General features: G+C 39.7%; 7 protein-coding genes and 1 pseudogene across 7 annotated transcripts in view; 3 read left to right on the top strand and 5 right to left on the bottom strand.

Moving 5' to 3' along the window:
* Positions 1-3,310: 3,310 nt before the first annotated feature.
* On the bottom strand, positions 3,311-10,728 carry LOC121775993 (kinesin-like protein KIN-12B). Its single transcript, XM_042173114.1, has 15 exons — positions 10,312-10,728; positions 10,079-10,216; positions 9,897-9,980; positions 9,658-9,771; positions 9,505-9,564; positions 9,371-9,424; positions 9,194-9,286; positions 8,333-8,428; positions 7,967-8,112; positions 7,507-7,656; positions 5,909-7,121; positions 5,728-5,826; positions 5,490-5,642; positions 4,617-5,408; positions 3,311-3,651 (listed from the first exon to the last, which is right to left on the bottom strand). The coding sequence occupies exons 1-15, from the start codon at positions 10,615-10,617 to the stop codon at positions 3,424-3,426; spliced, it is 3,726 nt and encodes a 1,241-aa protein (XP_042029048.1). The 5' UTR covers positions 10,618-10,728; the 3' UTR covers positions 3,311-3,423.
* Positions 10,729-11,779: 1,051 nt separating this feature from the next.
* On the bottom strand, positions 11,780-20,779 carry LOC121777199 (probable UDP-N-acetylglucosamine--peptide N-acetylglucosaminyltransferase SEC). The gene is made up of 28 exons (XM_042174375.1): positions 20,245-20,779; positions 19,164-19,309; positions 18,943-19,041; positions 18,804-18,854; positions 17,880-17,996; positions 17,742-17,798; positions 17,520-17,639; positions 17,309-17,371; positions 17,137-17,215; positions 16,762-16,871; positions 16,606-16,659; positions 16,465-16,532; positions 16,260-16,362; positions 15,870-16,072; positions 15,316-15,412; positions 14,502-14,573; positions 14,283-14,359; positions 14,085-14,201; positions 13,896-13,980; positions 13,656-13,823; positions 13,447-13,557; positions 13,224-13,310; positions 12,978-13,105; positions 12,808-12,890; positions 12,619-12,724; positions 12,372-12,518; positions 12,172-12,292; positions 11,780-12,080 (listed from the first exon to the last, which is right to left on the bottom strand). Exons 1-28 carry the CDS (start codon positions 20,414-20,416, stop codon positions 11,967-11,969), a joined length of 2,955 nt encoding a protein of 984 aa, XP_042030309.1. The 5' UTR covers positions 20,417-20,779; the 3' UTR covers positions 11,780-11,966.
* A 1,653-nt stretch (positions 20,780-22,432) lies between these two features.
* LOC121776939 lies at positions 22,433-27,824 on the bottom strand. The gene is made up of 3 exons (XM_042174081.1): positions 27,350-27,824; positions 26,494-27,157; positions 22,433-22,715 (listed from the first exon to the last, which is right to left on the bottom strand). The coding sequence occupies exons 1-3, from the start codon at positions 27,822-27,824 to the stop codon at positions 22,433-22,435; spliced, it is 1,422 nt and encodes a 473-aa protein (XP_042030015.1).
* Positions 27,825-29,842: 2,018 nt separating this feature from the next.
* On the bottom strand, positions 29,843-34,025 carry LOC121776938 (leucine-rich repeat receptor protein kinase MSP1-like). Its single transcript, XM_042174080.1, has 2 exons — positions 30,954-34,025; positions 29,843-30,508 (listed from the first exon to the last, which is right to left on the bottom strand). The coding sequence occupies exons 1-2, from the start codon at positions 34,023-34,025 to the stop codon at positions 29,843-29,845; spliced, it is 3,738 nt and encodes a 1,245-aa protein (XP_042030014.1).
* A 2,704-nt stretch (positions 34,026-36,729) lies between these two features.
* On the top strand, positions 36,730-40,779 carry LOC121777318 (uncharacterized hydrolase YugF). The gene is made up of 8 exons (XM_042174530.1): positions 36,730-37,040; positions 37,692-37,784; positions 38,211-38,422; positions 38,650-38,794; positions 38,885-38,957; positions 39,072-39,218; positions 39,630-39,755; positions 40,446-40,779. Exons 1-8 carry the CDS (start codon positions 36,814-36,816, stop codon positions 40,530-40,532), a joined length of 1,110 nt encoding a protein of 369 aa, XP_042030464.1. The 5' UTR covers positions 36,730-36,813; the 3' UTR covers positions 40,533-40,779.
* A 249-nt stretch (positions 40,780-41,028) lies between these two features.
* On the bottom strand, positions 41,029-44,988 carry LOC121777317 (MACPF domain-containing protein At4g24290-like). The gene is made up of 7 exons (XM_042174529.1): positions 44,419-44,988; positions 43,708-43,946; positions 43,053-43,254; positions 42,872-42,949; positions 42,613-42,796; positions 42,282-42,448; positions 41,029-41,849 (listed from the first exon to the last, which is right to left on the bottom strand). The coding sequence occupies exons 1-7, from the start codon at positions 44,686-44,688 to the stop codon at positions 41,157-41,159; spliced, it is 1,833 nt and encodes a 610-aa protein (XP_042030463.1). The 5' UTR covers positions 44,689-44,988; the 3' UTR covers positions 41,029-41,156.
* A 10,322-nt stretch (positions 44,989-55,310) lies between these two features.
* Positions 55,311-57,754, top strand: LOC121777736 (annotated as a pseudogene).
* Positions 57,755-62,684: 4,930 nt separating this feature from the next.
* LOC121775726 (nascent polypeptide-associated complex subunit beta-like) overlaps positions 62,685-63,145 on the top strand; it is a 1,685-nt gene continuing 1,224 nt past the window's right edge. Inside the window, exon 1 of the mRNA XM_042172759.1 lies at positions 62,685-62,811. The gene's annotated coding sequence lies outside the window, so the exon portion shown is untranslated. The remainder of the gene's footprint in view (positions 62,812-63,145) is intronic.

The following is a 63,145-nucleotide window of genomic DNA, read 5'->3' as shown; positions in this document are numbered from 1 at the left end:
AAAATCAGTAAATTAAGTCAATCAAAGATTAAAAGTTGGGTATTAAAGGCAAAAAAAAGGGTCCTCAATGAGTGAGTGAGATTGATGTTATATGTTTCTTTCTTGTGAATTTAATATAATTATTGGTATATAGAAAATCTAAAATTTAAATTGGAATTGAATTAAAAGGATCAAATGCAACCAGGCTGTCAGTTTTCCTACAATCAAACGAACTTCGCTTTATGTCCCTTTCTTTTTTTTTCTTTCAATTTAAGAAGAAACGGTTGCTTTATGCATAACTATAGTTTTGGTTTGTTAAGTGGTTTATGTTTCACTTATGTTTTATTGTGTTCCATTAAGGCTTGTCCACTATATTAATTAGGAATAGTACATTTATATAGTAGTTTTTTTTGTTGTTAATTACGTTTTGGATTATTAATTTGTTTGTCGTTTTTTGTCTGTAAATTATTAATTTGTCTGTAAATTGTACATAATTAATCATAGTTTTGCGTGTGTCACACACACAAATAATGAAATAACTAGGTCATGTTAGCAACAAGTCAATTTTAATTTGGTCATGAGTCTCATGACGGATTTATGTCACAATATTGAAATCAATCAGATATAGTAGTTTTTTTTAGGTGTAGAATGTCTTTGTGATGTGGAAAACTACAATATAGTATAACAAATTTCAATAATTTGCATACTATAATCTCTTTTTAAAGTTGTTTTTACGTACGGGTTGTAAATTTTTGTTTCGTTGTACTAGTATATTCAAAGTTGAAAATTAAATTTGATTTCAAGATTTATTATTGTGCTTAAGTTAATTGCCTGAATTTATTCGAATTTTGGTGAAAAGAATCCAAATTATCTATTTATTTGGTCAGAGCAATATTTTATTGGATATTGCCATAATGTGTAGTTAAAATTTCGACTAAAATTTTGTGATTTTGTAGACGATTAATTAATACATTAATAAACATTTAAGTGGACTCTTATATTCTATAATAATTTCACCTCATTAAATATATATTCCCCTCATCCTCAGAAATGTCATTTTATCATTTGGGTATTCCCAAGAGAGTTTTATTTTATTTTTAATAAATGTGTCATATAGTAGTTGACTATTTTATGTTGCTCATAGCAATTTCAGTTAATTATAAATGAAAGTAAATGGAACTTTTAATAAATCATTTAATTGATGAAAAGATAGCACACCACTCACTCCACAATCAACTCAAATCTTACATTATAATCATTTTGTTTACCAACCATATCATCATTTACACTTTGTACACACAATTATTACAGCTCACTTCATGGTTTAACTATATTTTAGTTGAAGAGTTTCTATCATGTCAGAGTTTAGTACAGGATCTTATGTTCATTTTACACGTGTCTCGTATAGAAAGAAATACCTTCCAAAGTTTACCTTTTATTATACCCCCAATTTAAGCAAATTTATCGATATTTACGACACTAATTTCGATCAGTTTGGACATCGATTGTCGCACTTGAGATCAAGATTAGATTTTCCTACATTAGGGCTCATTTTATAGATTATCTATTAGGTATGATAATAAACGTAATATGTATCATAGTTTTGTGCTAGTTACAAGTATATTTGGTGCATCCGGTAACTTTGTTAAAAATTTATGTTGATCTTTACTTTATGTTTAATGCAAAAGATAGAATGTCATTTTAACTTTTATGTGCCCTAAAATGTTCTCAGTGGTACTCCCTTCGTCCCAGATAAGCGAAGCACTTCTTTTGGGCACATGATTTAAGGAATTGATATTTAAAAAGTTAGAGTAGAGAGAGTAAAATCTGAGAGAGAGAAAAGTAGAGGCGTGAAGAGAGAATAAAGTAGTATGAGAGATGATCTTTTGCTAAAAAGGAAAGTGACTCACTTATAATGGTACATCACAAAAAAGAATATGACTCGTTTATCTTGGAATAGAGGGAGTATGTATAAACATATCTCAAGAAAAGTGGACAGCTTTGTAATTTCATCTCTGTATATAGATTCAACTCTCAAATTGTTAGTGTAACCCATTAAAATAATAGGCTAATGTTTAGGTTAAAATATGGACTTCAAGGCGGACTTTCTTGGACCATAAAAATTATACGGTCATTCACTACTCTAACATGCGCACAATGACATGGTTAGGGCAAGATAAAATACTTTTAACTTGCTCTAACATAGCCACCAAATATCTCTTTAAATAGAACCAGTCCATTTTTTCCAATCCAATATTAATTTGACTGCAAAAATAAAATTTCATCTCAAATTTGGTAGGGAAATTGGTGCCTCAAATTAAGGGATGTCAATCATGGTCTCAATTCAATAATTGGTTGGAATGATGCAACAATAAAAGAAGGTTCATTTCTTTTTACCTGTGGGGTATGATTGCTAGCAACAATGATATTATAAACATTACTTTGCAATTTCACATATGTTGAGATACAATTGTGATATACTAACAGATCTAAATATTCAGCATTTTACAAGAATTACAAAATGGATGCTACATTACTAGTGATAGAGTAATAAATTTGAAAGACATATATTTATTTCCTTCAATATTTATTATTCGATAAGAGATAGGACCAAAAGTTTTAGGGCCTCATAGTCCCATTGATTGATATTGCTCACTTCTGCAGCCATCACTAGTGGCTGGTGTCACATCCTAAGTCACCCTCACTCCCATTCACACTTTATTTTCGATCTCAACACTTGCCAAAACAAAATTTTTATTTAGACTTTTCTCCTCACAATTGATGTGAAATTAGAAACTTGGATATTTTGTTCTCAAATGAAGCAGCCATAGAATCCCTAGAGTGAAGTTAGAGGCCTTTTGTTGCTACTTGTTCTGTCTTCTCATTCTAGTTAAGAGCTAAGAATTCTAGTGGCTCAAATGTCCCTCTCTCTCTCTCTCTCTCACACACACACACACAAACAAGAGACAATGGCACAAGGTAGGTGTTTTATGGTCTAATGTACATGAGTTGGATACAAAACTAGAACAAGAGTATATAGGGAGGGGGTGTTGCTGTGGTTGTGTGAGCCACTTGAAATTTGCCCCCTATCAAATTGACACAGAGACCTACAAATAAATGAAAAATCTTATCCAGTTAACATCATGTTCAGTTTCAGCATCTCTCAACATGTCCCATTTGTCTCACTAACAAGGCCCACACTATCCATACCATACAAACATTGCATTTCCTGCACTTAAAACACCTTGTCTCTAACTCTCTCAATTCACACCCAACACAAGCAGTAAATGAGTTCTCAATTCTATCAACACATTTCAAATTTCAAATCAGATTGGGTCGCGGAAGGAACACATTTTTTATATCTATATATCTGGCAAACTGCGTTTGTTACATACAACAATGGACCACATAATGTCATATTGGAAACAAAAGAATTTATGAGTTTTATATGTTGCAACGGTCATAACCTGAGAACCATGACGGGGGCTCTTCTTCAACACCGTAGGATGGTGCGAATGCCTGTCGCCATTGCTGATCGTCATCTGCTAAGTGATTTTGGACGCCGACATGTTTATCTTCTTCAGGCAAGTGGGGGGCTACTAGCAGCTTGTTTAATTTCTCAATCTCTTTGTAGGCACTCTCAGTCTCCAGCTCTGCCACTATAGCTCGTTTCTGCATGTTCAAAAAACGCGTCAGTTTCTTGCATTGTTGTCGTGTTTGAGATAATATTGACAAAGAATCATGTAAAAACTAATGGGAGATCATTGCAATGTTCAGTAACAATACAAGGAACAAGTTTCGTGACAGTTGGGAACTGACATTTTCACAATCTGAGAGGAAACTGTCATCAAAATTCACTAGATATACAGCAAATTGATAACACGATCTCATCGTGACTAGCCAAAAGAATTTTTCCCCTATGAATCAATATATAAGAATCATTTGAAACTCATTGGACACTAAAGGGCCGTTGCAGTATAATCAAACTTAAGACACGTACTTAGAAAACTATGCAAGTCCAATTTGATAATAGTAAGAAGTCCTGATGGTCCATCTATTAGTGCTACAAAATTTCCAGACAATACACGCATGCATTCACAATCAAAAGTTAAAATTCTTTTATGGAACTGCAGAGTTTCTAGTTATGTGGAGTTTATCCCTGAGCAATACACTCCAAACTCACTAGTTCGCTAAAGCAATATGAGATGAGATCATGAGAAGAATGTGCACATGAGTTGGATGACCCTAAAGCCTACACTAAGGGGAAAAACCAAACTTTTCACATATTTATTAAGTAGGAGCATATAGTTATTTTTCTACTGTTTTCTTCATTTGCCAAATTGAAGATGGATTAAACTCACTAGTTCCTACAGCACTAAGAGACAAGAAGAATGTGCACATGAATTAGAGATGACCCAAAGATTGGTGTGTTGTACGTACGGCAAAGTACAACTAAAGGGGAAAGCACACAAGGCTTCAAACATCTTTATTTTATTCTTTTCAATTTTTTCCTTGTTAAGCCAAAACGAGAGATGGATTGAAAGTAAGTCCATCCATGTTAGTTAGTTATATTAAACCAAGACTTAAAACATAAAGATCATCAATATGGACAAGATGTTGGTAACGTCCAAACTCACCTCGGCAGCAGCCATGGCTTCATCTACTTCTTTAAGCCGAACAAGTAATTCCCCAGCCGCTTGAACAGCTTCTGCGGTATCTCTCAATTGGGCCTGAAGCCCTCTATTTTCATCTCTAAAATGTCGCCTCTCCTTTTCTCTTTCCGCTTTAAGCACTGAAATTTCAGTTGCTAGAGCATTGATGAACTTTGATTCAGCATTTCTTACCCCTGCCTTTGCTGCTGCTTTCTTGACATCCTCAATTCCGTCTTGGATCCTTCTATGTCTTCCAAGTAATTGGATGTGTTTCTCTTCAAGATCAACATATTGCTCAAGCATCCGTGCATGGCCTTCCATTGCCATCTGCATTGCTTCTTTTAGCTCTTCAGAACACTTCTTTTCCATATCAAGTTCTTGCTTTTGTCTTTGACAGATTGACTGGTTGGCTTCAAGTTCCTTTCTAAGTTCATCTACAAGGGAAATCCATTTGCTCTCTGCTTCAGTCCATTGGATTCTCTCCTGCTGAAGTCTCTCCTCAGGACTTTCTGTTGTACGAGTAGCAGATGAAGCAAGAGCAACTTTAGGCTCACTGGAAGCAAGCTGTATAAGAGCAGTTTCTCGTTTTGACATCTTTGCTGTAGAATCTAGATAATATTTTAGCTGAGCTCTCAAGTCTTGTATCTCCTCCAACAAAACATCCCTTTCACCTAAATCAAAGAAATTTTGATATCTTTCCAATTCATCTTGAACTCTTTTATACTCAACTTGTGTTCTTAAAACATCTGGATGATTATCATATTTTTCCTGAAGAATCTGCAAATATAAGTCCACATTTAGACAAATGACATAAATATTTTCATATTCCAGCTGACTTCCAAGAAATATATGATCTACCTTATGTTCATGAGCTAATGACAAGAATTCCTCCTCCATGAACTCCTCAGTGGGCAATATTCCATCCATAAGGCTTTCAAGCCGAGCAATTTTATCCTCACGAGTTTGACCAATTATGGCATTGCACTCTCTCTCATGTTTATATTGTTGGACCTGTAAACATGTTTGGGAATAAAAATTGTATCAATTTTTGTTGCAATTCAAATAGTGTATACCCCAGATTACTTGACAAACGTACCAAACGATTAAGGTGCGTGATCTCAGAGGTTTGTTTTGCACAAAACTCTTCCAATGCCATCTCTCTGCGGATAGCTCCAGCCAACACCTTTTCCACTGCCTGAAAAATGTTTGAACAGCACATGTAAGAATTTGCGAAAATAGAAAGATGTAAAAGTTGCAACAGTGACCAGCTAACATACTTTTGGAACTAATTTGTTGTGCGTAGCACACAACGATGACTCATTAATAGGTACTAGCTGCATATTTTGAGCATCATCGTTATTCAAGGCCTCTTCCTCACAGATTCTAGTCATGCACTTACTGCATAGGAATTCTCCTGTGTCCTTGTCCATTGATTTTTCATCATGAGAAAGTGTTTGAACACCAACATCAACTTTGACAACAGGTACGACTGCTTTAAAATCAGCTGGCATGCAAGAGAATCTAAATGATGAGCGTCGCATTGCAGGAGTAAGGCGCTGACTCTGGATTATTTCAAGTCCTTGTTGGAGAGTAGCAGCTAATTGTTCAGTTGAAGCAAAGCAAGATTTTCTAGTAGATTGAGAGTTCAAAAGGATGTTACTGGTAGGCTTTGCAACTGATGCATTAGAAGCATTGAAGTTACTCTGAGAAGCAGTTATGTTCGATGAGGACCTGAGACTTTTCCTGCTACTGGTCACTCTGGGTGAAACACTAGGAGCAGGTGACTTTAGAACATGTGGTACATCAATTGGAATAATACCAAGATCAGAAGCAGTAGCATCTTCGTTGCATTTTGTGGACATATCACATGTATTCGCTCTATCTTCAAAATGATTCGGCAAGGTGCATTGATCCACAGGAGTGATTGATAAATCATTATCAGGCAAATTTTCACAAACTAAGGATGTAAGATCTCCACTTTCAGGCTGTCCACCCAAACCATTCTCCGATGGTATCTCTGACTTTGTCTCAGGAGATATCTCTGGGTTCCCTATTATCCTATTGTTTATGACAGTAGATTTATCCTTGTCAACAGTTTCAAAACATTCATCTTCCATATTAACATCTGCATCTTCAGAACCTCGTTCAGGAGATGAGGCACATGTTTCTTCACAGATCAACGACATTGTTTCATCTGTATCCACTATTTCCATTTCTTCATCACTATCATCCTCAACACGAGGCAACATCATTGGCCGGTTGAGGCTGAACTTTAGGAGATTCAAACTTCTCCTAGCATTCCAGCCAGTTGCATTAGTTCCAGTTTGATCTTGATTGGACTTCATTCGGTGCAATTCATCTCTCAATTGCCGAATGACTTTTCTCAACACATTTACATCTTCCTGCATCTCCTCATTAACGATTGCTTTGTTCTTGATTGCTTTAGCTCTTTGGGCAAATCGCAGAGTACTGAGAGTCTCACTCTTACAGCTGCCAAAAGGAAATTTGGTATAAGTGATACAGGAAATTAAACAACATAAGCAATTCAGTTTTTTTCTATTTTTTATGGGTCTTTGCGTTGTACCCAACTCAATATAAAATATAAGGTCACTGCCCCCTATTTATCTCCCTTTATAGTTTTCACATGGCTCCCTTCTCTCTGGGTTTCATATTCCCATATCGTCACTACTTTTTACCAATAGATCATATCATTAACATAAATTCATGTAGCACCCTTCAGCCTCTACCAAGTACCACCACAACAATACCATGTCATCTGACATAAAAAAAATTTTAAAAGTTTATTCAAGACCATCCTATGGTAGAGTAGATTTTTCTTTCATTTTAAAACTCATATTGAGGCCCCAGATATCACCTTTGAGATGGAGAAATGGCACATATCATCGCCAACTTTGCATTCCCCCCAAGTGATTCCTGCAGCAGGAAAGTCAACTTTGAATCCCTGTAAGGAATGTGCCTTTGTTTTCCTGTCTGGGAAACTTCTGCCAGAATATTTATTAAATTCCTGCAATTCACAATTAAAACACAATCAGCCATATAATTATTAGTAATAACTCACTTTACAGTAATACCAACACATGGACATAAGAAAACTGACAGATGAATACAAAAAATGCGATGTAATGTTTGTAATAGAAAGATGATAATTATGCAAATTATGGGTAAAGAGTGTAAGCTGCCTTGTTAAAAACACATATGCTGACCTAAACAAATAATGATTTATGTCACAGGTGTATAAATCAAACAGTATTTATCAGTTCTTGCATACACAAACATTAATAATCTACCCAAATGATTAATACTGAAAACCATACCCTAGCTGCGAAAGCGAACGGTTAATGTTCCCTGCTTCCTTCAAGCGTTCTCCAGCAGCACCTGTTTGCTTTTGTCTCTCAGAACCAGCAAGATCAACAAAATTGATTCTGCTCATTTGCAACCGGGTTAAACCATCAGCAGCACTCTGTAATAGATATATGATATGTTCAAGTTTAGCAGAAGATCTCAAGCAACAGCCAACATGTGATCAATCAAAAGAAACAAAAAGAAACAAATTATGGATTTTCAGTTTCTTGCAGAGCCAACAGAGAATTTATCTTTAGTTCACCAACTCTCAAAGATTCAATATAGATGACTTTTAAATTCAACAAGAGGAACGAATTTTCAGTTCAGGACACCACTACCTTGCCACGTGATTCAACCACACAAGTGAAAACACTGTGAGATCGAGAACTTTCTGCGTTTACAGATGTAGCGCCGGTTCTCCGGTTTGACAATCCCTGTGAAGATAAGAATCCAAAATGAGAGGAATGCCGACAGAGTATTCAATTTACATATGGAATAAGTAATTCTGAAGGCCAAAAGGAAATTTTAGAACTAGCAATCTTTGAATATGAGGCGAGAGTAGGATTAAGACACAAGTATGACATAGCAGCCGTTCCTAGTGAACCTCTAGGATCTCCTCCAAACCTCTTTTCTTTGGTAAACGGGTCATTGACATTAGTTGGCTTATCTAGTAATCTGTGGTCAAGACTAGACGGATACAGTTCATACAGTGCATACAAGCTGTGTTTGGTAACTCAATCCCAACAAACTGTGAGAATTTGCATCTTAGCTTCCATAGTAGCTAAGATGTAGTAAAACTTTAAACTCTCAAATTGCCCACATTTTCTTCACTGCCCAAGATTTTACAAGATAATGAAAGAAATAAAATCAAATTATATTTAGGTCACCATTCCATTTCTCACTGCAACATTTTTATGTGCATCAAAAGACCACGCTGCTGTAATAATGAGAGGGTCATTCAAAATTTTGTCCTTTTCATTTTCAAACCAGCTTGCATGATTTTTTCTTGTAGTTGTAAGTACTAAGTAGTAACACCAAATTTATTTGATAGGTAAAATAGTTTTCATAAGCATTCACAAGAATAGAATCCAATAAAACACATGCTTTCCTGAAAGGCTTAAACAGTCCGTATTATATCCTTATGATACTGAAATATATTATATGAGATAAAGACTCCCAAAAAAAAAATATCACCAAACCTTTATCAGCAGTTGTGACACATCCTTCATTGAAGATACACACTCCTCTCTTAAATTTTCAACGTAAACACCAGTTTTTGCATCTTCTCTAATCTGAAATGAGAAATACAAAAAAAAGAATTACATATGGATAATTTGAAAAGATACTGATTTTTTTTATAAATTATGTTTCTTTACCTGAAGGTTCTTCTGGCTTGGATCCAATAAATCCGTTATTTGTTCATTATAGATCTGTTTGCATGAAATTTATGTTAGGTAACGAAAAAAGTTAGATAGTATTATGCCGAAAACAGAGGATTATAATGACCAACCTCAAGGAAAGAGCAGCGACACATATAAACCAGGTCTCTGTCAGCTTGCTTGTTCTGTTCCTGCAATGAAAAGATATTACATGCTTGGTAACTCAAGTAAATAACCATGCGTGGAGTTTTTCGAATTTGCTGCAGTATATAATCTAGAACAACCTCATCAATCCGTTCAAAGAGTCGGTGAAACACACGTGGCGCTAGGCCTTGCCCATCTTCCTCCAACAAGGCATTGGATGCACCCCAGATCGTGTACGTCTTCCCACTTCCAGTCTGATAGATCAATTGGTTTAAATGTATAAAAATCATCATACCCAAACAGTTCATGCTGAAGAAGCAGTATGCATTTTTTCATAGAAGGAAAAAACTAACAGAAGTTCCAGAAGACATGAACATACCTGTCCATATGCAAAAACGGAGCTATTAAATCCCGCTAGACAATTCTCAACCAGCGGTGCACCTACAAGCTCGAATATGTCACTCTGCAATAAATATTCCAAAACAAAGCTTCATCAGCTATACATATTCCACATTTCGTGCAGTTCCAAGCTCAATTCAACAAGAATAATGTAGATCTTACCTGTTTTGAATGAATATCAGCTATTGAGTCAAACGTAAATGTTTGACCTGATATTGTCAAAGAATCTAGGGATTTTTTCTGAATTACATCCCCTGCGTCTTCTTCCTCAGTGTTTGGTGGCCTCACACGCACAATCACCTATTTTACACAATATACCACAAATTAGCAGCAAATCTCTTCGGATACAAGCTAGCGGATTAGGGGAAATACAGTGAAAAACAACAAATTCGCACCTTCACGCCAGAATCCAATGAATTCGGGGTAGGCGCAGCGTTATCAGCTGCCGCAGACTCGATGCTGAGCTTGCGCTTGAGAGGTGGACGCGGCGGAAGCGGGCTCTTCAGCTTGGCGGGGGCTGGAGACGGCGCCATTGAATTCGGATCCGACGCCGGCGTCGGAGGTGCATTCTCTTTGCTGGATTTGAGCTTCCGATTAGGGTTCGGCGTGGTCGGCTTCGATTTAGGGTTCGGTGATGCTGCAATGTTTTCATGATTCTCTCTCATGATTTGATTTCTAGGCGCCATGAAATTCTTCATCATGAAGATTGAAGTGTGGTGAAAGAAGCTCTATGTCTGAGTAAAGAAGTTAGAGAGAGAGAGAGACGGATGAATTGGACAAGAGAGAGAGGGAGAGTAGCCGTTGGGAAGAGAGAGAAGAGGGAGAATTTGAATTGAAATCAGAAGAAAACCATTTTTATTTTCGGCTTTTGGATCTGATGAAGATGAACGTTTGCGGCGGGACCCATTTATTTTAAAAACGTAATTAAGTTTATTTTATTTCTTAAAATGCTTTATTAAGGTTAATGGAGAGATTTAAAATATGCATATTGTTTTAGAAATAACAGACATTTCATATTGAAAATAAGTCAAATCAAGATCTAACGCACTTATGCAACAGTGATTGTTGGTAACTTGGAAAATTATTAGGAATTTGAAACTTAATAACTTATGGTTAAGTTTTCAATTTCATTTTGGTGTCATTCTTTACTGTTAACAAATTATGAAGGGATTATGGTCTTTGATTAATTACCCAAATCATCGTCTTTTCTTTTATAAACACTTATAGTAGGTCTTAAGAAACGAAGTTCGTGATACGATGAAAGTCATCTTGTTGACCAATTATCATTTGTTACCCCTGTGTGTGTACGGGTGGGGTGACTCTACCATGTCCCATCTCAAACCCCAACTGAATGGATCGAACTCAAAGGCTCGACACACAACTAGTTTAAGATGCTAAATTGGACCGCACCCGATTTTAAATGAATTAGTTAGTGTGGAGTTTTTGGCTTTTAACTTATTTTTCAAATACTTCATTTTGAATTATAAACTTCTCTAAAAAATCTCAAATCTATCCCAACGCATATATTTATGTTGAGTTTCTAACAAAGCTTTTTATCACTTGATTTCCAAAATAGAATCAAGTTTACTTGAACCAATTGTATTTTAGAAAGATGTATCAACAAAATTTGTGGAGGATATATATAAAAATCATGTGTTTAGTTTGCCTTTGCATTGGGCTTCAAGTTTTTGTTGCCAACTATGGCATATTTACATGAAAGGGTATGTGGCTAGCTTTACTATAATGAAATTATGACAGTATATCAGTGAATCAAGATACCCCATCTCATGCTGCTCTTACGCCTTAAGAAGCCTATGCGCGATCAGCAGTAGACGAAGCGCGAATTCTTCAGAAAAAATGGTGTTACCAAGACGAACAACAGTCGGTATTTTCTGTATTTCATGATTGAAATGTGTAGCCATTACCATAACATATCAGGGTTATGATGATACTGGTACAGTATCAGACAGCAGTAAAGCCTTGAAATGAATCTCTTTCTTTATCTACAATGCCGTTTCGTTTTGTTTCTTTTCTTCCTTTTCGTATACATCTACTTGTCATAAGGGAATTCCGAGTCATTCTCCACGACTTTGAAGTGCTGAGGCTGCTGCCCTGAGCAGTGCAGATTCCACATCTTGAAGTAAGAACGCTCCAAATTTCTCACCTGATCCATATATCATCCGAGGCCAACATAAACGATTTGCATTCAATGATTCGCAACAAAATAGATTAAGGGTGATGGTGGTGCTACTAACCCAGCGTGCAGTGTCGAAAAGAGGACAGGTTAGGCGCGCAGCCTTCAGCCTCTTGGTAAGATCTTCAAGCTTTTCGCGATTCAGTGCCAAAGAAACTGCCTTCTCTTCATACTCTTTCATACTAATCATGTTAAACAACAAGGCACGTCAGTCAAAGCTGTCGTCTCATTACAAACCCGAAAAAGAGTTGAGACACTTACCTATTCACAATCATCTCATCCCCAAGTCCGGTAGCCAAACAAAGTGAACCAGCGACTCTAGTAGCCATTTTCTCAAGAGGAAGCGTAACCATGGGTAGACCAGCCCAAAGAACATCTGTCCCAGTTGTATGTGCATTGCAAAGTGGCCTATTTAACAATAAAGCATAATCAACATGATATTACAACAGGCAGGAGGTTTAAACAGAGATAATAGTTTGTCTTATCAAGAAAAATAAAAGAACCATACGTATCGAGAAAGAGGTCTGCTAATGAACTGCGCCGTATGTGCTCCTGTTTCATTGCAACGTCTGTGAATATTATTTGGTCAGGTTGTACCCCCTGTGCAGCAGCATCTACATAAGGTGTAAAAGTTTTAGGATATGTCATCTTACTGAAACATCTATCTTTATCATAATCCAGGTACAGGTGAACTTACAAGCACGGAGCCTCATTTCCCCGGCAGCCGGAAATTTGAGAAGCCAGAGCGCACTGTTTGGTACATGCTTAAGAATATTGCACCTGAACACATTAATGAGCATTTTTAAGCACATCATTGGATTGTAAGATGGCGATTTGTTAACATAAAAACAATTTGAACATATATACCAGGTTGTAAAAATCTCGGGATCCATCTTGTAAAGTTGATTGAAACAGGCAAATATAAATTTGTCTTCAGGCAACCCATAGTCTGACCTCTTAGGTTGGCAGTTTGGATCCAGTACATCCAGGTTTTTCTAAAAGACATTACAACTGGTGAGAGTTGCAAAATATATATACAGCTGGCTGACAAAAGAAAACAAGAATAGTTTTTCTAGGAAAAACAAAAGGGAAAGAGAATATCTCAATGTTTACCTGCTTATAGTCATTCACAAAATAGCAATGAGGTAGATGGACAATCTTTTCAGAATATATATTTGAGTAACACATAGGAGACACGAACTGCAATGAAAACAGGGCACAATTAGGGAGACCCGAGAAACATTAAATCGAGGTCAAGAACAGCACTTGGAAGCTAGGGGACTATACGTATCAGATTACAGTACAAACAAAACTGACAACACTATGAGTAAGATACCTCATCAGTAACCAAATAATGTATGTAGTTTGCTCCTGTGGTCCCAGGAAATCCCATGTATGAAACCTGAATAGGAGCAGGCTGCATAGAAAATATTTCGTTTCTTGCCCCCTGAAGATATGCAAACAAATATTCATTATCTCGCTCAGGATTCAATTCAGAAAGCACATACCAAGCAAAGAAGATGGCCACCGTAATATGTTTGATACCTTAGTGTAGCCATTGAGGTTAATAAGAATCTGAATCTGATTCTCGTTAATCATCCTTGCAATAGTATCAGATGCCATGGATGACACGTCAATAAAATGTTCAGCTTCTGATTGGATTCTTAGCCTCCATTCAGAACCATCATTCGGACTCAATGCATAGCAGAAAACCTACAATTATAATAAATCTTATAGCATCGAGAGAAACCCAAAAATTAAACAATTTAAGTACGTAACACTAACCTCAACATTATCTTTGTCATGCATACCAAACACTGAGCCCATAAGATGTGACAAAGGGTGGTTACCAAAGTCGCTGCTCACATATCTGTGAGATACGGAAAGCATTAAAGAAGAGAAATTTATTTATATCAGTCAGTCAGAAATGGGATGGTACTTCTGCAGCACAATAGAAATTGTCAATGAACTTACCCTACTCTTAACCGGCCATTCCTGCCCCCGCCCCGTATTGGTAGTGGAGATGGATGGTTAAAAGGAGGAAGTGAGTATCGGGATGCGACAACAGTACAGTGTGCAGCATATTTCCAACTGCATGTAGTAAAACCTCCGAGTTACAAAGTTCACAAAAGAATTAGAGAATGCCCAACTAGAGTAGTGAAGTCCCCTTACCTGATTTCAAGAGCGAGCATGGGATCAAGGGGATAAGCTATTGCATGGAAAGGCTGCACACTTGGAATAACTGACATCTACAATAAATAAAAAGGCCCGTGATAAATACAATGAATGTCTATATAAGTCTATATTTTTTCAATAAGGAAACAAAGAATGGTCGCCAAATTGAGATGGGACTAGATAGTAGATAGTCCGATGGTAAAGATTTAGCAATACCTTGATCTGTCTTCTAAGTATCCCTTCAACTTCAGCAAACATCTTGTCCCGATCTTCCCAGTCGCACACGCACTGAGGTGAATTTCATTCAAGATAATCATATTAGAGAAAGATCAACTAGCCACTAAATAAAACAAAAAAGAGGCATACACCATACAGTTCCAAATATTTTGCAAAATCATGCAAGAATTTTATGCATTAACAAGCTAAACTAGGCTGAACGAATCATAGAATCAAATGAATTATAACACGTAGTGACAACTATAATATGCTTAATAATGGTACATCGTCCAGTATGGAAATTCAAATGTTGAGAAGTGCAAATAGGAACTGTTGAATAATATAATAAAATCAGCTCGCTATCCTGCTCAACACACCACAAGTTTTGATTATTAGGACCTGCTCTTGCAAGCATATAGGACAAACAGAAAATCCTTGCGCTCATCAATTTAGTCTTTGAAAATTCATAGCTTCTATTAATACACTGAGTTCCCTTTAATGCATCACAATTTCACTATTACGTTGGTTCAAAATTATGGCAGTGCACATCTCATAGTAAACATCAATCAGTGTGCATAAAATTAACCCAAGATATGGCATGCATTCCATGAGATACCCTGACTGGATTAGCAGAGACATCATTGGACATTATGCACAAAATATAGGTTGGTTCGTAACTTTTACAAACACCACCCACCCAGTCCACGAACCTTACAATAAAATTGGACCATTGAATTGTATCATTCCATGCCTTTACTCTTTTAATTTATAAAAACTTCGAGAAAGGACATAGAGAACATGAAATTTCATGTACCTGCAATGTGTGAAGAAGGTTGCAAGTTGCCTCTGGAAAATCTGGACGCAATGCCAATGCATGCTTATAGCTCTTAATCGCAGCTTCTACATGTCCACTGCAGGTACCCCAAAGAAAGGCATGTAAAGCATATGCCAAATACTAAACTACAAATCAACCACATACAAGTCATCTCTGGTAAGAAAGATTTTTAGAAGCATATAATTAGTGAACAACATACAAGCCCAAATTTGTAGAGAAATAGATATTCAGGAGCATCTATACACACACACACACCCCAGTGAGAATTTTATTTAACGTGGGAAGCAAGAATGACACATAAATAAGAATCACACGTGCATGTACACAGTAAATTACACACATAAGAAATTCGCGAGAAAAAATATGCATGCATCATTCTCAATTCGGATGAACATGTGTCATTCTGGCGATCATATATGTATATGCAGCTTTTTCTTCCAAAAGCACTGAGGTAGCAAGCAAGGTATACACATAAATAGCTAGACCTGTGCAACTAAGTCAAACATCTGCTGGAAGGGTGATAAAAGATGTACCTATCCTTGTAAGCCGAAGCTAAATTAGCATGAGCCTCAGCCATGCTCGGTCGGATGGTAATAGCACGCATATAATCTTGAATGGCTTCATTCACTCTTCCAATTTCTTTGTAAGTGTTTCCCCGATTGACAAGCCCATCAACAGCCAGCGGATCAATTCTAAGGACTTCATTGTAGCAGGATATTGCATCGGGATAATTACCCTGTAATTCAGCTAAACATGTTAGTGGCAGTTCCCTCATCGAGACCATGCTATGGTGTGATTGACAGATCAATATCATTCAGTCCTATCCTACAAGAACTTGTAACAAAAGAAAAAACAACTTTGAATTATATCAACTTTGTTAATACATGTTAAAATTACACGAAAGGAAAACCATGACCCCATACCTGTTGCTTGTATATTATGGCTAAATTATTGAAAGGAGCAGAAAGCCCTGTGGTAACAGTTAATGTTGCCTTGTAGCATTGAGCAGCAGCACTCATCATGTTCCTTTAACATGCAGCAGACAGATGTCATGACCAACAACCCAGCTAGAGCAAAAGAAACAGTCTATGCAATCTGCATATGTTAGTCCATTGATTTCAAACATACCACTCCATGTAAATATTTCCAAGATTTGTAAGGGCTTGCGGGTGACTAGGTTGAAGAGACAGACATTGCTGCATAAGCAAACAGCATAATTAGTGCTTGCAGAGATCAGTTACACTTTAATATAACTGAACAGAAACTAACTCGATAGCAATGAGTTGCTTCTTCTACTCTTCCAGCATCTTTCAATGCATTACCCTGGTAATCAAAATCCAAAACAGAATACTCAGCTAAAGTGCTTGAGAATTTCACCAAAAGGAATATAACTAGGTAGGTGGAGCTTTAAAATAGACTTCAGACCAGATTATTGTATGCCTCCAAAAATCCAGCATCACACGCAATAGCTCGCTTGTAGTTAAGTATTGCCATATCAAGGTTACTCTGCTCATAATATACACTGGCCAAGTTTCCTGCAGTAAGCTCATAAATCAAAACTCCGAAACAATTACACGCAGCACTTCCACTCAATACGGCATTTTCTAACAGTTCTGTGAACTATTATGTCATTATATGTCATCTAGGCCAAGGCCGCCAAAAAGATGAAAAAACCTCACGACAATACATTAGTTAAGAAGGTGAACCACATGGTATCTTTGGTGGGGAGGACCTACACCTTATCAAACAAGAGAATAGTCTGGAAAATTTAACATGCTAAAGAAAGATTGAATCACTCACCGAAAGCCATAGCGCTGTCTGGTCTTGACTGCAGGGCTCTTTGGTAGCAGACAATAGACTCTTGTGGCATTCCTAAGGCCTGGAGAACATAAAAAGGACTCGTCTTTCTCCATAATCTTGCCCTGTTTGCAGCTATACAACCGTACGAGCATAAAGAATAAAAAAATCTAACCTTGTAAACATTTCCCAGATTTAAGTAGGCATCAGAGAAATTTGGCTTCAACTTAACAGCTTCCTGGATGTAAAATGAAAAACAGTAAGAAGAGCACATGAGAAAACGCCACCAACCCAGCCATATCCAAAACAAAGCAAAACATATGCATATACACAGTGAGTCCAGGAAAAAGATCAAATCCAAAAGGACTAAAACTGGTTGTCCTTACCTTGTAGTATTGCAAGGCCCGGTTAAGATCACCAGCTTCCATAAAAAGACCAGCAAGATTGGACCATGCAATAGCAAAAGTGGGCTGTATTCCAAGAGCATCCAAATAACAATTGTATGCCTGAGAAAAAGGCAACATAGCATCAAAATGTCTGAAATGATGGAAAATAATAGATCATGGAAACATGCCAGATGAAAAAAAAAATCCCATCTGCTGACTTACCTCTTGCACCAAACCTTGAGCTTTCATCAGATTTCCCAGATTACTATGAGCATCAACCTAAGGAAATTAATTTGAAATAAATATTAGAACACACAAAATCTAAGAAATAACAGTAGACAAGCCTAAAATGTGAATTACCAATCGTGGATTTAGAGCAAGTGCTTGACGACAACATTGAGCAGCCTCGGTAAACCTTCCCTTACGCATGTACGCACTAGCTAAATTTGACCATGCATCAGCAAAATTAGGCCGGAGCTGCAAGTCAATTGTTCAGAAATGAAGTTAATTATGCAAGTCCAATATATTTCCCACTACCTCATCCTTGTAGGCTTCACATATCATTTTATATATTCAGAATGAACATCTAAAATCTATAATGAGACAGAACCCATAAACCATAGGGCTACAATAAAGAAAAAGTTGTCAAGAACAATTAATCAGTTAAAGGAAGTGGACCTAATGGTTAATGTAATTGATGCAGGAGATATCCAAGGAAGAACAATATGAACAAACTACAAATTCCTACCTTGATTATCAGAAGATTATGGGAGCATATTATCAGTGATTTAACTCAAGAAAATTTCTGTGAAATTGTAAGATTTTGAAGCTTCACTTCCATAAGGTTCCCACACTAGAAGCATGACATTTTTATCAATACTTTCAGCTAATTATATCATAATTTCAGAAAGGATGGTTATCTGGCTCAGAGGGACACAGGTATCATTCAGATAAAGGAAGAAATAAAGAAGACAGCAGATCTATAAGACTATAAAGCTATCTAGTGTTATTAGTACAAAAGTCTTACTAAGTTTCTTCCAGTATACTTATAAGATGATTACAGGGAAAAAAGAATACCCGTAACTGTACATAAAATGGAAATTGTGAATATCAGTTTTTGGGAAAATCAAAGGGGGCAGATCATGAGAAGCTGGAATGTCAAGGAAAATTCCAAGATGAATCAAATTGTTGTATATTTCACTTATATAATTCTATTCACTCCTACCAAACAAAAAGATTATGTAAATAGATCAAACTACAACTGAACTCCAAAGGAAGACAAACCTCAATTGCAATCAAGTAATAGCGAATTGCAACATCGATGTTTCCTTTTTCCTGCCAGAAAACATGAGCAACATATTTAACATCTCCACTAATCCACATCCAACCTGCTAAGAATATTGCAAAACATCAAATGGAGCACCTTCCAAGCATTAGCCATATTTCCATAGCACTCAGCAAACTGTGGATCAATTCTAAGAGCCTCTTCATTCTTTGCAACACAGGTATCAAAGTCATGCAACTGACAAAAAAAATCACAAAATAAGTTTCAGATGTTTGCTTTCCAGATCCAGGAGCTGGTTCCAAGAGGATACAGGCAAGAATCAGATAATTAGGCAAAAATGAAAGTAACCAAATAGCAACCTGATAATAGGTTGCACCCAACAGAAGAAGGTTGTCGGTGCGACGTGGATTTCTCTCATAGACAGTCTTGCTGTGTTCTAGTGCCTGCTTATAATTTCCAGCTTTATAATTTTGATGAGCAAGGTTCAAAAGTGTGTCTTCATCAACTGCATCAATGAAAGAAGAACTATGTTAAAAGTTAAATTATCTCCAAGCTCAATTTTGAAGAGCTTGCATTTATAGCAACAAAAATACAAATTTCCAACTTTAGTTACATGCATAAAAGAGTAGAAGCCAAGGCGGAAGCATTCATTTAATTGAACCGTAAGTAGCATCCATAGCTCACACATAAAAGCAATTAGAAAAATGGCTAAAGAACCCGAAACAAAGTCCAATTCCATTGTATTTCCCAGTCCACAACTTAAAATATAACTTTGACAAACAGAGAATGATAAATGATTTCTGAAATACAGATCTAGAATTCTGGAAATCTAAGATGACATATATTTCAAACCAGGTGATGCACCGTCACTCAACTAAATGATAGCTAGGGTCACTGGTAGAAAAATTTAGCTGAAAAGGGTCATACAATAAGATAGAAGCAAGCAACAACTTATTAAAGCACAAAAAATCGGAATCAGAAACTGTACAACTCTTAAAAAACAATTTTCTTGATAAGAAAAGAACAAATCTATTGCAGTTAGAAACCCTCTATGGCAAATGATAAATCCCACAAAAAATGGTGGCTTCAAAAGGTTCCGTGGTTAAATATAATTAAAAGAACTAAACCCAACTTCAACAGAATCAACTTCAATGAGAAATCAGATGCCTAGAGGTTCAACCAAAAGAAAAAGTGCATAGATAATCAAATCCGGAAATTTCCGAATTCACACATGATCTTAACCGAACCAGATACTAATCATAAAGTTTCTCCTATTAAAAGGAAAAACAAATAAATTCAGAACCCTAAATCTTAAAAGAAAATCATAAAACAGCAAATTAAGTCGCTAATTTTAACCAAACATTAGGAAACTCCCCCACTAAAAGCACAGAAAAACTCCAACACAAATTAAATAACTACAAATGTTTAAAAAAATCAAACCTTCACGAGAATTCTCTTGCTTGATATTACTGGAAGAGACCAAAGCCAGGGAAGACTCTTCCCGGTGATGATCGGTGCCGACATTGTACGGAGCCCTAGCCACATGCTGGGGCTGCTGTAGCTGCTGCAGACTGAGGCTGTACTGCCGCGGATCGCTCTGCAACGACAGCATGACTGCCGATCCCCCCGATCACAGTCTCCGCCGCCGCGGAATTATAATTAAACACACCCGTATCAAAAATTGAATTTTTACAGAACAAATTAAATAAGATTCTCGGTGAAAGGGAGAGGGGATGATTCAGCTTCAGAGGGTTTTGCCATGAGAAGAAATGGAGATAATTAATTTTATACTATTACATCTCGCAGCTCTGGAGAGAGAGAACAGAGGTTGAAAATTGGAGGAGAGAGAAGAATATATGTGTGAGGAAAAAAAGGAGAGAGAGAGAGAGAATGAATGCCCTTTTTCTCGACACTCGGTGTTCTTTGCTTTCGGTTTAACTCTCCTTTAACAGGGAATCGGATCCTCTGCTGTGCCCCTTGGCTCAGCAGGAGCTGCTGTGTATTAAACGCTGCTTCCAACAAATGAAACGCAGGTATGTTTTTTCCATTCTTTTTATTTCCTTTACCATTCTTATGCAATTTCATTCTTTTTTCCCTTTCTTTATTTAACTAAATTACAAATGAAGATTTAATATGGGTATTTGTGCCTGAATTAATAGCCAACATAGACATCATTCAACTCACTTAAATCATGCAACTACAATAAATTCATACGAAAACATGAAAAGGAAAAAAGAAATGAAATTGCATAAGAATGGTAAAGGAAATAAAAAGAATGAAAAAAACATACATGCGTTTCATTTGTTGGAAGCTGCGTGTAAGAGCATCCACAGTGGGACGGATGTCCCAACGGACTTCCCAAAAACACTTCCTGCCACGTTATAAGGATATCCCACTGCACTGACACGTCATACATCTCACTACACTGTCACGTCATAAGGACATCCCACTGCACAATGACGGACATCCCCAAGGACATCCCGACGGACATCCACAATAATAAAAATTCACAAATTCACCAAATTAAAAAAATTATGGAATTAAAATTTCGACACAAATACGGAGAAAATGCAACCACTTTATTTAAAACAAAAAAGCATACATAATTATTAAAAAAAATACATAGTTAAAAAAACAACCTTAAGCTTCGACAAATGCGGCCCCCGTCTCACTCCTCGTCGTCCCTGCCGTCAGTCCCGTCGTGCCCGTGGCCGGTCCCGGCGTCACTCACCGGCAGGGATGGCATCCCCAAATCGCGCCGCATACTGTCGATGACATCCTTCAGCATCAACTTGCATAAGGGGTCAGTGCTGCATACCACTTCTCCATGGTGTGTATCAGGATCTCATGCTGATGTATGCGGGCGAGTGAGGGGAGCTCGGGATCGATCTGGGAAGGAGCTGCCGATTGGACCTCGGGGGACCCGCTGGTGCTTCCCCTAGCCATCTACATCGCGGTCTTTTGCCCAACCGGGCGACGGCGGCGGGAAGACGATTGAGGGGTCGAGAACTCTGCCTTGGCGTCAGGGAGTTTGTGGGAACCGGTACTGCTGCTATACTCCCCGGAGGCGTTGATCTTCGTCCGCTTCGGCCAGCCAACTTCAACACCCGAACTAAACTTGGCAGAAGTCTGCACCACAAGATAGACCTCTCAATATTTGAATTCCCCGAAACCCAATTCAGTGTCGGGGAACTGCTGGTAAGACAGAAGTTTCACATCATCGGCGGGCATGCCGTTGGTTGTCGTGCGGAGGTTGTTTTGGTAGATGCCGACAAATCAGTTGAGCTGCCTCCTCAGGCGCTCTCACTATTTCCGGCATTGCTCTCCATCGTGAGGCTTCCCACCTGGCAGTTTGAATTGGAGGTAGCTTTGGCTAATGCGCCACCACATTCTGTCGATATGCTGGTTAGCCCCGACGTAGGGATCCTCGACTACACTGATCCAGGCTTTCACCTTCGCCAGCGCGACGCACTCCCTTATGCTCCAGATGGTCCTCTTTTTCCCGTCGGCTTCCTCCCCCTCCTCCTCGGCCCCCTCCCCACCCTCGTTCCCCGCACGCGAGGACGAGGTAGTGCCATTGCCCTTCCCTCTCCCTTGCTTTCGCGTCCTCCCTGCCGCCGGTGGCATCTCAGTAGGAGACCCTGACCGGAGATAGCCCCAACTCCTCAAAAGAGAAAGTCTCAATGTCGGGGAACTGAGTCTCTAGAGGAGTACTCTGTGGGGAATCACTAGACAATAAATCCATGTAGGGGTGATAGACATTGTCCCCAGGTAATTTGGGGGACCCCTGCCTGCTCCCCCCTCCCCCTCCGCAGCGGCAGGCATGCCCTGCATCATCCCGGGCATTTAGGGCATCATCCCCATCATCGCGGCACTCATCCCGGGCATTTGGGGCATTATCCCACCCATCCCTACACACCAAGGGGGTACATATTGTAGTACCCGGGTATCATTCCCGTCATTTGGGGTTGGGGCATCATCATCGCCATTCCGGGCATCATCTCGGACATCGGTGCACTTCCGCCAGCATTTCCCCCAACTCTAACGGAAAAGTCGGCGTTTGTGACTCGCTCGTGGCGGGGGAATCACTATCGTGGTGCTCCATTTATCTTCAAAAGAAATGAAAGTAGAGATAGAGAAACTCATTAAAACAAGTGGTGCGAATGAAATAAAGTTCAACAAGCCGTATATATAGAGTTTTTTTTTAAATTAAAAATCGGGACGTCGTCGGAAAGCCGCGGAACTCCGGTGTCTGCAAGCGACGTCCGCGTCCGCCGGGTTTACGCCTAATGACAGACGTCCCGCGCAGATGTCTGGTACGCCAATCCGACGTCCGCCGGGACGTCCGCCGCTGTGGATGCTCTAATACACAGCAGCTCCTGCTGTGCCAAGGGGCACAATAGAGGATCTGATTCCCCTTTAACAGCGATTCCTCTATAACTCTTTTGGAATTACACATTTGTCCTTCCTTAGAGCATCAGCAATACTGGCTCGGGACACGGCTTGTCGGCCTGTCTCTACGAGACAGGACCGCATCGGGCGCCATTGCAGCAGAGGGGCTGGCGGGAAAGGGGGCTCGTGCTGAAGTGAGACGTCCCTTCGCTGCCAATCATATGCGTGTGTGATGGACACTCGCTGAGTGTGCAATGAAACATTTTCTTCAACATAATTTGATGGACACTCGCTAAGCATGCGATGAAATGTTTGATCCGACATTTTATTTTTATTTCATAAATTTAAATTTTCAGTGGCAACAAATAGCTACTTTTTAAAAAAAATTAAAATTCAACATGTTCCTTCTATCTTTATTTTCATATTATTACTTTTAATTATCTTTATTTTTCTAATAATTTAGTCTAACTGTACTATTACGAATTTATGATAGTCTTTCTACAAGATCATCTCTAATGGTACGCTAAAATCTAAAATAAAGTAGGCAATAGTTCCAATGGTACTCCAAAATCAATCTCATTTTTTATTTTTGAGTAAAATTACTTATCTTTAAGTTTATACTAAAACAAACTCAAAATACATTTTCAAATTTTATGAGTGAAAAAAAGGTAATGGATGAAAAATATTCCTTTAAATTTGAGTTTAATATAAATAATTAGGGTTAAATTATTATTTGAGATTAACATTTACATTGAGCTTAGTGTAAATTATTAAAGATAGTATAAATAATTGAATTCAGCTTAGTGTAAATCACTGTAAATTATTAAAGATACTATAAATAACTGAATTCAGCTTAGTGTAAATCACTGTAAATTATTAAAGATGCTATAAGTAATTGAAAGAGTAGTATTCAACCCAAGCCTTGGAGGAAATCCAGCTTTGGAAGAAAGCCAAAACGAAATTAAAAGAAGAATCATTTTTTTTCTTTTTCGTTCTTTATAGAATCAAAATATTCATATTGGGGATAGAATCGAACAGAATAGAACAGAACTGGTGAATTATTCGATTACACTACAATAATATAGATTCTTGGGAATGTTTTCTATGCTGGAATGAACAAAATTTAACTAATCCTCGTGAGAAAGGAAAAGTCATAAAATCCAAAAGAAAACACACTAATGTTAGTCAACATAATAAAACATTCTTCATTTATAGGGTCATTCAAACTTTGTGAACTACCTATGTTTTTAGTGTATATGAAATTGAAAACAAGTGTTACAATTTCGTGATGCCAATAAAAATTTGTCTATATTTTCGTAAGGTTTACGTCAACTTTTGATGGTTTTAACCGGAATTCAAATTCAATGATTGAGCTGTATGTACCAAAGAATAAAACTATTATTTTATTTTTAAAAATATAAATTAAAAAATTGGGATATTGGAGTAATTGTATAATTTCAAAACATTGAGGTATAATTAACAAATTTCAATAATTACGATAAAATCGCTAAAGATCGGGTTAGATTCCATCATTATCCCTATTTAAAATGATATAGACATACAAATCTATATCAATGGTGTATGTTTATAACATTATATAATGTGAACTCATATTTTAAAGTTTAGATACTATTGGTCAAACCACAACCTGAAACGTGGATTTCGATTATGAAAATTTGAGATTGTATGACACGTTCCATTTGATAATTTGCTCAAAATTAATGGTAGGCACACCATAGGAAATTAGAGTTGTCAATGCAAATAAGAGTTTGCCACTAAATTGGTAGTTAGTTGGAGCATTAATTACTGACTCAATTATTTTTATAATATTATAATCCTTTTATCACATAAAAATATGACTTTTAATTCTAACACTAATTGTAAAAGAAATTATAAAAGAAACAGTAATTAAAGTATTATTAATGAAAAAAGAATTTTTAGATTTAAAAAATACATATTCTTATAGAACGAATTAAAAAAGAAAGAGTGCATAGTTTTCAAATTTAGAAAATACATATTCTTATAGAACGAATTAAAAAGGAAAGAGTGCATATTCTTACGAGACGGAGGGAGTATACAATTAAGATATAGGTGTTTGTGAATATGTAAATAACTATGTTTACCAGACTTAATTTGATTAATGTATATATGAGTACCGTACTAAAAATTAAAAATGGTTTAATTGTCATTTACTTCTCTACTCAGCCATTAGTTGGCTCAATTTGTAATTTTTCGCTCGTCCAAAAGTAATGATCTCATTTGTATTTTATGTTTTTTATATAATGTATATATGAGTACAATACTGAAAATTAATGGGTAATTAATTGTCATTTACTTCTCTTGTCGACCATTAGTGGGGCTTTTTTTACACCAAATGTAATATATTATTCAAACAAATCCATAACAATCACATCACGAATATAAATAAGAATACAATTCAACCAAAACTTGCTCTCAACTATAGAATCAGATGCCCGAGCAAGCGTATGGGCAACTTGATTCGCTGATCACCTTACGAACCTCATAGAGGATCCGGAGACCTCTTTCAAAAGCTGACGACAATCTTCTACTACTGCCCCAAAGATAGATTCATCCTTCCGTAACCCTGTCACCGCGAGTACTACCATTTGGATTCAACTCGGCACCTCTCTCAAGCTAAGGAGCTCGGACATAGATGGGTCAGCCACCCTTCCCACTTGTCCACACATCGCCGCTACCACCGTCCCTTCAAAATCTCGAACAACCGCCCCACAACCAACTTTTCTTTGGCTCTCGAACACCGTAGCATCTATATTGCATTTTAGCACACCATTTCGCGGCTTCACCCATTTTTCCTCCAAATGAAGTCTCCCCCCTCGTGCGCCAATGTCATTTTGAACCCGAGCTTCTCTCCAAGCCGCCAGACAGCTACGGGCTGCACCAATAATTCCTGCAGCTGACCCGTTCTCATTTCGCCATATAATTTTATTTCTATTAAATCATAGATGCCATAGCACAACAATTACTTCTTCAATTTCCACCTCTAAATCACCACTCACTATTTTTTTTCAACCAATCAATAAACCCTCTCTCACCTGGCAAGATTAACGGCACCCCTAGCCTCTGCCAACGGTCACGCGCAAGCCTACAAGAAATAAGGCAATGGATAGCAGTTTCTGGCTCAAAGTTGCACACCGGGCAGATCTCTGAAACCTCCATCTGGCGTTGTCTCAATCGGTGGAAGAAATTTCTACATGTCTTGCATAAAAAGATCTTCATTTTGGGTGGCACTTTTAGTTTCCACAGCCTACCCCATACCATCGAGTTTGTCGACACATCAAAGGAGCCTTCACACAAAAACTTATATGCTGAGCGTACAGAGAAAGAGCCTTTCTCTCCGGATACCAAAATAATGCACCTTCTCTAGAGCTCCGGGCCAGCCGGATGCTCAACAGCTGCTCAGCTTCTTTTTCATTAAACACAGCTCTTACAACCGCTTCATTCCATACATGTGCCCCCTCAAAGAACAACTCTAACACCGTAGCATCACAAAATCGATCATCTCTACACGAGATTGGATGGAGTTTATCGACACTTGGCCACCAATTTCCATAAATGAGTGTTTCTCTTCCATCACCAATGTGTTGCCTAAAGTCTGTCTTCAGACGATCTTTGGCTGCCACTAACCCACTCCAGAACGAACTTTGATTGCCAACCTTTCCAGCATCAAGAATCCCATGTCGAGGAAAGCATCGAGCTTTAAGAACCCGTCCAAGTAATGAGTCGGGATTCTCAATCAATCTCCGTAGATGTTTTCCCAACGTCGAGATATTAAATTCTTTTAATTTCCGGAAACCCATACCTCCTTTATATTTTGGAACACAGAGTTTATCCCAAGCTGCCGAATGGATTTTCTTCCTATTTTCTGTATCTCCCCACCAGTAACCATTTAGCATTTTTCCAAGGTCATCACAAATGTTGTCTGATAGTAGGAACATATTCATTCAATAGATGGGTTGAGCCTGCGCCACACTTTTAATTAGTACTTCTTTCCCTGCCATGGACAGTAGAGATTTGTTCCACCCTGCCACCTTTGTCCACACTTTTTCTTTAAGGAACCGAAATGCAATTTTTTTGTCTCTCCCAACAAACATAGGCATCCCCAAATAAATACCGCGTCCATTTGACAAATTAACACCTAGTAACTCGCATACCTCAGTCATAGCATTGGTGGCAGTATTGGAGCTGAAAAAAGCCTCTGATTTATTATAATTTATCAACTGACCTAATGCTTCTTCATATTCTATAATGCACCCTTTCACCACATTCCCCTCCTGCTGATTTGCACGAAAGAAAAGTAAGCTATCATCTGCAAAGAACAAGTGAGATCTTGATATGCGACAACCATGTAGTCGCCCTAATCTCTCCCCCCTCCTTAGTATAGCTGAGAAGCCTTCTGCACAGAGGATGAAGATATAGGGAGATAAAGGGTCTCCTTGCCTTAGGCCTCGACTCGCTGTGATTGGGCCCACTTTGTTGTTGTTATTCACCACAAAATATTTCACAGATGGTACACACATCATAATCCACCGAATAAATCGATCATTGAAGCCCATGCGGCAAAGCATCTGTTGCATGCTATTTGCCATATTTTGCTCGTCCAAAAATAATCATCTCATTTGTTTTTTATTATTTTTTTATAGTAAAGCCTTGCAGTTCCATGCTAACTTTATATCACATTCCATTGATTTTATTTATTCACTTTTCATTGTATATCATAAAATCCAAACCAGATCAAACTGAGCCAATTAATGACCGATGGAATGAGTAAATCGTAACTTTTCACTAACTTCTGGTTAATTCCACGACTTTTGAAAATAGAATATAAAATCACAATTCTTTTCAAATTCTTCCAATTATCCTGAGGGAATCTAAAAAATAAAATCACGTCATTTTAGATATCACTCTCAAAATATAATGATGACATTTTGAAAAAACAACGCCGTTTTATTGTCGTATCATAGTTGATTTGTCATATTACTTTCAATTATGGCCATCATAGGACAATTGTAAAAATAAAAAAATTACTATGATGTTATACTCTAATTTCAAAAGTAAGACTAACAATAAGTCAACGAAATTACTCCTTTAAAATTTCAGACGTATTATCCATTTATTTATAAAAACATCCACATGTAATCCATATTAATTATATACAAATATTGTGCGATTGAGTTCGTTCATACATATAATGTGTATTGTGTATACAAACTTTTTAATTAAATATATGAAAAAAACTAGTTGTTTGGCCAAGCCCAAGGTCAAGCCACAAAAACTTGTTCACATTCACAAAAAAACTTGTCCAACCTAATAGTGGACAAGCCACATTCACAAATATAATTATTTTTTCAATTGTTGATATTTTAATTCAATTAGAATAAAATTATCGGACTAAAATAATTAGAAAAATGCCACATCGATCAATTGTTGATACTCCTCGTCGCTATTCATTTTTTGAAAGTGGAACAGAGATAAATTTAAAAGAGTGGAGATTGGAATGGTGTGAAAATAATGAGAGGAATGTATATATTTATAGGAAATAAATAAGAAAATAATAATAAAAAAATCGATGGCAGCGCCACGGCTCCCGGCGCCCTGCAATAGTGCGCCTCGGGCAGCGCCGTGTCTCCCCCCATGCGCCGTGTCCATGCCAACTCGGTGGCACGCCCATGTCCTCCTCTCCCGCCGCGGGCCGGCCGTATCCTCGGACGGGAGCCGCGGCTCCCCATTGTGGACGCTCTTATGCAAAATACTTAAAAGTACTAAGAGCACCCGCAACGCTGTGCCGTTGCGGTGCCTATGCCGTTCCGGAGGAACGATTCCGCGACGGCACGCGTTGCAGCCGCCGTGTCATCGCCATTCCGTGCCTATGCCGTGCCGGGTGTCGTTGCCGCGGCACGCGACACGACACGTTCCGCCACGCGCCGAGGCGATATGGCGGGCTCTCAGCGCACGCGTGACGCCCACTCGCTGCCCCGCGAGTGGGTTTCGTCACGGTGACGCAATAATTCATTTTTTTTAAATTCGAATTTAATAAAAAAAATAAAAAAAAATTTTGCAACGGTATTGTGACCGTTTTTTTATCCGTTTTGTATTTTTTTATTTTTTTTAAATTTATTTACTCTATAAATACTCCTATTTCATATTCATTTCACTCACAAACACACACCTATTTCATATTCATTTCACTCCTATTTTTTTAATAAAGTGTGTTTTTTAATTGAATTGAGTTGGAAATAAAAAAAAATGAAATTGAATTAATAGTAATTTAAGGAACGGTTAAGGAACGGAGGGTTGCAGGTTCCGTTCCTTAGTTAAGGAATGGAGTAAAAAAGTACAGTGGGGCCCGCAAATAGTAGTTTAAGGAACGGTATAGGAACAACGTTGTGGATGGCCTAACAAGTTAATAGTATCTCACAAGGTGGATTTGATTTTAAATTGCATTGAAATATTCAAATTTTACAAATTGTGAACTTCATTTCCACCATATTTTTGAAGTATTCTAAATTTGGAAGCCAACAACTAATAATCCCACAAAACAAGAGGTTTCAAGTCTGAAATAAAAGAACACACATTAATGATCAATCAACATAACAAAAAAAAAGGTTCAATAATCCTCGTCATCCAACATCTTGACAAGCTCAAGCATGGAAGGCCTCTTCCACGGCTCCTCACTCGTGCAAACCCTCGCAATCCTCAGCACAGCAAACATCTGCCTCTGCCACCCCGCCACGCCCCCCAAGCACGGATCAAACACCTCCCACTCCCTCCCCTCCCCCGCCACGTACCCCACCCACCCCACCAGGTTCCCCCCCTCCCCGTCCCCCTGCCCGGTCGGGGCCCGCCCCGTCAGCAGCTCCAGCATCACCACCCCGAAGCTGTACACGTCCCCCTTCTTCGTCGCCACCATCGCCTGCCCGTACTCGGGCGGTATGTACCCCAGCGTGCCCGCCAGCATGGTCGACACGTGGCTCTCGCTCGCGCTTATGATCCTCGCCAGCCCGAAGTCCGACACGCGGGGGTTGAAGTCGCGGTCCAGGAGGATGTTGCCCGACTTGATGTCTCGGTGGATGATGTGCGGGACGAAGCCGTGGTGCAGAAACACCAGCCCTTTGGCTGCGCCCTTGCAGATCTTGAACCGCGTCGGCCAGTCTAGCTCTTGGCTCAGTATCCAGAAGTCGAGGCTCCCTCGCTCCATGTACTCGTATATCAGGAACCTCTCGTCCGATACGACGCAGTATCCCAGCAATGGGACGAGGTTTTCGTGCTTCACCTGTTTGGCAAATGAAACAAACAAATATCTCACACCAGTATAAAAAAAACCGTAACTACTATACTAGTCTAACGTTATACAAATATATATGGACTAAAAAAGAACAATGATTAATCTAGCAGTATATGGATTTTATAATTTGATCTAGTTCAATAGAGAGTTGGTCTAATCTATAGAAAATTCAAATTTCTTGTTAATCTCGAAGGTTCGAGGAATGTTGTTGGCAAATGAAACAATCAAATATCTCACAATGGGTAATGGCAAAAAAATAAATAAATAAGTATTATCTCATGTCAGTATAAAGAGATAACATGCATTATTATCTAAGTTTAAAGGGTTATTTAATTTATTAAAAATTGATTTTAAGAATTACTATATAAGTCTGGAAGCTATTTTTATTATTAAGAACTGAGAACACTATATAAGTCAGAAGTTCTATCATTACCTTTCCAATGGTCTCCATTTCGGCGAGGAACTCGCGGTCGCCTTGCGGGAGGTGGCCTCTCTTGAGCCTCTTAATGGCAACAGGGGGCCGTCCCGGCAACGAGGCTTTGTACACCGTGCCGGATCCTCCGTCCCCGATCACGTAGCTCGGGCTGAAGTTCTCCGTCGCAACAGAAATATCCGCGGCATTCAACCTCATCAGGGGGTGCTCAAATGTAGCAATGTTGATGCTCAAAGGCTCCTTCATCTTCTTCTTCTCCGGCTCCACCGTTCTCCCCAGAATTATAACCTTTTGCCTCTGATCTCCGCTCTTCATGTGCACCGCCACCGTTACAACCAACACAACCGCCGCAACAGCAACGGCAACGCCGATTGCTGAGAGTATACCAAATCTAGCAGAGAGAAAGGGCGGCATGCTCTTGTAATCATCGCATTGATTTTCATCCTCACATGAAATAGGATTGTTTTCACCGGAGAAGGCGTTGCCGGAGAAGCTGGTGTATCTCAGCCCTGCGATCGAACATATGTTGCAAGGGAAAGAATCTTGGAAGTGATTTCCTGACAAGTCGAGGTAAGTGAGGGCCTCGAGCGTCGAGAGAGACGGGGGCAGGCTCCCGGAGAAGCCGTTGCTGTGGAGATCCAACACCGAGACCGATGGTAGGTTCGTGACTGAGCTATCGTCGAGGCGGCCGGAGATATGATTGTTGCTCACATTCACCACTAATAAAGAGAGAGTTCTTGTGCTCACATTGAGTTTGCCTGTGAGAAAATTCATGCTCACATCCAAATAGGCCAGATTCTTGGCTTGGAATAGTGAAGTTGGAATTGAATCAATAAGAAAGTTCCTCGATAAATCAAGCTTCGTTAAACTGGGTAGCTCCTGCCAAATATCACCCGGAATGGAGCCTCGGAGCTTGTTATTCGACAACAGAAGGCCTTGAAGGCTGAGAGAGTTCAGAGAGGGAGGAGCTACCAAAGTGGAGAGAGAATTGAATGAGAGATCAAGAAGGGTCAAATTAGGCAATGACCATATTTCTTCAGGTATGGTTCCGCTAAGCCTGTTCCCTTGTAACAGAATCTCTGTTGCCACAGCGCAGTCTCGGATAGTCGAAGGAATCGTCCCTTGTAACGCGTTGTACGAGAGATCTAGCATCCCGTAATGCTGCGTGTACTCAGAGTCCGGCAACGGAACCTTCTGGAAGCCGGAACATATCTCCTCAGGTATTACCCCAGTGAGCTGATTATGTGAGAGAACCAAATTGTCAAGTAGATTCAGCTTAGATATATCTTTAGGGATCTCTCCAGTTAAGGCATTCCCACCTAAATCCAAAGAAACAAGCATTTTGCAGTTGAAAATCTCAGATGGAATCCCACCACTCAATTTATTCCCATGTAGGGACAAATTGGTGAGATTCCTAAGCCTCCCAATGCTAGAGGGAATGCTCCCATTCAACAAATTATTATCCAGCTGCAGCCTTCGCAGCGATCTGGCATCGCCAACAACATTCGATAGCAACCCCCGAATCGTGTTATTGTTCAACGAGATCGCCACCAGCGTCTGGGACCCCCAAATCTGATCAGGGATGAAGCCAGAAAGCCGGTTCATCGCCATCTCTAAAGTGATGAGAGGAAGCTTCCCAAAATAAGGCGGGAGCTCACCGCTGAGATTATTCTCTGACAATATCATATCCGTCAGGCTGGTGCAGTTCCTGAACCGGTCACTGATACTGCCAGAGATGGAATTGCTAGACAGAATCAGCGTCTTCAGAGAAGACGCTGATTCGCATACATCTGCGGGGAGCTCTCCGCTGAGCATGTTCGCGCTAGCGTCGAAATGCAGAAGAGACGGGAGGTCTAAATTAGGCAGAGAGCCGCTGAAGAAGTTCTGCGATAGCATGACAGACTCGGCCCGCTTCCAGTTCGATATCCACGGCCGGATTGAGCCGGAGAGGCGGTTCGAGTTCAGAAGGACTGAGCTGAGAAACCCTAGCTCTGCAAGCTCTCCAGGTAAATGGCCATGGAGTGAATTGAAAGAAAGATCTAGTGTTCTGAGGTTTTTACACCCTCCGATCTCCGTGGGTATCTCGCCTCTCACTTTTGCGTTTGACGCGATGAGATAGATAAGATTCTGCAGCCTTCCGATGCCGGAAGGCAGCTCAGAATCGAAGTCGTTTTGGGCTAAATTCAGCTGTGTCAAATTGGTCAAACCCGAGATTCTCTCAGGGATGCTTCCTGTCAACTGGCAATGCTGAAGGGAGAGGATTCTGAGGTCTTTTAAATCTCCGATGAGGGACGGGATAGCTCCGGCGATCGGATTGAATGAAAGATCGAGAATGTGAAGCTTTTTCATTCTCACAATCACCTGAAATAAATCTCCAGAAAGCATGTTTCCTCTGGCTGTGAAATATAAAAGATTCGTGAGATTGGCAAAGCTGAAAGGGAGATTCCCGGAGAAGAGATTCTCGCTGATGTCGAGTGACTGCAGCAGCGGGAGATTCCCTAGCTGGAGAGGGAGATTCCCGGAGAATGAATTCGACCTCATTGAGAGTTCCTCGAGTTGTTTCAGGTTTCCGATTTCAGAAGGGAGTGTTTCTGAGAACATATTGTCGTCGAGAATGAGGTGTTCGAGTTGGTTCAATCCGCCTAGGTCGGGAGGGATGGCTCCCGACAGCCTGTTGCTGCTGAGGTCTACGACGCGGAGCTGGTGGAGGTTCCAGAAATCCGGGGGGATTGGGCCGGTGAGGGCGCAGCAGCTGAGGTTGAGGTGTTGGAGGGATTTGAGGTGGGGGATGAGGAGAGGGAATGGGGTGTTGAGAGGGGAGAGGGAGCATAGTGAGGAGAGGTGGAGGTGGGTGACTGTGAGGGTGTCGGGGGAGCATGTGACTCCGGTCCAGTTGCACGGGTGGTTGGAGCGGTTTGGACCGGACCAGCTCGGGAGGGAGGTGGTTTTGTTTATGATTGAGTCTCGGAGGGCGTTTAGCACGTGCAGATCATGTGGCTCCGCCATTGATGGAGGATGGGAGAAGGTGGCGAGGACGATAATGATGATGACAACTGATAATAATGCAGACATTGCTGCACATGATATAAAAATTTCATACATTAGTAAACTTGATAAGAATATACATGTATGTAATTAGGAAATTGAACTTGCAAGCTTAGAAAATTAAATGTGCCTTTGAGAAACTAGTTAAATTACATTTTTACAAGAAAGGAGAGACCAACGAAACCCTAGTAGGGTTTCATATCCCATTGGTAACAGGATAATCGTTAGCTGTTAAAGTTGATTTTTTTAATTCATTGTATTTTCAATATGATACAATTTATTTTTGAATATCTCAACAAGCTACTCGTATTTAAGAAAAGAAATACGCAAGCTATTTTGCTCTAACAAAGCTGGCAAATTACGTCAGACTAATTAATAGCGATATACATATATAGGTATATTTTTTTAGAAATGGCAACTTGTGAGGATGCTAGGATTTACAGTTAGGACTAATTAATTCTAAATTAACTCAAAATCATACTCCTACTAACTTAAAAGTTGATAAGACTGCTCAAAAATTGAACTTGTTAGCCCGGTTAACAATAATATCCTCAGATTAATTTTTAAAATAGTTGCATCTTTCTCCTATTCAAGAATCAAGATATCACCCCTCACAAAATAAAGAAAAATCCCTCAATTGTCATGCTTTTATGCATGCACTAGAAATCTACAAGAAATGTGAAGTAGAAGTGTGTGACAACACAAATACAGAGTTAAAATCCATGGAATAATTTGCAAAATCAGGCAAATGAAATAAAAGTACAGTGATACTAGATTTTAAAGAGTTAAAAAGATAGATCTATCTTACCTTTGTTGCAAATCTAGAACTCTATCTTGGCGTGAGATGATGAAATAATGCACTCTGAAGCACTTTTCAAAAGATTACGCGATTGAAGCATAAGTTCTTTTAAAATAAATATTCAGCAGATCGGCAAAACCTTCAGAGAGTTCCTTTTCTCGCGCTTCTAGGTATTCTCTACCGACGCATCTAAGGCCGATGTAAAATATAAGAAGGTGCACACTTCTTTCACTGTTTGAGGCGTTATATATTTGGGAAGGGTGGTGTGTATGGCGTGAAGAAATGTTTTACAGCCAGGAAAATGTATAAAGAGGCATCTTGCAATTCAACCTTAATTTTGTTTGTATCCACTTGAAAATTTAGGTTGGTTATAACTACAAATGCGTCATTGCTGTTTTCTAGTGGATACACTCTTTTTTTCCATATATAATAAAACCATATTTATTATGATATGATATATAATTTATGTATGTACATATAGTACTGAGTTAATATACCAAAATAGCAATATTGATATTGCACAGATTGATGGGATATGGGAAGTGTTTTAATAAGATAATTAAAAAATTGTTGCCATATGTATTTATCTGTATTTTTATACTTTAATGATAAATAAATACGATGTAAGTTGATCTTATGACGACATGTTTAACATTTTTTTGAACAAAAGAAAGTCTTATGCAAGCCAACCTCTAAATCAATAGCTAAAAAAACTAGTACTTCACCCTTCTCATAATAGGAGTTATAGTAAGTGTGGGCACGAGTTTTAAAAAATATAATGAAAAGCGCGTTGAATAAGTTAGTGAATTATAAGTCTCACTTATATATATTAGTTTTATAATAAAATGTGAGGAATAAGTTGGTGGAATGTAGGACTTACTTGTCATTTATGGTCAAACTGTAAAAATGAAATGTGATTCTTATTGTAGGACGGATCAAAATAGCAAAACTGGAAAGATTGAGACCCCCATATATTTTTTGAATAGAAATACGCACATGTTGTAAATTCAAAAAATACTAGTAGTAATTTTTTGTTTCTTTCTATTTTAATGAGTTTTGTAATATAATGTTAATGTTAAACAAAACACGTATATTGTCAAACATAAACGTGTATTATGTGGAGAATAATTAAAGGCACATAAAGAAATTCACGTGATTTTCATTTTTACGATGATATTGTTGAATGTAGATAGGATTGGTATTAATTTATTAATCAATTTTCAAACATCCAAGTATAAAGTGATACTTTTCCCACTTGATATTATCATTGAGTCGATACACATCCTTTTGATGGCGCTATTTTACATCACAATATAAAGTTTGGTTAATTATTAGAAAATAATACTGTACAAGCTAGTAAATTATGAAATTTGACGAGCAAAATTTTAAAAGTTCAATTTGTTTGTGAGAGAAATAATTGCGATTAAGAAATATGACTTATCATTTAGTATTTGAAAAATATCAAGAAAAATTGTTAATATTTATTGATTAGGAGTAATATAATTCAGTTAGTTAATTAACATAATAATTAAAGTAAAAGTTTTTTAATTAAATTTTTTAATTGAGATGGTGATGATAATAATAACAATAACAATAATAATAATAATAAGATTCTACAACATAAAATTATTGAAATATAATCTATAATTTTATAAATTTAGATAAATTTTTATTAAGTTATCAATTAAAACATAGTAAAAATATTATTTATAATAATAAATACTACAATTATTGTTATCATAGTTTGTATTTATAATAAAATAAAAATAATTTTAAATATTTAATGTGGAAGAATCTTAAAATTTGAGAAAAAATAAATAGCTAAAGAATATTTAAGAAACATGGAAAATGGAAATAAAAAACGAAAAGAAAATAAAAGATGCAAAATAAAATAAATTGAGAATAAATAAGAAGCAGCGGTATCATCGATGTGGCGCCAACTCCACCTCAACCGTTTCTTTCAGTAAATCAAATTCAGTTGCAATCTGCATCTTCAACTCAGAGTGGAGAGCGGCCATGGCGGTTTGTGGTGCTTCAACAGCAGCCATATCCAAGCTGGATCTGCCGGTCGGAATCACTCACCACAAACACAATTGGCAGCAACCGTTATCCTTCAACAGCAGACGGTACTTGATTCCTCCCCATCGAAGAATCGCCGAGCGTAATGCTTTTCGTGTCAGTTCTTCGGTGGATAAGTTAGATCTTACGACTGATGCATCTTCCCCAACCGAAGTTAAAACTAGGTAGTAATTGAATTTCTTCCGTTTTTTTATATTTTGGGGGTTTGTAGGCGGGGCGATTATAATTGCTCAATGTGTCGATTAATTAATGGCATCGCTTGCTTACGATCGGATGAAAATTTTAAGATTCACCATTATCATGATGAGATTGCGGATGATTTTGGCTTTAGTTAGTGCTGTTAGCTTTGAACGGGGATTTGGAGTATGTTTTGGTTTCATCATGTGATGTTAATGGATGAATCATATGTTATCTGTATCTCTGCTTAATGTAGGAATGCTTGTAGAGGATTCTCACTGAGAGAATATTTTGTGAGTTGTCGAATTCATGAAATTAATAGAAGTTCCGAGAAAATAAACATTTGAAAACCTCTCTCACACACGTTTACATACGCACACAATTGATTTGTTTGAAATGTAGAAAGAGGTATTTGATGTCAATCTTTTGGTTTTTAGGTATCCACTCCTACTCCTTCATTAGAGATTATCTTCTCTGCCTACTATACTGATTACATTTTAGGGCAACGGCCAACGGGTAACTAACATATGATTAGAAACTTTTTAGTATGCCTCTACTTGTTTGTTGACATGCTAACTTTAGGTTACTGCGTTCTTTTCAGCTAAAACATTCGTCTGTTCAATTTTGTTGGTTTGTAGTACATGGAACTGGAGAGGTTATTTGATACGTTACCAGTACTCAGGGACCACTGGGCCTGCGCTGGTTTTGATTCACGGTTTTGGAGCAAACAGGTCTACACTGCTTCAATTTCACTTCTCCTCAACTATATAATATAGGTACTTATCACAAAATGTCACACTTGCATATCATTTACATATGCCTTTTTGTTTCTCACTTGCCCAGTGATACTACCTTCTTTACCTGATTAAGTTGCTGGGCTTTTAACATCTTGTAGACAGGATAATTTTATTTATGTATGTGGTGCGTGATAGAACTATTTTTAGCTTGAAGTTTTTCTCGAAAATGATCTTCTATATCTGATAGATCATTTTGAAAGAATGTAATGTGCCTTTAAAGACTAGATTGCAGACAACATAGAAAAGAGTTCATATATATTTCAGTTGATATTATCCCTCGATTGATTGTTATAGTACTAATATCTCAAATCTCAGTCTTTATTATTTGGATGAAATTCCATTTCTCTGTTTTTTTGTCAGTGACCACTGGAGGAAGAATTTACCGGTTCTTGCAGATTTACACAGGGTATATGCAATCGATCTGATTGGGTATGGTTATTCAGACAAACCTGATCCAAGAAAGCTTCAAGTTGACCACTTTTATACTTTTGAGACATGGGGTAGTCAGATAAATGACTTCTGTAGGGAAATTGTGAAGGATGAAGTCTTCTTTGTCTGTAATTCTATAGGAGGTAACTCCTCTTCTTATTTCCTTAGCGAACAAAAATTTTCTTTCGAGTTGAGATTATTCTTTTGTTTTAGAGAAAGTGATTTTTCTTTAATATCTTCATCTAAATACGCAAGTGATGGAGGTTATGTGGCTGCTTTCTTGCTTTGTTTTTAGAATTCCTGTTATTACTTTGTGAGGTAAAAGACATTGCTAACTTAATCTAACAGAGCCATGTTGGTTTGACTGCAGGACTTGTTGGACTCCAGGCAGCAGTCATGGATCCTGAAATTTGCAAAGGCATTATTCTTTTTAATATATCCCTTCGCATGCTGCATGTAAAGAAACAACCATGGTACGGAAGGCCCCTAATAAAATCATTCCAGAATTTGCTAAGGTGAATTTCGTTTCTTAGTCACTGATTTAGCTTATATAATTTCTCTAATATTTTCTGTTGAACTTCTGTGTTTTTTACCCTTTACTTCAGAAACACTGCTCTTGGGAAATCCTTTTTCAGTGCTGTTGCTACATCACAGTCGGTGAGGAATATTCTTTGTCAGGTATGCCACTCTAATAATGCCTCTACCTCTACGCCTATGCGGGGTACTCAATATATTGAAGCATCTGTATGAAAAACTTCTATACTATACAACTAATTTTTGGTTCCATCTTAGTGTTACTATGACACATCGCAGGTAACTGATGAATTAGTCAAGATAATTCTTGAGCCTGGACTCGAACCTGGTGCTGCAGAAGTGTTTCTTGAATTTATATGCTACTCTGGTGGGCCGCTCCCTGAGGAATTACTGCCTTTAGTGAAGGTCACATTTTCACATGAATATACTCTAATTCCAGAATGGCTAATCATATGTTGTTTAACCTATTCTAAAGTTATCATCTATTCAGTTCTTATATTCTAAATGCTAGTATTATATAACCATTTGTGAACTTTGCATACTATGTCAAAATACAATTAATTACCTTCCCTAGTCACCATTCGGTATCCAAAAAGACAAAGCAAAGGAACTGTATGCCTTCTATTGCTCACCCAATTATTTAGCTATTGTTGCTTCTTTCCTTGGATTATCTGTAAATGGTATTCAAGCTAATATATTCACAACTTTGGCCGAGTTGAATCTGTTGTTTGCAATATATTTTGTTTCTATGCTCTTTTAACTATATGTTTCTTTAGCAGATAGAAATAATTTATCGTTTTTGCATTTTGCTTGCAGTGTCCTGTGCTGGTGGGCTGGGGTGACAAGGATCCTTGGGAGCCAATTGATTTAGGGAGAGCCTATGCGCAGTTTGATACTGTTGAAGATTTTGTTGTGCTTCCTAATGTTGGCCACTGCCCTCAGGTATTTTTATACCTTTTGTGCATAGAATTTCGTTGGAAGATGATTTTCTTAAAACAGCTTCTTCACAAACACAAAAAAAAAAAAAGGATTTCGGCAAGTGGCATCTTTCAGAATTTACTTCGTTTTCTAAGCTAAATTGCCTCCTTGCAATATAATGAAATGATCAACTGCTTATAGCATGGCTAAATAGTTAAATATATTTCACACTATCACTCTTTCATCAAATCGATTGTGAAATATCGACTTGATCAGACAAATGAATTGGACCTCACTTTATGTTCTATCTCTAAATAACTTTAACAGATAAAAGGAAATAATATGGAGTATAGCTATAGGATATAGCAAGGCATCAATCTGCTATAATGTCATGGTCGTTTAGAACAACATCTTCCTCAAGTATGAGTGCAAGTAGACGCAGGGTGCAACCACATTTTAATACCTGTAGATTTGAGAACCTACATGCACATCTGACAGAGAGAAATTGGACAACAAAGTGTAGCAAATAAGAATTACACTGAAACTAGGCACCAGAAATAAGATAACAAAAAATATTACTGATATAACTGAGGAAATAGTAGAAGATAACTGTAAGAATACATTCATGCTTTGTTTCCAATCTCTTTAGGGAGTTTTCCTGCCCTCACTATAGATAAGTGATATCTTCTCTGACTATAATTGTTTCATATGAAGGATGAGGCGCCTCATCTGGTGAACCCACTCATCACATCTTTTGTGGCTCAACATGCACCACCCGCTACAACTCTTCAACCCGAGTAATTATGTTCTCAGGTAAGGCTCTGCGAAGTTAAGTGCCCACAAACGCTTATTGGCTCCACCAGTCTGCTGAATTATACCAACTTAGTATATTGCAAGGTGATTTTTGCCAGGCTATAAAAATTGTCTGTACATGATTCTTTTTGTGTATATTCATACTATAGCCTACTTTGTTTGTGTTATGATCAGATCAACATACGTTTTTGTAGTCTGATTTCTTCGTATATTTGCTGTGATTTGTCGATGACCACTCAGAAATGCCCCAACCGTTACCTAAAGATGTTGAAAGCACCAAAACTTGCAACATAGTCATATTTAGCATGGAACGTCTTGATTTGTTCTATGATGACCATTTTTAAAAGATGAAAAGAAATCTAGAAGCCAGTCTCGTCTCGTCCTTGTTTTATTTTTGCCTTTTTTCTTTACCGTTTACGTTCTTTAGTCACGAAACAAACTATACGGTGTAGTGAATACACCACCACAGCCTGTTAAGCTACGGTAGTTGAACAAGGGCATGAGTTTCTTTTTTTGTTTTTTATCATGATCACAATATTATGAACAAAGAATAATTTTTAACAAACCAAACAAGGCAGAAAAATATGTTCTCGTGTGGGAAAGAAAGACTAACTATGCTTCTTGGGAATAATCCAACAAAGAAAATTTCACTTGCAAACCAATTTTGCCACCGTCAGTTACCAACTTAGCTGCTGTCACCAACCAATGTCCAGGACTGTCGTATGGACCACGGGCAACCTCAGTGGCATCAATGAATTTAAGCAGCTTTGTCGAGCGAACTGGGACAGGAGGGCCATCCGGGTATACACCGGAATTCAAAGCTGCTGGGGGCTGCTTGGCATCAGCCACTGCCCGCTGGGTAAAGGTGAAAGTAGTGCTCAAATTCGTGAGGAAACTGGACTTGCGAGATGCTTCGGGTGCAGCAGCCCATTCTGTTTTTCTGATTGTGCAGTTAGGAATGTGGGAATAAAGCAGACGGAGGTGGAGGACTTTCTTAGGCCATTTTCCCTTTATCAGAAACTGCGCACCGGTCACAACGAATACACCATGTGGTTCTCCTTGTATCCAGCTAGGATCGTGCTTAACTACTGATGAGCATATATTTGAGTATCTCTTCCATCTGACAGGTTCTAAGAACTGATTACTCGATTCATACTCATCCGAACCTCGCCAGTGTGTTGCCGAGTGCATCGTCATTATATTTGGAAGACTTGACAAATGTTGTACATGAATTGCCAGTCGATTGCTTTTCTTGCCTTCCAAATACAGGCGTAGGCCGATGACTGGTTTTTGATCACTTGTAACCTACAAGTGGGATATTTTAAATCAATATAAGCAACCATAATAAATATGTAAATCAGCAGCGGGAGAGGATAATTCAGAAAGCAATAACATAGTAATAATCAATCCTAGAAACAAAGTGCGAAGAACGTGCAGCCTCGTTCACATTCAGATCCTATCTGAATAACCCAACCTAAAACTAGCTTCATTTTCATAAGATTTTTATTAAAATCAATCTGATAGTTCAACTGAGCACACAAAAAAAGACGAATCTCATAAATTTGATGTGCATGCAAAGTTTCAGCCCACAAAAGCAAATTGTAATTTAAGCTTAAGTCATCTCTCCTGAAAATCATGGAATTATGCACAAGAGGATAAATATGATAAACGAACATGATGCACGCTGCACGTGCAGATTAACATAATACGTTTTTAGCTGCACGAAGAGGTTCGTACCTGAGAAAAGCTTACAAATATCTTGGGGCCCAACAAGCTAAACTGTAAGGAGGGGAAAGATGTCTTCTTCCTTTGGTGTCTAAGGGGCAACTCACAGAACAAAGGAGCCCATTGTGTAGGAACTTGAAACTCCAAAAAATATGGCAAATCCTCTAATGATGGTTTGTCTGAAGAGAGAAGTATTAATCTATAAGTCGGTTATTAACGAAGGAGGGAAAGAACTCTAGCACAAAAACAAGCTGAAATTAATGCTGGTTTCATAATATGGACTGGGGAGGATGGTAAAAAACAAAAAGGATAAATCTGAGATCACAAAACTGTAAGAACATACATCTCAAGTACAAGTTGATGGCATGACTAAGATAGCCACTCCCAGGGATTCCATTCAGCAGAGAAGTAATAGGTACAAATTTGAAAAGTACTGCTTCTGGATTAGCTGCCATTGTCTGGAGCCACCGAGAGTGACTTTGTGCAAACACGTCACCACCTCTTTTTGACCAAATAAGGGTGAGCCCCTATACATATTACAAAATGAATCACCTCCCTCAAATTTTTAAAGAGCCAATAAAGATTGAGCATAGACAACTTACATCCTTGCTCGATGTTTCTGTGATGCTAGTAAACTGCATTGTATGTGTCTGTAGCATGCGACTAAATACTTCAGGGACCTGCAGATGTACCAATATTACTGAAACAGGATATAGAATTACAATGTTATAAGCAAGAAGCATGCACACAGTCCTAACATGAATTCCACAAGTCGATGTATACCTTTCTTTTGTTATCTTTTGCTGTTCTCTCCAGGATAGGGCTATTAGTAGTATCAGAGAATAGACAATCTCCAAGTTCCTCTAAATATCCCTTGAGCTCAGCTGGTGGAATCGGAGATGATGCCTTCTGTTTCACACAAAGCACATCCTGGCCTCCAACAGCCATTCCAACAACTATATGTGTTCCATATGTCTGGATAAATCTGGCAATTGAAACCAATTTAACATTATTAAGAAATAAAAGTACACATGTTACTTCACGCAGGCCAGTGATTTTCACTGTAAGTGTAGCCTATGCCCTATTTTGCAAGCAAAATGGTTTCATTCATCTAGATAAACTCTTGATAGACATTTCTATGGACATAGAGGCCACTGCGATTCATAAATGCATGCATGAAACAAATTGGTAACATGATGCATTAAGAATGTTCACCACTTATGTACTGACACAAGGGAAGGTTACTTAGGTGGCATGCTTGAGTGCTGGAAAGTGGATTACATAACATTGGGAGCAAAGAAAGATGGACCTACTACATTTGATAGTCCAGGATGATCTACCAAAATTTGCAACTTGGCACTGCAGTTAGGATTCCTATAGGACTACTACTTTATTCCTGATTATAAAGATAGTCAGACATGCTATTACTTAAAATTACCTGGACAATGATGCTGGATCCCAACGAGATGGAACAGACTTCTTGACATGGTCATGTAGTTCTAGTGGTGATGCAGTAAGATGTAGATGATAAATTGAGATGAAATAGCCATCAAACGCTAGATACTTGGCATCCGCAGCATCATTTAACCAGGCTCCACTCAGGTCGAAAATGGCATTAAGATATCCAGAAGGGACTTTTCCTTGTAATGATGATTTCTGATTAAGTAGCTCTGACATCTGCAAGAATTATATCGACAAGAAAAAATTAACAAAATCTCTAAGCATAGAATAAGTTGTATAGTTATTGTGTTCTTATTGATGCATCTTCCATGTTTCCTTCAGGTGCTACAAGTGCAAATGATCGTCAGCAAATCAATTAGGTAAATGAAGGAAGTAGTTCGGCGTAAAACATTATCGAACGTTTCATTCTTTCAACCAATTGTTAGATTTAGTTTTCTTTTGTTTCTATGGAAGCCTATGCGGCTATACTTGCAAGCAGCTTCGGTTCGTTTCAAAAGTAGAGAGTAAGTGTCAAATAACTTCGCTTCTTCATCACTGTTTTCACGGTAAGGATACTTGAGCTCAGATTTGCTTCAACTTCTCTAACACTTACTACGGTAGAGCAATTCGGAGTCCAATAAACGAACATGTAATCTAATGCATTAATTAACTCAGAAACAAATAGATCAAACAGAATCGAAGACTAAACCTGATTGAATTGGAGCACATCCGACTTAAACCGCATGTGATCCCCCTTGTCGATGTGTATACTCTCCGGCACATCGCGTATGGTGGCGCCGCCCGGAACAACGACGTCTCGCTTGCGCCGCTCGTCCAAAATAACCAGCCTGCCTCCGGCGGGGCATCTTTTGAGGAACTTGAGCCTGAAATCGCCAGCGAGGTCGAAACCGAGCCCCAGCGCCTCAGTTGCGCGCACCTCGATCGGCTTCTTACCGTACTCGTCATAATCGTCGGCCATCACCGACGATCGGAGAAGAAAACCGCAGGTATTATATTGGAATTACAGATGCGAGGGCGAATTTGACCTTTGACCGGAAAAATTCAGCTGCGGCGGCCCCGCCTTGACTCTTCGCCGACTCGTCTTTGCCCTTTTTCAGCTCACCAACTATTACTTTGACTATTAACAAGTGATGTGATTGATTTTCTACGCAATTCACCTAAAAAGTGAGTGATTTCGAGAGAAATCAAATCTCTGTTTTCCAACGAAGCATTTCCAATTCTGGTCCTTCACATTTTTCTATTTTCATTTTGTCAGACAAAATATCTGCCCACCTGCCATATCTAACATAAATAAATCAAGTTAATCGTAATTTGTTGGGTTCGACCTTGTTTCGTGACGTTGTTAAATTAAACAAATAGTACTATATTATTTGAGACATCCAAAATTTAAAATATTATTTTTCTTTTTTCTCAATAAAACTGGTAACATAAAATTAATACTAGAATATGGAGTATAAAAATACGACATACTATATTTTATTAATTTTTTCACTATTACTTTTGTCAAGTCAGAGTGAAATTATGTGAGATTCTATAAAAGGAGTATTCAAGCGGCTATCTTTTGAATTTGACATTTTGAACATAATTTTCTTAAATCTCGTATCTAAAACAAATATCTTGCTTATAAAATAATGGAGGGTGACGAGTCCGCGAATTTCTGATGTTAGTGAATGCAGGAAAATACAGATCACGACACAGAGAATTTACGTGGTTCGATTTACTGAAGTAAATCTACGTCCACGGGAAGAAGGGAGGGCAAGATTGTATTGCTTGATCTGGGATTTACAGCTTACAACACAGACTTGCTATATGATGTTTTATCTCTAGAGAGCTTAACCTTTTTCTACCAGATCTAAGTTCTATTTATATATAAGACCAAGATCGTGGCATGCAGCACCATTTATTAGGTAGTGGATGTCGTGGAGATCGTGGCCTAAGATCGTGGATGTAGCGTAGGTCATGGCCTACGATCGTGGCCTGAGTTGACACCACGTGGTAGTGGGTGTGTTGGACATCCTGTATGGGTCCACTAACTCCTTGTTCGGTCGAATACTGAGACCGAACTGCTTTGGTTGCCGATCTGAGAGTAGAGCTTGATGCCGACCTGAGAGCAGAGCTTGATTGGATGGCTTTTACCGAGCTGTAGGCTGAGGCCGAACTCTTTGGTAATGCCGAACTCATACTCCTGCTTTGGTTGCCGATCTGAGAGTAGAGCTTGATGCCGACCTGAGAGCAGAGCTTGATAGGTTGGCTTTTACCGAGCTGTAGGCTGAGGCCGAACTCTTTGGTAATGCCGAACTCATACTCTTCCTTGGGCTTTGGGCTGATGGGCCGTCATTGCTGTTGGGCTTGTTTAGTACGCACCCCATCACTACCCCCCCCGAAAAGCGAAGTGAATCACTTCGGCGAAGCGAGTCACTTCGGCATTCTGGAAAAGGGTACGGGGGAGGCTGAAGTCAGGGGACGTGCCCTGCGCGTGACTGCATTAAATGCGGCATTAAATGCGACAGTAAAATCCGGCCGTCGAATCCTGAAAAGGTGGAATATGAAACGGTGCGATGATTTGAAATCTTTTCCAAATCTGATAAATACCGCCTTTCTTCATCATTTGAACACCTTTGCTATTGGCTTCTTCTGCACTCTCTATCTTTTGCGTGAAAAATTTCCTTCCGCTTTCAAAAATTTCCTCAGGATTTCTTCAAACTTTCAAAGAGTAAGAACCATGTCTGCTTCTTCTTCGTCTGAGTCTGGTAGCGGTAGAAAAGGGGGTAAGGGGTCTTCTAGCCGGAAAGAATCCGGGGAGAAGACCGTAGAGTATTTTCACAGTATCTTGAGTAAGGATACTGTGATATCCCTTTACGAAAAATACTCTTTTCCTGGGGGGAAGGCGGTGGTTCCCGACGATGATCATAGGGCTAACGACCCGCCGGAGGGTTATGCCACCGTTTACGAAGCCTGCTTAGAATGCGGGCTTCGTTTCCCTCTTCCCCCACCTTTTGTAGAGCTTCTTGATTTTTTTCAACTCCCTTTAGGTCAGGTGACTCCGAATTCTTGGAGGCACTTGTCGGCTTTTGCTGCCGAACTCCGTAGGCTAGATAAGGATCTGTCTCTGCGGGCAATCCTTAATTTTTTCCAGTTTAAGAGGAAGGGATCTTGGTTTTACTTGGTCCCTTTACAGCCTTTTAGGGCCTTTTGTAAAACCAAATGGCCGAAATGGCAAAATCGCTTCTTTTTTTATAATAGGACCGCGGCTCCTAGTTTTCCCTGGAGAGGGCCGAAGTCCGTTATCCGTCATCCTCGGCCTGAACCGTTGGACGAGCTCGATGGCGAGCTCAACAAGATTCCCATAGTTAGGAAACAATACACGGAGTCTGAGCTCGTCACGGGCGACGTCGTGTTCGACATCTCGTCTTCGGACGAGGAGGCCGAGGGTGAGGATTTCTCTTTATCTTTATGCTCTACTGCTTTAACGAAGAAAACTAACTTTGTTTTCTTGCTTTTTGGCAGTGTTCATGCTGAATAAGGTTAGCCGCAAATCCTCCGAGCTTAAGGAGCCGGAGAAAGAGAAGGCTACCAGCTCGGCGCCTGATGCCGAGAAGAATCCGAAGAGGCAAAAGACCTCTTCGGGTCCAAAGAAGCCGGAGTCGACTTCGGCAAGTAGGAAGGGGAAGACCCAGAAGCCCCCGAGAGCGCCAGAGAAAGACGTGGTCTTGGCGCCTCCTTCGGAGCATATCTGTGAGCCATTTTTATGGCCCACGGACTTTGCCGAGGTGAATTGTCTTCTTGATTCTTTGGCTTGGCTTCTGTCCTGTATTTTTGGTGCCCTCTGTTGACTTTTTTCCTTATCCATTTTCAGAGGAACGATATGCTCTCCAAGCTCGTCGCCGTCGAACTCTCCAAAGCGTCCAACGACTATGCTGAGATGCAGAGGAAATTGGCGGCTGCTTGTCACCGGGCCGAGCAGGCTGAGGCAAACTTTGAGAAAGCCAGAGCTGCTAGGATTTCGGCCCAGGATGAAGCTCAGTTTGCCAAAAACCAGCTCGTCATCCAGCGAGAGCAGACGAAACGGAGGGATGCTGCCGCCGTGGTTGCCCAAGGAGAGGGTCTCCGTGCTTTCGTGGAGAAACTCTTTCTGAGCCACCAATTCTCGGCCTTTGTCGGTAGTCTGGTAAGGCTAATTACCGATAAGGGCGAGCAGGGGGCCGACGTCGTGCTGCCTCTGTATAGCCGAGAGATAGCAGCTCGGCTTCAGAATCTGCCGCTCCTTGAGGAGCTCGCTTCATCCTCGGTCCTGCTTTCTGCAGACCGAGTCCGGAGTTGTCGAGCTGATCGGGACGAGAACCTGGAGGCTATCTTTGCCTCCGTGGGACCCGTTTCACCCGCTTCGACTTACAACGGAGAGGGTGAGGCCGGGCCGCTGGAGCAGGAGGTCGGCGATAAGCAGGCCGATCAGGAGGCGCAGCAGATCGGCTACGGTGGCGCCGAGCAGGCTGGGGAGAGCAAGGAGGCAGAGGCTGAAGCTGAAGCAGATAAGGAGAAGGAAGCTGAACCTCACCGAGAAGGCGGAGACGAAGCTAGCGAAGTATGATTTCGCCCCCCTTCTCTTAGTTTAGTTTCTTCCTTTATGTAAAATGGCCTTGAAGCCCTCCTTGTATAGAAAGAATTTTTTCTTATGAATGAAAAAAAATTCTTCTTTCTGCTCTTGTGTCTTCGTATAGCCTTTCGTACTCTCTTACTCCTGTTGTGGTTTACTACCTGCTCGGTAAGCTGAAATGCCGAACTGACATAGCTGCTTTGTATTCTTAACTCTCAAGGAGCTGGAGGTACTTCACTGGAAGCGGCTGTACTCTTCGGCTTTAGACGAAGCTGAGAAAAGAGCTATAGCTGACCAGATGAAGAATGACGAACTCTTGGCTCGTTCAATGAAGCTGGAGGCCGATAATAGGGACTTAGAGTCCGAAAAGAAGGATCTGGAGGCCGAACTGAATACCGCCGTGGCCGAGAGGACTGCGTATGAGGATTTCATCAGCAGGCGTGGGGGAATGACCATCTCAGAAGTTCAGGAACGAGTTGACGAACTGTGGGAGGAATATCATGTACTCCGGAGGAACAATGCGCTGGAGAGCTCGGCTTGCCAACAAGTTGTGAAATCATTGCGGCGCTGGGCTTCTCGGTACGACATCGTTCTTTCCCGGCGTCCTCCAATCGAGAGATTCCTTAGGCATTTCCCGCCAACAGATGTTCATACTCCAGCTCAAAACCTTGGTTCACTTGCTCAAAACCGTACTCCAAGTCAGCAACGAACTCTGGAACAGCCGGAAACGTCAAGACGAGAACAGGCTGAAGTTCGTAGAGGAGCTGTGATTATGAGTGAGCAAGATCGACAAATGCTTCGTGAAGAGACTCTTCGCCGCCGAGGTGCTAGGGCTTCCCGGGCTCAGAGAAGAGGTGGCAGGTCGATTAGAGCCTCTCGTCGACCTGCTTATTCTGCAGCTGCCTGGAACGCCCGAACTCAGCTTCACGAGGATTTTGTGAATAGATGGCTCAACTTTAGCAACCCTGGACAGTAGAATAGTCCTTTGTAATAGCGTAACGCCATCTTGTAGGGTAGCGGAGTTGTGTGCCGAACAAGATTTGAAAATGAAATTTTGTTTTCGCTTCTAACACTGTGTATTTACAGCTTAGCGAAAAAAATTTCATCGTACTTGTCCTCGGTCTTATGAAGTAAACTTCTTTGACCGGACTTGTCTTTGGTCTGATGAAATAAACATCTTTGACCGGACTCGTCTTTGGTCTGATGAAATAAACATCTTTGACCGGACTCGTCTTTGGTCTGATGAAATAAACATCTTTGACCGGACTCGTCTTTGGTCTGATGAAATAAACATCTTTGACCGGACTCGTCTTTGGTCTGATGAAATAAACATCTTTGACCGGACTCGTCTTTGGTCTGATGAAATAAACATCTTAGACCGGACTCGTCTTTGGTCTGATGAAATAAACATCTTTGACCGGACTCGTCTTTGGTCTGATGAAATAAACATCTTTGACCGGACTCGTCTTTGGTCTGATGAAATAAACATCTTTGACCGGACTCGTCTTTGGTCTGATGAAATAAACATCTTTGACCGGACTCGTCTTTGGTCTGATGAAATAAACATCTTTGACCGGACTCGTCTTTGGTCTGATGAAATAAACATCTTTGACCGGACTCGTCTTTGGTCTGATGAAATAAACATCTTTGACCGGACTCGTCTTTGGTCTGATGAAATAAACATCTTAGACCGGACTCGTCTTTGGTCTGATGAAATAAACATCTTAGACCGGACTCGTCTTTGGTCTGATGAAATAAACATCTTTTACCGGACTCGTCTTTGGTCTGATGAAATAAACATCTTTGACCGGACTCGTCTTTGGTCTGATGAAATAAACATCTTTGACCGGACTCGTCTGTGGTCTGATGAAATAAACATCTTTGACCGGACTCGTCTTTGTGTTCCAATTTGGCGATTTTTGTCGCCGGGATCGAACTTTCCCTTGTCCTAATTCGGCGAGTTTTATCGCGTGGATCGGACTTTCCCAGTTAACCGAAGTGGTCTTATGCAGTAAACCTCTTTGACTAGACATGGTCGTCATCGGTCTTATGAGGTAAACTTCTTTGACCGAACTTGGTCGTCCTAATTCGGCGAGGTTTATCGCGTGGATCGGACTTTCCCTTATTGCAGTTCGTTTCAGACGAAGTGCTTATTTCTTAAGCCGAATTGTGGTCTTGTATCTTCCTGAGAAGCTTGGACTCACAGTCGTTGGCTTGTTGCAGTTCGTTTCAGACGGACTGCTTGTTAAGCTGAATTGTGGTCTTGTATCCTCTTTAGAAGCTGTGACTCACAATCGTTGGCTTACTGCAGTTCGTTTCAGACGAACTGCTTGTTTAAGCTGAATTGTGGTCTTGTATCCTCTTTAGAAGCTGTGACTCACAATCGTTGGCTTATTGCAGTTCGTTTCAGACGAACTGCTTGTTTAAGCTGAATTGTGGTCTTGTATCCTCTTTAGAAGCTGTGACTCACAATCGTTGGCTTATTGCAGTTCGTTTCAGACGAACTGCTTGTTTAAGCTGAATTGTGGTCTTGTATCCTCTTTAGAAGCTTTGACTCACAATCGTTGGCTCGTATATGTTCTAAGAAGGGGATCAGCCTTCGAAGAACAAGATACCTCAGTAACATTTGTAAGAGACGACACGCACATAGACAGACAAAACGCACAGAGACAAACAAAGACCAAGCAAACCAAAGAAAGCACATTGACCGAACAGAACTCAAGACTGACTGACCGGACTGTCTCTTACAAATGGAACTTTTTGAGGTTGGAAACGTACCATGTTCGGGGTACTTGTGCTCCTGACACGTGAGTCAATTTGTAAGACCCTTTGCCGAGGACTTCTGACACCCGATATGGACCTTCCCATGTGGGTTCGAGTTCGCCCAGCTTTTCTGCTCGGCTTACTTCGTTGTTTCTCAAGACGAGATCTCCCACTTGAAATTGCAGCTTTTTCACCCTTTGGTTATAATACCGGGCTACTTGCTCCTTGTACTTGGCTGCTTTTATGCAGGCCAATTCTCTTCTTTCTTCGGCAAGATCTAGTTCGGCTCTCAGTCCGTCACCATTCATTTCTGAGGAGAAATTGAGTTCGGGGACTGGGTATGCCGATCTAAACCGGAATCACGGCTTCAGTGCCGTACACCATTGAGTTCGGCTCCGGTGTGACTTCGGTCATTTCGCCTGCCTCTGACTCCGGCTGCTGTGATTGCTATGCTTGATGGTGCCGAACTGATTACTCGGCACTTTTAAGCGCAATCTGCGAACACACTTGCTCTTTTTCGATCACCTCGGATGACCGCTATCCCTCCTTTGGTGGGGAAGGTGTTCGGCGAGGAAGCCTCTGATCGCTATGATCGGGCTTCTTTTCGTCTCCTCTAGATGAGCTGTCTAAAGACCGTTTTCGACGGTCTGCCTCATCGGCTCGGGAGAACTGGTCCGCAATGTCCCACATCTCTTGAGCTGTTTGCGGACTGCATTCCACGAGCTTTCTGCAGAGAGCTCCGGGCAGGATCCCATTTTGGAATGCCGAAATGACAAGTAGATCATTGAGATAATCTACTTGCAGGCATTCCTTGCGGAACCTCGTCAGGAAGTCGCTGATCTTTTCGTCGCGACCTTGACGTATAGAAAGCAGCTGAGCCGAAGTAATCCGGGCTTCCGCTTTCTGAAAGAACCTCCTGTGGAAAGCATCCACTAGATCTCGGTAGGATCTAATGCTGCCTTGAGGAAGGCTGTCGAACCACCTTCTGGCGTTCCCGATGAGCAGCTCGGGGAACAGCTTGCACATATGGACCTCATTGAGACCCTGGTTCGCCATATTATACTGATAGCGTCCCAGGAAGTCATGAGGATCCACCAACCCGTCATAAGTCATCGACGGAGTTCGGTAGTTCTGTGGAAGGGGAGTTCGGGTGATATCGTCCGAGAACAGAGTCTTTAATGCTCCGTACATGGCGAACCCGACATCTCTTCGGTACGGAGGAGATGGAGTTCTCCTGTGGTTCCGGTACCGAGGAGGAACAGGAACATGTCGGGGTTGAGGATTCTTTCTCCTGGAAGACACGTCACTACTGCGGTAGTGACTTTCATGTCTGGATGAGGAGGGAGAATCCGTCGTTGTCTTCTCCGGCTGTTGGCTCTTCTGCAGGAAGGTTAAGAACTCCTCCTGCTTCTCGGCCAAGGACAGCTTGACAGCCTCGTTCAAATCAGGCTGCTGGGAAGACTCGGTGTGTGGACCTTTTGAGCGGCTTGTTCCTTCTCCGTGAGAACTGGAAGTAGATTTTTCACGAGGCTGCTTTCCAGGCCTATGGGCTGCTGGATTAGCTTCCTCATGGTTATCACGGACGGAGGCACGGGTGTTATGTGATCTGGTATGCATTTTTTTGGTAGAAGAGGATCAAAAACTCGCTTTATCACAAATTTGGTTCTCTGTTTCCCACAGACGGCGCCAGTGATGAGTCCGCGAATTTCTGATGTTAGTGAATGCAGGAAAATACAGATCACGACACAGAGAATTTACGTGGTTCGATTTACTGAAGTAAATCTACGTCCACGGGAAGAAGGGAGGGCAAGATTGTATTGCTTGATCTGGGATTTACAGCTTACAACACAGACTTGCTATATGATGTTTTATCTCTAGAGAGCTTAACCTTTTTCTACCAGATCTAAGTTCTATTTATATATAAGACCAAGATCGTGGCATGCAGCACCATTTATTAGGTAGTGGATGTCGTGGAGATCGTGGCCTAAGATCGTGGATGTAGCGTAGGTCATGGCCTACGATCGTGGCCTGAGTTGACACCACGTGGTAGTGGGTGTGTTGGACATCCTGTATGGGTCCACTAACTCCTTGTTCGGTCGAATACTGAGACCGAACTGCTTTGGTTGCCGATCTGAGAGTAGAGCTTGATGCCGACCTGAGAGCAGAGCTTGATTGGATGGCTTTTACCGAGCTGTAGGCTGAGGCCGAACTCTTTGGTAATGCCGAACTCATACTCCTGCTTTGGTTGCCGATCTGAGAGTAGAGCTTGATGCCGACCTGAGAGCAGAGCTTGATAGGTTGGCTTTTACCGAGCTGTAGGCTGAGGCCGAACTCTTTGGTAATGCCGAACTCATACTCTTCCTTGGGCTTTGGGCTGATGGGCCGTCATTGCTGTTGGGCTTGTTTAGTACGCACCCCATCAGAGGGATTAACAATTTTGTGCTTATTCATCATTTATTTGACTCCTGGGTCAATAAAAATGAGTTTGACATTGTTATATGAATCTTGTTAGTTAGTTTTGTGAATTATTCGGATTTCGGATGCATGAAAATGACCACAACCTTTGTTAATCTTATTAGTTTAATGTGTAGAGCTTAAGTTTATTCGTGAATTATTTAAATCTTGAATCAATGAATATGTGTCCAATCTTGTTCCGTAAATCTCGTTAGCTAAAATGCCGAGATTTATAGTATTAAATCTCTAATTAATTTAACTGTTATAATAGAAAAATGGTTGATAATTATATAATGTTTTGTGCATGAATTTTATATAAAAAATAATATTATAAAAATGAATTTAAGTTGGAAAAAATAGTCAAATAAATCGTTACACGAAAAATACAAAATCAATGTTCAAAATGAACACGAATGATTATGTTTCTTTTTTTACCCATAGGTCTTAAACGATGAATAATTTATTTTATCAGCTTAGATATTACCAAGAGTTTTAAAATATTAAAATAATAAACATTATATTAGTAATGAGTAATTTTGACCCAGGTAAAATTTGAAAAAAAATTGAATAAAAATTTATGAAAATGGCTTAAATTTTACTATAAGTTTAAATATAATTAATGATAAGAGATGATAAAGTTTAGGATATGGTCAAATCATACTACTATAAAAATAGAATTTCGGCGCCTTAATTTAGCACAATTAGAGTTTAGTCTATATTCCAAACCGATATAAATAGCGTGGTGGTCAATACTCAATCGTACCTTAAAATATTCCGATTGTTACATAATATTTTTATATTTAAATTTATAAAATAAAATAAAAAATATCTATAAATTAAATCGTTGATAATTTTAAATTAAGTAGTACGTACTACTAGTTTATTTAGGTTTATGTGGCATGAATCATGATGTTTTTATATAGAGTAGAGTTTATTGTAAACTGAATAAAATTTATTTACAAAGATTGAAGTCTGGAGCTAGGGTTTCATTTTGTTATCCTCCTCCTAACTCCGCCTCTTGCGCTCACTCTCTCACTTAGGGATGTCAATCGGGCCAGTCCACTGTGTTTTGGGTCAACCCTATTCTAGTTGCGGGTCAATCGGGTGCTGGCTAATCGGGTTGTGATTTTTCCGGGTTATAAAAGTTCAACTCTAATCCAGCTCAGGTTTCGGGCTAGACAATCGGGTTAATCGGATTGCTACCAATAAAATTAACATGCGATCAATCCAATAAATAATTGTGAAAATTAGTTATATTTATAAAATGTAAAATATGTAATTATGATAAATTTGAGATATATGCTTAAACTCAAACATAAATATGATCAAATATGAGATTTATGCAAAATAAAACATAAACATCAAGAAATTTTAAAGCATGTTTAGAAATTTAAATATATTTTTTAGTGAATTTAAAGTTTCTAATTCATTTATCTATTATTATATTAATAAAAACTTAATATATAATTTATATATAAAATGGAAAGTTATTTTTTCAGTAATCTATATTATAAAATAATCAATAAAGTGTCGAATTAGAGTCAAACAAATAAAACAATAGAAATTTTATCAGGTTTTCGGGCCAGCCCATCGGGTTTTCGGGTCTGATCCTAACGGGTTGCCGGTTAATCGGGCTGGAAATTTTCAGCTAACTATATAAATTTGGCGGGCTATTCAGGCCCGTCCATGGGTTGCGGGCTAAATTGACATTCCTCTATCACTACTCCACTCTCCTGCTTCACATTTTCGCAGAGGTAATTACTGTTCATTCTTCCCATTTGCGGCGTCTAGATTTCAGCTTGCCTTTCGTTTAATGCTTCTGATTTTTGCTTTATTATGTAAATCTGTTAGGCAAGGGGAGGTTTTTCATTTTCAAACCATGCTTATATGTTCTCGATTCGAAATCAGTGAATTCGTTATGCTCGCTGTTGGTGTTGAGTGATTTGCTAATTTTCCTGCTGAATGAGTATTTTTTGCTCGATTCGTTAGTTTATTGTATTCATTTTCATTTCCTTCTGATTGAATTATTTGCTCATCCTCTGATTTTGTTGTCCTTTTGGTTTATTGTAGCTTTTTAAAAATTGGGCCTTTTCTGGCTATTGCACTCTTGGAATGTGGAATTTATTCTACGTTGTTGCTATAATTACGACGAATTGCTGTTAGAATAAGAGGCCTTTGGAAGACTTCACTTTGCAGATTGTGTTTGTTGGCATGTTGTAATTATTAGGTGTATATATAAGATGGAATAAATTGGGGTAAATTCCGCGAATGTACGTCATGAGAGATGATATCCGCCATTTGTACCAGGAAAAAAAACATTTCCAGTGAAGGGAAAGACGCGTGAGGCTCTCGCGTCTTTGATAAACCAAACACACGATAGTCTCTTGCGTGTATACAAAACACGCGTTACTCTCATGCGTGTTTTAATTAAACACGCATCAAGCTCATGCGTGTTTGAATGAATGAAAAATTGAAAATATTGCTACTATTTGCGTAGGATTGGAAAATGGATTGGGTTATTAAGGCCCATTAACGTAAACGCCTAAGAAGTAGCGCTGACGCTCTTCTCTTCTCCGGCGACTCTCTTACTCCCTCGTCTTCTTCGGCTAAATTCAAACACGCATGAGCTTGATGCGTGTTTAATTAAAACACGCATGAGAGTAACGCGTGTTTTGTATACACGCAAGAGACTATTGCGTGTTTGGTTTATCAAAGACGCGAGAGCCTCACACGTCTTTCCCATCACTGAAAATGTTTTTTTTTTCCGGGTACAAATGACGGATATCATCTCCCATGACGTACATTCGTGGAATTTAGCCGGAATACACTACAGATCATGACATTTTCTCAGACTATCTGTGGTTTCCATTACAGATGAATGTCGAAAAACTTATGAAGATGGCCGGTTCGGTTCGGTCCGCACTGGTGGGAAGGGCACAGTGAGAAGGTTTGTTCTCGATATTATGCAGCAAACTTTTATTTATAGTTTTGAGTTTTTGACTGATTTATGTTGTCAAGAGGGAACTTGGGCAGCAGAAGAGCAACACCTGTCATCATTTCTACGTTACTCTGTTTGTGTTTCTAATAAAAGCACTTGTGTGGTTTGCAGAAAGAAGAAGGCTGTACACAAGACAAACACAACAGACGACAAAAGGCTTCAAAGCACCTTAAGGAGAATAGGAGTGAATGCCATACCTGCAATTGAGGAAGTTAATATCTTCAAGGAAGATGTAGTTTTACAGTTCGTCAACCCCAAAGGTGTACTACTGGGATTTAAGTTCTATCAAGTTCTCTTGCATTCTCATCTTCATTTGCTTTTTCAACATTTTTGTCTAATTTTTCAAATTATTTTTTTGAATTTTCAGTGCAAGCATCCATTTCAGCCAACACCTGGGTTGTTAGTGGAACTCCTCAGAACAAGAGTATGTTTAGCTCTGCTGACTTTGCAACCTACTTTATTTTGTCGATATGCTTGATGCCTTGATCTGAAATTTCAATTCCCGGTTTAAACATGAACACCCTCTGAAGAAAATAAAGGTTTAAAAACATTAGTACTTGTTTATAAGTAACATGACAAATCGAACAAGGGAGTCCTTTCTCTTAATCATTTGATTTTGTTTCTTGGTGCTTATAATTTGTTGTTTTCGGTCTGATCATGTTCAGTTCAAAACATTTGTTAACTAATGAAAGCTTGTTTTGGTCATCTTTTGTCTTCTAATCTTAAATACATGGAAGTTGAATTCATTGTCATTCTTTTGTGGTTCTTTCAGAGTTGCAGGACATTCTTCCTCAAATTATCCACCAGTTGGGTAAGTGTAGTTTTTCCTTCTTTTCTCATCTTGGAACTGTAATGTGATGACCAGTTTCCGCGAAAATCTTTACTAAACATAACTTATTGTACATAACTCCCAGGTCCAGATAACTTGGAGAATTTGAAAAAGTTAGCGGAGCAATTCCAGAAGCAGGCACCTGCTGGGGCTTCTGGTGCTACAGAAGATGACGACGATGTACCAGAACTTGTAGCGGGCGAGACGTTTGAAGCTGCTGCAGAGGAGGGAAACACCCAGACCTCTTAAGGCGATTCGCAACGCTGTCACCTATGCATCCCTTAACCATCACTTTTTTTATTCCATCTCTTAACTAAGGGACGGAACCTGCAACCCTCCGTCCCTTAAATTACTATTCATTCAATTTCATTTTTTATTTTTATTTCCAACCAAATTCAATTAAAAAACACACTTCATTAAAAATAAAATAAAATTACAACATAAAATAAAAATACAACTTAAAATTAAAAAAAACATAATTAAAATTTCATCGAATGCAAATTGGCCTGCGGCGCTGCCCGAACCGCCCTCACTAGACGAGTATTGGCCACCCGCGGTGTGCTTCGTGCGCTTCGAGGTCGAGCCCGAGCTGGACCTCACACCGCCGGCTCACATTTTCTCGTCTTTGACGACCTCCCAAACATCAGACATATTTGAATTGTTTGCCGGTGTCGTCGAAGTAGACTCGCAAAGCCGACCTCAGAATGTCGGCTCCCGTGGCTCCGCTTTGGTAATGAGCCGCTTCATTCTTGTAGATGACGCAGAATTTTTTGACCTCTCTGTCGACTCAGTCAAAGTGAACGCGGAGCATCTTATATGTGCAGCGACGGGAGCCCTTCGACTTAATCTCGTCCCGGTGATCTTTTCTCAGAAGCACTTCCGGAGTTGTTGATTCCCGACGATGGGATCGTACGAGACGCTGATCCAGATGTTGTACACCGCCAACGTTTCTTTGGGGCCGTACGGATGTCGGCCTAGATCCTCCTCCTCCCCGTTCGCCTCCGCCCTGGAGCTTCCACCGCCTCGGCCTCCTCCACCACCTCGGTCTTCTTCCGGAGTGGGTTCAACGGAATAATCCTCCCGAATCTGGGATAATCCCTGCGAATACCTCAGGGCGGAGGGACGGACGTATGCATCCACATCAAAATGGGGTGGTTGGTATCCCCGGCGTCGACGAACCGGAACCACCACCAAGGACATTGTACATGCCCCCAGTGTTGATGTCGAAACCGCCGGAGCCGCCACCGCTAGAGTTCTCGTCGCCGGACATTTTGTGATGAGAGGTTAGATGAAAATTGAAGAGGAAATGAATATGATTTGGGAAGAATAGATGTGTAGTTGTGTGTGAAATGATGATAAATTAGGAGTATTTATAGAGTAAAAAAATAAAAAAGGAAAAAATGGTAATATAACGGTAATATTACCGTTTTTCATTTTTAATTTTTTTTATTTAATTCAAAATTTAAAAAATGATTTATTGCGACAACGTGACGATGCCCACTCGCGGGCCGGGGAGTGGGCGTCACGCATGGCGCCGGAGCGCGCCACGTCGCCTCGGCGCGTGGCGAGACGTCTCGCCATTCGTCATGGCGGGACGGAACGCGGAACGGGTTGGGGACGAGACGGGGCGCTGCAACGCATCACGCAGCCGTAGTGACGGAATACGGGCCACCGCGTGACGCGTTGCGGGTGGCCTAAGGCCTCCTATTTTCAATTTTGGAGACCCATTTGCCTATATTTTCCATGTTTTAGAACGGAGAAAGATCTCAACCTTACTTTGTCCCCGTACTTTACCAACGATTTACTAGGGCTGGCAAGTCGTGCGGATTGGGTCGTTATCGGGTTAACCTGATAATGACCCAACCCAATAAGGCATAACCTGAACCCGACCTGTTAAAGAAACTGTAAATCCGAACACGAACCCGACCTGCTACCTTCAAATCCGAACACGACCCGCACCCGACACGAACCCGTTATCGACACGATATAATATGGGTTGACACGACACGATAACAACCCGAACCTGATATTACACGATTAAACCTTAATTTTTAACTAATTTACACAATTAAAATTCGTTTTATACTATTTAAACCTAATTTATAGGAAATTAAAACATTAAAGTAATATATATTTTTTTAAATAATAATAAAAATAATAATATTATTTCTTAATGGGTTACCCGTATCCGACCCGCATCCGACCCGAACCCAACCAGAAATTATCGGGTTCTTAATGGGTCAACCCGATAAGGACACGGATCCAATAAGACTTGACCCCAACCCAATAATTTCGTGCGGATTCGTGTCGGATTATCGTGTCGTGTCTAAAATTGTCAGCCCTACGATTTACTGATTCATATATCAGCTTGTTTTGAGTGAGTGAGCCTTCCGCTATAAAGCAGTTTTATCAACTTTTCAAGTATAAAATGATGTGTGTGTTGGCAGTTTAGTTTGGAGCACATCATGGGTGACGCTGAGAGCATCTCCAGTAACGGCGTCAAAATCGCGACGCCGATTTTTCGCCGATGCCGGTTCTGACGCCGAACCATTGGAACCGGCGTCGGCGAAATCGGCGTCAAAATCGGCATGGCCATGCCGATTCGCGCGATGACGCCAGTTCCGACGCCGATCCTCACGGCGCCATTGTGGGTCCCGGATCGGCGTCAAACCGGCGTCAGATTTTTTATTTTTATTTTTATTTTTTTCGAAAACACTATATATACGCGCTTTTAACGTCATTTTCATTCGCACCACTTGTTTTAACGAGTACTCTCTCTACCTTACTTTCTGTACAAGATCAATTTAAGAAATGAGTAATGCCAGTGGTAGTGGTGGGGATGCGGATGAGTACGAGCGTATGATGAACGAAGAGCTAGATGCCTATACGAGCCGTGAGGTTGATCGATGGATGCAGAGTTATATGCAGCCGGCGGCACCTCGCCCACGACCAGTTGTCCACTGTCGACAAGTGGTTGATCGTGATCATGAAGCTGCACATCAGTGCCTGTTCACAGATTACTTCGCAGAGGAGCCGCGTTTTAACGCCAACCATTTCAGGCGTCGTTTTAGGATGAGGCGGGACTTGTTTATGCGTATTGTTAACGCTTTGGAGCAGCGATATCTGTATTTCCGCTTTAGGCACGATGCGGCTGGCAGACCCGGCTACACTCCTATTCAAAAGTGCACTGCGGCAATCAGGCAGTTGGCCTACGGCACCGCGGCAGACATGTGGGACGAATACCTCCACATCGGTGAGACGACTGCCGTCGAATGTATGAAGTATTTCTGTCAGGGCGTGATCGAAGTATTCGGTGATCAGTATCTCCGAAAGCCTACCCCCGAAGATTGCCGGAATCTGTTGCAGATGCACGGGGATCAGCATGGGTTCCCGAGAATGTTAGGCAGCATAGATTGTATGCATTGGTAGTGGAAGAACTGTCCCGCTGCCTGGAAGGGGTTTTACACGACCGGCTACAAGGGAAAAAATCACACGATGATTCTCGAGGCCGTAGCTGATTACCGGTTGTGGATTTGGCATGCATATTTTGGGATAGCCAGTTCGAACAACGACCTAAACGTCCTCAACTCGTCGCCCTTTTTCAACGAGCAGTGCCAGGGCGTCGGTCCGGCCATCAGTTTTGTCGCCAACGGCAACCAGCATGATATGGCCTACTACTTGGCGGATGGGATATACCCTAGGTGACCCTTCTTTGTGAAGACGATCCGGTGCGCATCAGATGCGAAGAATGCCTACTTTGCGACTCGGCAGGAGTCGGCGCGAAAGGACGTGGAGCGCGCATTTGGTGTGCTTCAGGCGCGATGGGCTGCAGTTAAGGGACCAACGCGTTTGTGGCATGTCGACTGCATTGCTGATATAATGCACGCCTGTATTATCATGCACAACATGATTGTCGAAGATGAAGGTGTACAACTGACTGATTGGGCCAACGACGATAATGAGGCCGGTCCAAGCCACGGCGTCGCCACTGCCAACGTACGAGGTGGGTACCTCACGATGAAGAAGCCCTCCTCCAAGCACATGCCGACATGCGTCAGATGGAGGCTCATATTCGACTCCAAAAGGATTTAGTTGAAGAGTTGTGGGCGCTGAGGATTGCAATGCGTTAGTTTTTATGTAAATGTATGTAATTTTTTTAAATGTAATTTTTTTAAATTATTGTACTTTTTGAAATTTTAATAGTATTATTCAATTTAAATGTATTTGTCTCGTAAATTAAATTCCGTATGTTGATACGATTGTAAATTAAATTATATAATTGTTATTAGTGATGTGGATATGTAGTGTGGAGGCTATGTGAGGGCTATTTGATGTCCAGTTGATGTGGCAAGCTGATGTGTCAGGAGAATTGTAGTGCTGATGATGTGGCAGTGTGAAGGCTATGTGAGGGCTATGTGACGTCCAGTCTTACTGGAGATGCTCTGATTGGCTTCATATTTTGGGCCACATTCAGTTTATCTATTTAATTCAATTCTAATACCTAATGTCATTCTTTTTAAATTTGACCAAAAAAATTTAATTTTGCAATCCGTGGGATGTGTTTGAGTGGTACGTGGCACGTTCATTCTTAACCATATGGTCAGGTGTTTTAAAATCAGCATGAGGAATAGTCACTAGGCTTGCTGGTGATACTCTTAGTCTAATAACAAAAAAAATAATAATATATTTTATATATAATTTCCAAATAAATAATACTCCCTCCGTCCCACGTTACTTGAGGTATTTGTTTTTGGCACGTCATTTAAGAAAGTTGTTTTTAATGAGTTAAATAAAGATAAAATAAGTTGAAGCATTTCTTTTTGACACAAGATTTAAGAAAGTTGTGTTTAGTTAGTTAAATAAAGATAAAATAAGGTAGAGGAAAGAATAAAGTTGGAGAGATGAGAGAAAGTAAATAAAAGAAAGAATAAAGTAAGTGAAATTAGATGTTTTGTTTTTAGCCAAAAAGAGAAATGATTCAAGTAATTTGGGACATTCTAAAATGGAATACGACTCAAGTAACTTGGGACGGAGTGAGTACTTTATTTGTCTATAAAACATAATCTAGATACGAATAAATTACAAAATTAATAAATAGAGTTGAAAAGAAGAGAACAAGAACATTTTTGGGAAATATATATAGACTAATTTTAGTGGATTAATTCAAATGGAAAAATAAGATCATTTTTTATTACATGAAAGATTATTTTAAAGAATAATTTTTTATAAAATAAATAGTGATAACATAAATAATACTCCTACTCATATGTAAAGTGATGCCGTATAAAGATTAGCTGAGCTGGCGCATATATATAGTGGTAGATATAGATAAAGTTTTGTGGTTTTTGCAAACTGAAGTAGGCGGTAGCCGCTAGGGTTTTATTGTTATCCTTTGTTTCCCTGTTGCGGTCTCTCTCTCCCACCCCTTCACATTTTCGCAGAGGTAATTACTCTTCCTTCTTCTCCATTTCTGCATTCACACCTTCTCTTTTATGCTTCCGATTTTACTTTATTTGATATATCTGTTGGCCAATTTGATGCTGGATGCTCTATGCTTTCATACACTGCTCTTGTTTTCTTCAATTGAAATTGCTGTATTTTTTATGGCTGTTTTTTGTGTTGACTGATCTATCACTTTTCCTGCTGAATAATTAGCATTGCTCTGTTTATTTATAGTCAAAGGTGATGGGCTTCTAGAGTTGATTTTATTCCGATTGCCTGATGTGTTCTTCCTTCTCTTTTATTGGTGGTTATGCTATTGGTTTAGCTGAAAATGT

The sequence above is a fragment of the Salvia splendens genome, chromosome 18 (assembly GCF_004379255.2).
Source record: "Salvia splendens isolate huo1 chromosome 18, SspV2, whole genome shotgun sequence".
NCBI lineage: Eukaryota > Viridiplantae > Streptophyta > Magnoliopsida > Lamiales > Lamiaceae > Salvia > Salvia splendens.
Note: the sequence above shows the minus strand (reverse complement) of the source record. Positions and strands in the feature narration are given on the sequence as shown.

Coding starts and splice junctions, on each gene's coding strand:
- LOC121775993 (XM_042173114.1), bottom strand. CDS start 10,617: ATGATGAAGAATTTCATGGCGCCTAGAAATCAAATCATGAGAGAGAAT. Junction 9,772..9,896: donor CCGTTTTTGCATATGGACAG/GTATGTTCATGT, acceptor TTGATCTATCAG/ACTGGAAGTGGGAAGACGTA. Junction 7,657..7,966: donor CGTTCGCTTTCGCAGCTAGG/GTATGGTTTTCA, acceptor TGTGAATTGCAG/GAATTTAATAAATATTCTGG.
- LOC121777199 (XM_042174375.1), bottom strand. CDS start 20,416: ATGCTGTCGTTGCAGAGCGATCCGCGGCAGTACAGCCTCAGTCTGCAG. Junction 19,042..19,163: donor TGGGTGCAACCTATTATCAG/GTTGCTATTTGG, acceptor TTTTTTTGTCAG/TTGCATGACTTTGATACCTG. Junction 16,073..16,259: donor CCATAATATACAAGCAACAG/GTATGGGGTCAT, acceptor GCTGAATTACAG/GGTAATTATCCCGATGCAAT.
- LOC121776939 (XM_042174081.1), bottom strand. CDS start 27,824: ATGGCAAATAGCATGCAACAGATGCTTTGCCGCATGGGCTTCAATGAT. Junction 27,158..27,349: donor TAATTTGTCAAATGGACGCG/GTATTTATTTGG, acceptor TCCTACTATCAG/ACAACATTTGTGATGACCTT. Junction 22,716..26,493: donor ATGTGTCGACAAACTCGATG/GTATGGGGTAGG, acceptor CTTGGTGTGTAG/GGATGGGTGGGATAATGCCC.
- LOC121776938 (XM_042174080.1), bottom strand. CDS start 34,025: ATGTCTGCATTATTATCAGTTGTCATCATCATTATCGTCCTCGCCACC. Junction 30,509..30,953: donor AAATGGAGACCATTGGAAAG/GTAATGATAGAA, acceptor TTTGCCAAACAG/GTGAAGCACGAAAACCTCGT.
- LOC121777318 (XM_042174530.1), top strand. CDS start 36,814: ATGGCGGTTTGTGGTGCTTCAACAGCAGCCATATCCAAGCTGGATCTG. Junction 37,041..37,691: donor CCAACCGAAGTTAAAACTAG/GTAGTAATTGAA, acceptor GTTGGTTTGTAG/TACATGGAACTGGAGAGGTT. Junction 37,785..38,210: donor CACGGTTTTGGAGCAAACAG/GTCTACACTGCT, acceptor TTTTTTTGTCAG/TGACCACTGGAGGAAGAATT.
- LOC121777317 (XM_042174529.1), bottom strand. CDS start 44,688: ATGGCCGACGATTATGACGAGTACGGTAAGAAGCCGATCGAGGTGCGC. Junction 42,950..43,052: donor CAAAAGATAACAAAAGAAAG/GTATACATCGAC, acceptor GTACATCTGCAG/GTCCCTGAAGTATTTAGTCG. Junction 42,449..42,612: donor CATCAACTTGTACTTGAGAT/GTATGTTCTTAC, acceptor TTCTCTCTTCAG/ACAAACCATCATTAGAGGAT.